The sequence below is a fragment of the Lygodium microphyllum genome, chromosome 1 (genome assembly GCF_053477565.2).
Source record: "Lygodium microphyllum isolate KBCC chromosome 1, Lygodium_microphyllum_v1.1.10, whole genome shotgun sequence".
NCBI classification, from domain to species: Eukaryota; Viridiplantae; Streptophyta; class Polypodiopsida; order Schizaeales; family Lygodiaceae; genus Lygodium; species Lygodium microphyllum.
This window is the reverse complement of record NC_141135.1, coordinates 138,034,951-138,107,039: the sequence shown is the minus strand read 5'-3', so window position 1 is coordinate 138,107,039 and position 72,089 is coordinate 138,034,951. Positions and strand designations below refer to the sequence as shown.

Here is a 72,089-nt window from a genome sequence, read left to right as displayed (position 1 = left end):
GGGCATACTATTGCATAGATTTGGGATTCACAAAAGCCATTTCTTTAGTCAAAGGTGTTGCAAGCCATTGGAAACTTCAACAGAGAGTTTAGAGCTATAGTTTCTCAACAAGTGGTTGCACTATCAAGACATTTGATAGTAGTTTCCATCATCGACAGTCTTAACCATTGAAAGGGGAGTAATTCCAACTTGCTAGATAGGAAGGTAGCACTCTAGAAGATCAATTAAGCTCCTATTACTTGACACAAGGAAACCATTTGCAGAACTTGCATTACTAAGCCAAGTGACAGTAAGAGCACCTGCAATACTTGGCAAGCTCTTTTCAATGGGAACTTCATAACAAAGCTCAATCAGATACCTCAAGCTTTTGGGATGCTCTTCAAGTTGAAGGATATGAATAGTGGCTTGCATTTGCTTTACAGCACTAGAAATGAAGTGAGATTAGAGCACCCATTACAACAGAGTTGTTTGGTCAAACATATGTCATAGACACTATGGCAAATTTATGATAGACCTTCTGTGAAACGACAAGCAGGGCATGCGGCACTATATTAAGAGAATGCATTAGATGATTGGTTCTCATTCTTGACTTCAAACACACATTAACATTAATAAACTTGGAGCTGTAATTAATCAGTATATTGCTCTCATGAAGGTGGATAAAGAGAATAGATCAAGACTCCAATCAAGTATGGATTGTCATCACCATGAGTATTATTAGTAGCATGGTGAGTATTATGGTCATGATGAGTATTCTCATGGACATTATGCATCTGATGAATTATGCTCATGACCAACATGTATATGCTAATGGTACACATTTTGATCCACGTGCATCTTATGAATATAGGCAGCATGGTTATGAGCAACAATATGTACATGGACAGCAACATGCAAATGAATATGAGAAATATGCAAATGCATCTACACAGTAAGTTAATACTTATGGATATCATGTACCATGTCATGATGAAGAGCATCATTCCAATGAACTTGGGTGGTAGCATGGCTGCTATGGGCAACATGATTATGCTTATGAGCATCCATCTATTCAACACCATATTCATGATTATTTCAATAGCCTAGTTCTTATGGGCATGATGATAACAGACATGCATATGAGTACTCTTTTAGGTTTTATCATCAGGAAGTTGATAACTACCATGGTATCCTACATCCCAATCAATTTAAACAGCATGATCACCCAAATGAAATGGTAAATTATTTTCAAGGTGTTGATGATGAAGAAGAGGACAATGAGCAATCTGAAGAACAAGAAGAGGATAAGGAGCAACATGAATATCAAGTTGATGACCAAGAAGATGAAGAAGATGACTAAGATGATCAACAAGAAGATGAACAAGAAAAGGACATTGACCAAGTAGGTGAACAAGAAGGGGACAATGAAGAGCAAGATGTACAAGTTGATGACATAATAGTTGAAGAACCACATGAGGCACTTATGGATGTAGATGGTTATGCTAAAGGTTTTGAAGTCTTGGAGCAATCTCATGATGATCTTATCGAGGACATGCATCAACTTACACTTATCCAAGATTTACAATAACCAGTGAATGCATATGATCATGAGCACCTTGATCATGATTATGATGGTTGGCATGTGTATGATGATGATGTAGCACATCATGTGGGTTTACATGAAGATGATGATGATATTGTGCTTCCATGTGACCAAAGGGATTATGGATATAGTTATGGACATGATTATGGGGATACTTTATTGAACCCATTTGATTCGGGTGGTCAAGAGTATGTGATTGATTGCAATTCTCTTCTCTTGGATAATCATTATGCTAGAATATCCTTTGATCCAGAAGGTTAATGGATTCCTTGCATACCTTATTTAGAACAATATCTATCTCTGGAAAATTTTCTTATCTTGAGGTGGCTCTTTTGATTGAGCATTAGTCAACTATGGCTCTATTTTAGTGTAGAGAGATTGCAAACATCTCATTGTTTCAAATCACATTTCACTTTGACATATGGATAGCAAAATAAAACCTACATGGGTTGCTCTCTTTTGATATATGGCATGCCTTGATCAGAGTTTACTATAGAAAATTCTATTAAATTTACTATAGTAGGGTCCATAGTAGATAGTAGTCTATTGTCTGCAATAGCAGCATGTGCCTTTTCATGAAGCTATAATGGACAAGTTTTGAGCTTTATCATCTTAAATGGATGTATGTATGGTCGACTTGATTTTCCACTATAGATCCATATGTTTCATGATCAATCTCACAATTCTCCCTTTTTTTAGCAATCATTGTAACAGAGTAGTACTCTCACACCCCTTTTGTATTTCAACCTTTTTATTCACTCCCAAATTGTTTTTGAGAATAAAAACTTCTTTTAAGTGGGGATAGAATGTTAAGGATGGAAAATAGGGTAGAAAATAGTGGAAAATGGAATAATAAATATAGCAAGTATAAAAGATATACATCTTTGTCATTTTTCACCAATTAAATATAGTACAAGCCTTTTTCCTACTTCATCTATCTCCTCCAACTTTCATGCCTAAATTCTTCCATCATTTCCTATGTTTCTCTCTCTTCTTCTAGCGTCTCTCTCACCTCTTCTCTCTTTCTCTCTCTTCCTATAGTATTTCTCTCTCCTTCAACAGTCTTCCCTCTCTTATCTTTCTCTCTCCTGATTCACTTCATGACATGAATGCCTTTTATATGTGAATTACTATTGCTACTAGTACTACTAGTAGTACCACCACCACCACTACTACTATTCCTACTACAACCACCACCACCACTACTCCTCCTCCTCTTCTTATCCAAACTATTACTATTGTTACTACTATTACTACTATGTGCCTAGATTACATTTATATGGCAATATTATTGAAAAATATATTTTATACATTCAATATCCCCATACAATCTATATAATATCTTAACCATTGTATAATCACTAACGTTTCATACAAAATATCAATAATAATTTTTTAGAATATTGAATATTAATAAGAATCTAAAACTAAAATATTGAATAATTTTTATTAATATTATTTTGTATAAATTATTGATAAGAATTTAAAACCAAAAATATTAAATTTAATTAATAATTATTATTTAAAGTATATATTTTTGAAAATATTTTTATTTTTTACTTATTTATAATATTTAAAATTATCATTTTATTTCTATTTATTATAATTATTAACTTTTAATTATTATTTTTTACTTATTACCTATAATCATTAAAACTCTTTATTTATTTTTTATTAATTATTAATTATTAGTCATTTATAGCTTATTATTTATTATTATTATTTTATAATTAATTTATTAAGCTTTTTCTTGGATTTTTTGATTGAGTGTGACTCAAATTTGTTTAATTTGAGGAGACAAGCCACATTTTAGTTTATGCTAGGACTTATCTGAGGGTTGTGATTTATACAGTATAATTCTTTTATATTGAAGAATTCTTTCATGCGAAAGAATTTTCTCTCACTAATCTTTTCCTCAATTTCACATATTTTCTTGTGTGTCCTTATATTATATCTCTTATTTTTTGGGGCCATCGTATAATAGTATCATATTCTTCGTATTATAAGAATCATGTATCCGTATCAACTTAGGATGTTGTTGCCACTACAACTACTATTACTATTGTTATTAATGATGCTTACTATTGCTACTATGTAATCAGGTCCAAGTTTTGATTGTGGTCACTAGATGCAAGTGGGCCTACACCAACTCTACAAGGAAACAATGCCTTTACCTACTCAAACCCGACACAAGGATATGTTGGCATTGCAGGTTCAATAGTATAGCATGCCAAAAGAAGAAACTACCACATGCACTAGCAGGGAGAATATTCAATCAAAGAAAAGGGGTGCTCATATATTCCAACAATGTATTGCATGGTTCAATAACAGACTCAAAGTATGGGCTATATCCCAAAGGGAAATCACTCAGAGAAGATACACAATAGACTAGACAATCATGGTTGCCATCACAACAATACAATGAATAGAATAACATGGGTTTATCTCAAAGCATGGGAAAGATCAAGACCCAAACAGAGAATCTATGAAAGATAGAAAATGGAAGGGAATGGAGACAAGGGAAGGGGAGAAGAGAAACATAATACTTATTCTCTGATCTTTTTTATAGCTTGTGGTACCCATGGTGCCATGAAGTCCATCTACCATAATTTGTGGCTAATCCATTGCCCTCCATTACAACACCGCTGTCGTCAACATTGATGGCTTCTTTTGGCTACCATTTTATGAATGTTACTTTTGGGCTACCAATCAGGGCCATCCTATACCTACACCTGACACATGGCACACATGAAGGACTCGAACCCACATGCGTCACTCTTCAATGGCACCATCGTCTTTCGAGGCAAGTGCATCCTATGCACCTTCTATTGGTACGAGTGCTTGGTTGGGACTCAGCAAAGCCAGTAGTGGCAGAGCGGGTGGAATGGGCAGAACCAAAGGAAGAAGGATCCAATTTCCAGTAGGCCGTGGTCTAGGAGGTGTCGATGGTAAGGACGAAAGCGGGCTATTATATAGATGGTTGTGCTAAAGCCAGGGTCCATACAATTCCACTATTGAGGTTGGAAAATCCGGTGAGCAAAGAGTTCCACTGCCAAGATTTCCAAATAATGGAACCCATCCGTCCTACTTGTAGATGATCGCACTCCACCCTTGCCACCACTACAAGCTTCTGCTCTAGATGCTCATTTCTCTCATCTTTCCGACTAGTAGTATCCTAGAGAGAGTAGATTTTACCAACAACCAAGGCTGACATTGAGGTGATTCTAGGCTATGTGAAGGATGTTCGCAAGGCATTCTCCCTTTCCTCATGTGTCTTAGCTCCATGAATGAGAAGGGGTATGAGACCTCCTCTACCTTGAGTAGCAACATTTGTGGCAACCGAATTGGGAGACAGAGCTGATGTTGCCTTGCCAAGATCTACATACACATCTTGAAGAACATGGGTTGGGGTGAAGGTTACAACCTCCTACTGATGTGTTGCTATTGAGCCTATGGCAAAAGGAGAGGTGACAAAGGCAGAAGAAGAGGGAAAATGAACTCAAGGCTAGCAGTTGGTGGGGTAAGAGATGTCAAAGTGAGCTAGGCCAAAGGCTAGGATTGGGCATGGGCATCCGGATCATCTTTCAAATGCATCAGGGGCAACAACTCGAAATAAGGATCCATGAGTACAACCTGGAATTTTTGTACTACTTACATCACATAGTTCCACCTGGAAGCTCACTTGCAACTCCTACCTTTAAGGATCACTTGCTATAGATTGATGGGCCCCTTTCCCAAGATATGCAAGAATTTTTTGGGCCCTACCTAATAGACTTCGTGTGGGTATTCCCAAATGACTTCAGTGTCTTCGGTATACTCCTATTTCACTTTCATCATCTTCAACTCTATTTCACCTTTCATACAAGAGATTGGTGTAGATTGGTGTCTCCATAGCATACAAGAGACCTTGATAAGTAAGGTTAAAACCCTACACCCTCATATAGTAGGGTTATTGAATTAATCATAGTGTGGGAGGGGGGGAGTTGGCACTCTCCCATGGTTTTGGTAGAGAGATTCAACTCCCCTTCTTCCAAAGAGAGCTCGATGTCCACTTGGTGTAGTCACTTTAAGTATAAAGGGGTTCGATTCCCCTACTCTCTCTCCTCATGTGGTAAGGGGGCATGGGCACTCAAAAACATTGCGACACATACTTCAATGGTATCCAAGTGCCACTACATAAATCACTTTGTGATATGACCATTTTGATACTTTTAATTGCTTAGGATAATTTCAACTTTTAAAAAGAAAGTTAGTATATGTTCTATGAAGACTTACATTTAAGAAAGGGGATACATAAAAAGTCATACATGTATATATCTTATAAGCTTAAATAGGGGGATATATTAGTCTTACAAGCTTCATAAATAGGGGTTTTTTTAGAAGTCCTTGCACGCAGGTGACATGTCTTCTTTACTATGAGTGAACCCCCCATGAGTTGCCATTATGTAGGCCCTCGTACCCAATTCCCCATCTACAATGCTATGATTTCTTAGGCAAGTCCATTGGCACGGATGACATCTATGCCTCCTAGCCCACATTACTATCTTTGGTTCCGGTAGCATATACCAATTTGATTGAATCATTTGTAGCAAGTGACCCTTGAAGGCTAGGACCAGATTGAGTAAGTCTCTTAAGGAAATAGGAATGGAGATTGGACCCCATATGGTCTATGTATCTAGTTTAGTTGGAACCGCCTATTATGGATAGGATGAGACCTCTACTATTGAAGCGGGCTAGTTCTCTTCTATCCTAGCAGGTAGTGATGGACCGGGAGTAAGTGGTAGAGGTCGTGGTCCTCTAATGGTTGCTTTCGATTTGAAAGGTGGTGATTTTGGATGAGAAATTAATTGTGGTCTCTACAATGTTGGCAATGGTCCTAAGGTCCCTTTTGCATCTGCAGACCTTGAATCTAGCACAAGAAGCAACTGCTATAGATCTCTTAGTGCTACCATCCTATTCAATCGAGGATATTCTTGTGGGCTTCTCCATTGTTCCTTTTAACTTTTTACCTAACCAACTAATCATATTAACTTCCAGCTCATGTAGCTCTTTGATTTCCACTATATTGATAAACAATGAGATGAAGCCTGATCTTGACTCTATTACTTTTGAGCATCATATTGCTAGGCTTCGAGACACTTAGATCTCCAATATCATTCTTACACAACAAAAGAAACATTGTTTATTTAGGGAATGGTAATATCCTCCTTTGCCTCCCTATAACTTCTTCCTTGTTCTCCTCAGCCCATGCCTAGAGACAAAGCATCTTATTGTGTATAGCCCATTGCCATGGCCGTGGCAGCAAATGGTCCAGGGTCTTGCACCTTGCCACATCCCAGTCTATCCCATCTGACTATGGGTATTATACTAGGAGACCTCTATGTTGTGGGTAGTTGTATGGCAAATGCCACACTACCATTGATTGAGACCACGTTTGGCAACTAGGTGACATGGATTATTACACCTAGTATACCATAGGATTTTGATTGAAAGTTTTCGAGCGCCCTCTGAGGGTTTGCAGCCCTTGTCCTTCCTCTTAGACTTTCTAGGCTTTTGGCAATCCTTATCCTTAGAGTTCTCCTCCTCACTGCTACTCTCTTTCTCTAAGTCCAAATCTAAATTAGAGTTACTTGATTCCGTATGGCAAGATTTGTCAGTGGATTTGGCAGATTTCATCCCTTTGTTTGACTTTTTCTTAGCCAAAAATATCTCAATGTAGCTAACACACTGATAAAAATACTCAAGTTAATACCGAATAGATCTTTCAAAGCCGAAGCTTTATGAATATCTTGGTTAAAGCCTTGGACATATAGAATATGCAACATTTCACCATTGGGCTAGGTCTTTGGGGACATTCGTCCTCTCAAGACCTTAAATTGAGTTCTATAGCTTTGGACCATGGCATTATCTTGTTTGGGCCTAAGAGTCTCTCTAGCTTTTGAACATCATTCCTATCTAGCTCGAACCGCAAATGGAATGCTATCTAGGCATTGCCAAATGTTTCCCAGTTTTGTTTTGCTACAAGTCAAGCCACCGCCTCTTTGCACATCAATGACTCCAATACGACCACCTTATGGGTGGGATTCACTTGGGTGGAAAATTTAGCTATACATGCCACCTCGGATTGCCTAAGAAAAGCATCCATGTCCTCGATGATGAGCTAGAAAACTTTGGAAATGGAACCCATGCCCGAGCAACCATCCAAGTATGAATTGGAATATCACAAGCAGAATGGGTAAAACCACAATCGATTTAGTTGATGCAAAAAGCCATCGAACTAGCTTTCGAGCTATCACTAGAGCAATAGTACTATTCATGGCATTGCAGAGATGGACTATTTTGCTCAAAAATTGTCATCACTAAAGAATGAAGTACTTTCTAGAGATGAAATTGGACATCACTACTCATGCTCAGACCATCGTGAAAACACAAGCTAGATATCCTCTGGTCGACCTTGAGAGTGCATGTGCATGCAAATCTACACATGTGGAAAAGATCAGAGTGGTCACCATATGTAATTGGGTCCAAGTTTCAGTTGTGGTCATCAAGTGCAAGCAAGTTACACCAACTCTACGAGACAATAGAGCCTTGATATACTCAAACTCAACATAGGGGTATGCTTGCATCGCAGGTTCAACAGTACAGCATACCGAAAGAAGAAACTACCATGTGCACAAACTGAGACAATGCTTAATTAAAGAAACAGAGTGCTCATATATTCTAGCAATGTATTACAAGGTTCAATAATAGACTCAAAGCGTGGAATACATCCCAAAGGGTAATCACTTAGAGAAGATTTATGACAATAGACTAGACAATCATGGTTGCCATCGTAGTAATACAATGAATGGAATAAGAGGGATTATCTCAAAGCATGGAAAAGCTCAAGACCCAAACAGAGAATCAATGGAAGATAGAAATGGAAGGGAATGGAGACAAGAAAAGGGAAGAGGAGAGGAACACACTTCTTTTCTGACTCTTTTATAACTTATGGCACCCGTAGTGTTATGAGGTCCATCTGCCATAATATGTAGCTAATCTACCACCTTTCATTGTTGCACTATTTCCGTCAGCATTGATGGCCTCTTTTAGCCAACATTCTATGAATGCTACTTTTGGGCCACCAATCAGGGTTGTCTTGCACACACGCTTGATATACTACTACTATTGTTGTTGGTACAATTATTATTACTACTACTATCGTTTCTACTCCTTCCATTGCTACTATTGTTGCTATTGCTACAATTTTTGTTGTTGTGTTGTTGTTGCTACTAGTACTTCTAGTCTTGTAGCTCCGACTAGTGCTACTACTACTAGTACTACTACTATTGCTATTATAATTATTACTACTACTATATGCTACTATTGCTACTACTACGACCATACTTAAAAAAATATTGCACAATTCTATTTCCTTTTTTTTGTCCATTCTTAAAAAATAAATATTTCTCTACATCAAAAAATGTGGCCAAGGAGGTCATACGTATCACATGTATAATTAATGAAACCACATCATCCCTTTTTTGGTCCAAATATTAAAGATATAAATCTTTTTCCCCTAAAAATGAGACTAGAATATGTTCCCTACCCCATGAATCGTTTTTGAAATTGCATCATCCCTAGTGAATGTGCATAAATTGAATTATACAACATCATTGATGATAAAAAGGTAATTATTCTATTTACAATCTTGTACTTTGATGCAAATCTCTAAGAAAAAAATGATATTTTCTATTAGCAATGAAGCTAGAATCAAAATTTTCTACAAAACAATGATATACTCTACTACTTACACGTAATCAATGAAGTAGGCAAAAAGAAGCTAGTGAACTAGAGTCTTACCGTATTGGCTTGGATCGGAGAGAATGTCCTCAAAGGCAGAGTAAAGGTCAAGGAAGACAAAGCTACTATTAGGAAGACTATTTTGCATGGATGTAGCAAGTAATCCCAAAGAATCACTATAGTTGCGACATATCTCATTAACCCATGCCACACATCCTCGTGAATCCAAGTCACTAGTCCTTAAGAAATACTTGGTTATTGGACTACAACCCACAGTACCCAATCCACTAATCATAAATCTGCGAGCTCCATTCTCATATAAGTACTACCAAAACAAAGAAAAAAAGAAAGTAAGAATATATAAATTGTGAAAACTACCTAGAATGCTCTAATTAGGGTCACATTATTAAATAATCAAATAACCATGTTATATTTGTTGCTTGTATATTGTACACAAAAGAAAGACTTAACAACTTTCTTTGTCTCCTCTTTGAAGGGGAGAGCATCCCTTTTCCTAATAGAAAGCACAATCATGTTCCAATGTCATAGCTTGAATAATAAAATTGTTGGCAAACTTCTCTATCACCTCTCAAGTTACAAAAGACTGTTTGAACCACATGAGCAAGTGGATACAAAAGCTATGCTTCACCCACACACACGTGTACACACATAAATAAACATGACAATCAAACTACACATTTTTACTTTGTATAACAAATGGGGAAACCCTGCATCCTCCCTACACACATACACACATACATTTATATTCATCATATTAAATCATAAATGAAATAAATGACCACTAACCTCAATAGAATTCTTGACTTTATCCAAGATGAGGGGCAATATGCTCATAATGTCCTCATATGTCATTAAGGCTTGAACATAATTTGAAATGTCAGTTCCACCAATCACAAGAAAATAAATTGCTTCGCTGATAGAGCTTGCACTTGGTAGCTTTGTCACTGATCTTTTTAAACCTGAAGCAACTTTTTATTCTTATCTCATGTTTGTAAACCTACCTAAAACCACACTGGATAAAAATCTATACTTGGCCCACATAGTGTACTCAATAGTTTTGGTTATTAGAAAAATGAAAAAGAACCTGAACGTATATGTGTCAACATGGAACCATGCCATTGCAACTGGATATCTAAAGTTTGTGAAACGGTAGGTGCAGCACCAAGAATAGTAGACATGGAGACATTGAGGGCCGTTGCACTACCCACTGCATAATTCACCCCATTAGAGAAATCCGTTCCTACGAATCTTAGAAATGGGTTCAGGAAAGGCTTTCTCAACACCGATGTCACTGGAAAAAACCCAATAAAGGCATGCACACAAATGAGATACTCTTTTGTTTTTAAGTATGTAAACATTAAACAAAAACAAACATTCAACAATCATGGTTAGGATGGGCTAAAGGAGTGGGGTGGCTCAACACCCACTAAATTTTTTACACCAATCAACCAAAACAAGGGCAAAGCTTTCAATCCTTTCTTTTGCTAACTTCCACGAATAGGCCACATGGACACTTTTTTTAAAAAAAAATATTTAAAAATGCAAGAAATTGAGGGGTTGGAGACTTATAAAAACAGAAAGACTTACTGAGGTGGTCGATGAGGAGGCGGCCGTTGGAGAAGCGGTGGACGGCCCGATGGAAGAAGGCGGAGCCGTAAGGGAGGGAGAGGGGCTGCGTGAGGATGGGATTGAAGGTGAGGACCACGTTGCCGGTGTCCGCGAGGGAGTCCCCGAATGCAAAGGCGGCAGGCGCATCGCAGAAGGCTGATGATGATGATATTGATGAATTATATATTGCAGGCGACGATGATGAGGCTGCAGCTGCACCCACTGCAACTGATGATGATGATGATGACGACGACGAAGGAACCGCCTCTGATAATACCGCTAGCTGCAACAAGCTGCCTAGGAGCAGGCTGGTCACCATGATGATCATATAACACGAGAGAAAGACACAGCCGGCGCTCTGCATGGTTCTCCTCTCTCCCTCCCTCTCTCTCTCTCTCTCTTTCGACTTCATTCATCCATAGATGATTAACAAATCCCCGCTTCTCTGCCTCCTCCTCCATTTATTGCCGACCCCCAACGTCTCCCTCGTGAGGCGTCCATTAACTAGTAACCCACATTGGATTGGACTCCTCTTTTCTGCCCCCCACCAAATCAGAATTAGACTTTTCTAGTTGCGTGTAATGCAATAACATTATCCTTTTCATCGTAGCCCTAAGGGCACTCACTAGTCACAAGGAACTCTTCACCTTTCCGCTATGTAGACATTAAATTCTCTTTAAGTTTTAACTAGTAAATTTCAAAAATAGAGATAAATTGCTTATTTTTCCACTTAGAAACCTCTTGTGAGTAGGAAACTACAACATTCTCTATGCATATGACATAATGAACAAAATGGATCACAAAGAGAAGCTTTAAAATATGACAAAATAGAATAATCAAGAAGCTATAGCCGCTCTTATCTCACGCAGTTGCAACAATTTGCAGCACATCAAACAAGTATGGTGGAATCCTTCAAATTACTGGACATTTCGTGAAACTATTATAACATTCAAGAAAGATACAACTAATTAATAGCTAGTTTACTAAAAAGCTAAATACTTAAGGAAGGTCCAAATCATTAATTACATCTTCCACACTTAGTGCTATAGAGCAAGATCGTTGAGCTATGACTCAGATGAGTTTGAAAGACTAGAGGGAGGATTGCACTGAATATGTAGTGTGGGCTCTCATAGTTGGCGGCAAGCATTCATAATATTATTGAGTTTAAGTGGAGGGCTTCATCTTTGTAGTCATTGTGTGCCAAGCCAAGTTGGGAGAATATAGAGGAGTTTAAAGCGATTCGATTCATATGAGCAAATTTCTCCTATTTTCAAAGTTGGCACTAGAATTTGTTACAACATATACATGTAGTTTAAAGCAAATGCTCTTTTGGTGGACATAGAAGGTATGCCATCTCTTATGCTAGTGCTATCATCTAGGATCATTTGTGTGTGTAAAGGTGGTTGTTGGAATGGCAATAAATAAGGGAGTCAAAACAAGACAAGGTGAGGTCATGGAAAACTTATTGCATATGATGTGTGCTTGCAAGGAGTAATAGGTGGGTTGCTAGCTATTGCAATGACTAATACGTGGGTTGATGGCTATTGACAACCCATAAAACTAGTGAATATTTGATGCTTGATAGTAGATTGCACAAAATTAGATCTAAGAATTGGTATAGGTGTTTCAAAGGTTCTAAGTAATTGGAGCACTCCTGATAATTTGACATGGCTTTGGTAAAATCTCAAGTATGCAATGGGCTTGTAATTATTGCAGATATTTTATTGGCATACATATTGCATATACAATTTTCTTTATGTCCAAATAATATATGATATTAGCCTACGTCACTACAAGATATAGACCTTATACCGACGTTTAAAGCGACAAAAATACAAACAAAAAAATTTGCCCACGTCGTCGCAAAAAGCGTCGTTATTAACGATGCCATAGAAGCGTCGCTATTGGCGTCGCTATCAGCGTCACAAATGCGACGCTGATAGCGACGCCAATAGTGACGCAACCAGTAAGTTTGCGACGCGCATAGCGACAGCAATAGCGACGCGAGCAATAAATTTACGACGCTAATAGCGACGGTAACAGGGATTAAAAAATTTGCTATATACAAAGCGCTTGCAAACAAAAAGAATGTATACTAAAATCATAAAACTGATACATGAAATAAATACATGATCGCATAAAAAGCGATTGGTACAATCATGACAGGATATCACTAATACATAGAAAATGTCTACATAGATCAGGCGACTAAAAAATAAAGGTGTGTGAGCTTCAAGGATCCAAGGGCGAGCTACAAATGCTCATCCCCCGAAAGCTCGTCCCGCCGCAAAGGAGCATCGAACGAACTCTGCAGAAAAAGAAACAACACATCAATCCACCATACAATAATGCATTCAAATATCTCATGGTAACTACGGACAATAAAGATGAGTGACTTGCAGGACCACCGCATCTAATTGGTCGATCAATGCATTGAGACCGTGCCTCTCTGCATATCGAGTCTCAAGGCCTTGCGGATCGCGATTTGTAATGGAGTGCTGCAAAGAAAACAAAATGCTAACTGTTAGAAACATGATTGTCAGTACAAAGAATATTTCAAAAAAACAAACAAGCAAAACAAAAAAAAAAACTTACAAAGTCCTCCAAATATGTCCTATGGCCGCCACTCCCAAGATGATGGATCACTCCGGCCTCGAGTCGTGCCCTCGCCGCCTCGCGCTGCTAACTCCAACGTCCTGGAGAATCTGTAGCATCCTCCCTCAGTCGACGCCAGTCATCTGTATCTAACCACTCGGGCTTTGCTGACCACTCTTGATTGCCTTGCGTGTGTCGAATCATCTATGTGACATATATGCACCCATGCAATCCATCATCCAGCCCGTAGAGAATCTATCTACTGCGGCTGGCACCGAAAACTCCTCGTGCAAGGATGCTACTATGTAGTCCTTGCTCCCCTCCGGTATGTTCTTCCAATGATCCAAGACATTGTGCCGAAAAACTTGTTGGCACAACTCTCTTGTGCGAGCCATCACCCTCCTCCCCTCATCATTCATGATGATGGCTCCTGACCTACTATCGACTAGATATCCATAACCCCTAGGAGTCTACCTAAGATGGGTCCTCTCCCATCTACGTCCACGCTCCTGGGCATATCCAGGAGACCCCTCTACATCCGGTGTACCGAGGGGGTAACCTCTCTCAGAGTGGCACCCAAAGAGGTGCCACCTGCTCTGCTGATGGCTACGCAAAAGCCCAAGTAACTGGAGTAGACATCCCCACAGGTGTGACAAATCCTGGAGGTGACGCAGCTCCAGCTGAATGGCGAGACGGAGACACCACATCCGTGTCTCCACAGCAGCATCCCCCTGATCCCGATGCACTCCCTCCCTCTGGCCCAAGTTGTGAGCGTCAAGATCGTCTGCTCGAAGCTGAAGCATCCGATCGCACTGAAGCAGATCTAGCAGAGCGCCCTGACAAAGAACAAGTCAGCTCCTGGTCTGCCATCTCTCTAAATCTCGCGAGCTGGTCTGGAGACATGCATGCGAAGATGTACTGCAACTCCTCATCGCTCATCCCTTGACTCATCCTGAAAATGTCACCTGCATAGATAAAAAATGGTGTTAGAATAATCAATTTAAATTATACAAAGCACAGTAATATAAATCATTTAAAAAAATCTCTCTTAAAATGCATATCTTATATACCTTTATAAGAGATTGGTCAACGAATCGAGTAAGTGGATGCTCCAAGTATGAAGTATCCTATGGTCCCATGTTAATCTCCTGACACAACTCCACATACACTGGAAGGTCGATAGACATGTCACCACAAAAGAATGAGTCTGTCTCATTCTCAAAAAATTCTTGGACTCCTATATTTCCATCATTGTTAGCCGATGCTGGCTCCAAGCTTTTGACGGCCTCCACCCCTTGTAATATCGACCCCTCTATTTGCATATTATCTTCATCTATGCTCGGAACATTGCTTTGATCATATACTCTCGCACTTCGAAGAGTTGAAGGTATAACATACCACCATCGAGGTTGTCGAGGGTTTGGATAGAAGATTACTTGTTCACAAACACATACAAAGAGAATTCAAACCATTGTGACATAAACCATGTCGTAATACAATTAGCAAGCAAATGACTCCATGTACCTATTCACAATGGACCGGCAACACAAAGGTGTCACGCAAATCCGTCCATTTTTTTTCGAAATCCATTTCGAGAAATCCCGATGGACCTCGTCGAACTGTTGCTCCAGCTCCTCCAAGTACCACTTTGAACCACTGCACATCGAATAGTATCATGGAGAAGCTACGATAATCCACCGTAATAATACTTTGCAAGTTCCCAAAATACTCCATCTCATCCACAACTGTGTTTGGATCCGTTGCTTGTCGTCGGCTCTCTTGCTCGAACCTTGCCATGACACCACAATCCATTGTGGAGCGCATTTTGTCAATACGCTCCACGCGAAAATGCCGTCCATGCGACCACGCTGCACTATATATTTTGTATTGTATATTGAAATACTCAAATTAGATATCGCATATAAAATTTAGATACGACAAATTCTAAACCCCTCATCACCTTTGGACTACATCCCCTCGAGAATTCCCACTCCTCCATTGAGACCTCTGTCCCTTCGCTGGATGCTGCGGTCAAGGCTCCATGCAACCATCATGTTGACATAAACCGCGGCATCTCCTCCATGCCTTCGGGATATCGAATCGGTCGATGACGCGTACTATGTCGGAATTCAGCTTGCTCTTTCTCTCGATCTTGCCTTGCAATCTGGTACTTGGCGAGCCACGTCTCCATGGAGGCATGGTGCAACATACAAAAGCGATTCACCTTCTCTTCCATTGAGGCATCCATTCTTTTTTCTACCCCATTTCCAACCACCACATCTCTAGTCAGTCTATCATCGTCCTTCAGCATCCGTAGCATTTCATTGTCTGGTTTTACCGTTGGTAGCCATTGTGAAATATACACTAACGCCTCTGACGCCAACCAACCTTTGTCCATGCTACCTTCTGGCTGAGCTCGTTGTCGCACAAAGCCTTTCAGGGTTTTCATGAAGCACTCCAAGAAGAACATCCATCGCGTATGGGCAGGTCCAGCAATCTCCACTTCGTCCACAAGATGCACAAGAAGGTGGATTTGTATCGTGAGCATGCTAGTGGGCAGTATTTCTCAAAGAGACATATCGTCTCCACTGCTCCCCGCCTCACGAATTCAATAGAGTATGTCTTAATCTCTTTCTGTGAGATCCATTGCACCAAAGTCGACAACTTGTAAATGGCCCCGCGAATTTCTGGAGTAAGGCATCCTGCGATCGCGATCAGTAGGACAAACTGCCACAAATGAGAAAGCATTATGAATAATGGCCACTTTCCAAATTGCAAAATGCCCACGCTAATTACAATCCATTCGTAGCACAAACCTAACATATCTTATGCCAATCATGGGATTTTAGCCCCGACAATTGGTCATCTTTAGAAAATGTGGACCTGAGAGAACGCATCATACCCGTCGGAGTGCGGATAGACTTGATTACTTGATTCACAATTCTTTAGTGGACAAAACCCAAGGAGCGCGAGGAAGCTACACGCGACCATCAACACTCGATTGCGGCCAAAGCGCCTCCATCTTGCCTACCTCCTTCAAATCCATTCGTGCCCCTATAGTGTCTCTCTTTCCTATGATGTGGTCCCATAGCAAGCTGCCCACATTCTTGAAAATATGCATGGGATCCAACAAGTGGTTGACCTGTAAGTGGATCCAATATGGCAACTTGTAGAAAACTGAGAACTGTGCATTCCATTTGGATATAATTCCGCGCGGACCATTTTCAACTCGTACCAACTTGGGGCGTTCATACGTGTTGAAGGTCATCCAAGGAAACCTTTCCTAAGTTCATGATCCTCCGGCAAGAAAGCGGTGTGTCCTTGATATACCATCTTCTTCATGGTTCGTGACCTTCGGGAGTCTAACTGTGGCCCACACAATGGACATGCATGATAACCTGAGGTAACCAGACCTGTTCCGACACCACGACCTAGTGAATACTTGATTGAATGAGATAAAATATAGATATTACCAGCGAGAACGGAGGCCTGCTCACCTGAGCACTCTCCCAATCCCGGAAAGTCATGCATCGTCCACATGAGAATGGCTCGAATGTTAGCTGACCGCCGACCATCGCGCCTGCTCATATCTTGCACAGTGACCCCCTCCTCCCACAAAATCTTAAGCTCATCGACTAATGGACGAAGATACACGTCCATATTTTTTACTTTGTAGTGGCCTGGGATAAGCAAGCTAAGGATGAGATGTCCTTTCTTCGTAGAAAGCCATGGAGGGATGTTGTAGTTGACAAGGACTATAGGCCACAAGTTGAGCGCAGACCGAATGGATTCACGCCATCCATTGCAAGACCGAGCCGAAGATTCCTTGGCTCTCGCGCAAAGCCTAGGAAGGTAGAGTCAATGTGGCTCCATGCGTGTGAATCTGCTGATATTCATTGAACTCCATCCGTGGACCTATTCTACACATGCCACATTGTCAAGCTCGCCATGCCGGACATACGAAACATGTGGTTTATGCGGGGGATGAGCGGAAAGTGTTTGAGAACTTTTTGAGGAATGGTTTGCCCTTGCAAGTTCTGTCGATACCTGTGAACACCACACTTTGGACATGTCTCCATAGTCTCGCATTCTTCTCGAAACAGTATGCAATCATTGATACATGCATGGATATTATTGTAGTCCATGCCAAGCTTCCGTAAAACATGTCGTGCATCATCACGAGACTCAGGCATAGTATTTGTAGGTGGTAATATATGATATTTCAATAACCTTTAAAAAATCATAAAACACCTTGAAAAAGCACAAATGTTTGTAATAATAGTGTCAAAAAAAAAAATCAATGAAGCCTATGTGCAAGGTACCTAAATAACTCGATCACACTCGTATCGCTCCACCCGATTTTTGCTTGCACACTTCAGAGTGCAAGCAATGTCTTCAACCGAGATACTCAGCACCCATCATATAATGGTATGGATGCTTCCTCTCTAAGCAGATCAGATGTCTCGACATCCATGGGAATCAATGCATCAATAATTGCCTCCATCTCAGGCTCCAAGATTGTAGGTAGGTCTGGAAGGTTGTCTGTCTCCTCTGGCATTGACGGTATAGATTGGCCTTGCGAGTGGTGGAATGGCTCCTGCACTCCATCCATCGCATGCCCACGAACTCTTCTAATTGGCCGCAAAGGGTGCACTCCCTCTTGGGACGAGACATTACCTCCCTGGATAGAAAATTTGCCAACAAGACCCAATCTTATTGTGTATGGTTTTCAATTAGCTTGCGAGTACAATGCATGATTAATATTAACTTCAAATTACCGTTTGCTGAAAATCTGCAATCGCCTGATCAATGATCTCAGATTGAAACTCACCAAATCGTCGTACGTGTTCTATAGACAATCGACGTTTTTGTCTAATTGCCAACTTGCATTGAGAGCAAGGACATGGGACACGTTGATTAAGATACGCCTCATGATCTTGAACAATAAGACCTTCTTCTTTTTCCATCTTATCTACATTACAACAAACGAGGCTCAAATGGATAGCTTTATGGAGATGTATGTCAAGTTGCAAGTTGACCATAAGCTCTTGCTTGAGAGGTTTTAGCCTCTGCAAGAGCTTGAGAAGCAAATTTTGTAAAACATTGAGGTTGATATTGATGCATCCATGGTGTTGAAATATAAACTTCAAGATATAAGAAATGCTTTACTGATTGATGTAAAGAATGCATTGGACATAGTAGTTGAGAGATTTATTGATGTTATATCTCGGCCATATACCATGCTCAAGGATTTGTTGTCCTGGTAGATAATTATTCATTATTGTTTTTAAAAAAAGCATTGGTTCATAAGGTTCATGAGTCGAAGACTAAATGTTTGGACTTGACTAAAAGATTGGATAATGCCTTAGATGCTAAAAGGAAAAGTGATGAATATGTTACTTCATCATTGCAACAAAAAGATTGGTGACAAGGATGCTATGATTAATGAAGTTCTTCACGAGGTGAATATAGAGTTGAAGGGGATGGAACACGATTCTTATTTGGGATTTAGTGGTGATCAGTCAATTATTGAGGTGTCTTCTTGTACAACCATTATACCTTATATACCTAGCTATGGTCTCTAGGTTATGTACTTTGAGTATCTTAGAGGGGCTCTACTAGGATTACTTATACAACTGCACTAGAGGACTTTGAGTATAAGTAATCCATTTATGAGCATCATTGAGGATCTCTTAGTCTAATAATAAATCAGTCTCAACAAAAAGCATCTTAGAAATGTGGTTTTTTTGTCCTAGGTCCATGTATAAAAATTAATGCCATCTATGAAATTTATCAACTATAGTAATAAAATTTGTTTCAATCAATTCTACTCATAGTCATAACATTTGAAGAAAATATCCTATGCTCAATTTAAGGGATTCTTCTTCTATAGCAATACTTTTGGGTTCATTTTGATGAAGTACCATAATGACCATTAGCTAGGGTATCATTTTCTTTTAGTCCTTCCGTTGACTAGTTGGCATGATTACTAATTTGTTATGCCTATAAAGTTAATACAGAAACAATGAATTATGCATATCACAATTAGATCCCCTACTTGGACATTATGAAAGATATGACCAATTTTAAGCCATCTTAAAGAGTCACCAATGTACATGGCCCATGGCAAAGCACATTGCATACCATTATTGAGAAGTCTATTATCGTGCATCTTAAATCTCCTAATTAGACTTTATAAAGTGTATGACTAATTTTTAGCCCTCTTAAGGAGTCGATGTAATGGTACCCATAAAAAAAGAAAAGTGCATACCATTACCATAATCATGGATATGTTATCGTTCCAATATATACACACATAGGTGGACTGCATCTTGAGTAGACAAAAGCTATCCATTTGAGTAGACATACATCTCCATAAAGCTATCCATTTGAGTATACATCTCTTTCTCTTTCTCTCCCTCTCTCTCCCTCTCCCTCTCTTTCTCTCGCATTTCCTCTCCCTCTCACAATATATCCTAACACTCTCCAAAAGCAAAAGGGAGAGGGAGAGAGAGAATGCACTCTCCCTCCCTCTCCCTCTCCCTCTCTTTCTCTTTCTCTCCCTCTCTCATTTCCTCCCCCTCCCTCTCCCTCTCCCTCTCTTTCTCTCTCATTTCCTCTCCTAAACAAGCAAAAGAAAAAGTGATTTAAACCTTAAACAAGCAAAAGGGAGAGGGAGAGAGAGAATGCACTCTCCCTCCCTCTCCCTCTCTCTCCCTCTCCCTCTCTCTCCCTCTCCCTCTCTCTCTCTCTTATTTCCTCTCCTAAACAAGCAAAAGAGAAAGTGATTTAAACCTTAAACAAGCAAAAGGGAGAGGGAGAGAGAGAATGCACTCTCCCTCCCTCTCCCTCTCTTTCTCTTTCTCTCCCTCTCCCTCTCTTTCTCTCTCATTTCCTCTCCTAAACAAACAAAAGAGAAAGTGATTTAAACCTTAAACAAGCAAAAGAAGGAGAGAGGGAGACTCACCGATGAGATATGGCGAGTGTGGGGCGGCTCCTCTTTGCGATGAAGGCTCCTCCTCTCCTTCACGAACAACGGCGACAGCGGCGGCGGCAAGTCTTCTTCCTCTCCTTCTCTCACGACGGTCGCTCTCTCCCTCGCTCTCGCTCTCAAAACACAAAACGCGAAAACGTGAAATAAAGCCACACTCGGTTTCGGCCCGCTTTTTTCCCTGTAAACCGTCGCTATTTGCGTCGCTAGCCGATACCCGCAGTCGCTAATCACCATTGCTACCAGCTCAAATCCTTGTAGTGCGTGAAGTTTGGAATTTGCTATTAGTTATCCATTGGATAGACTTAGAGTTTCAAAGGCTAAGATATATCTCATTCAAACAAAAGATGTCAAACTTATTGGATCTTCTTCTCACATGACACATATAAGTCTCTAAACTTATGGATTCACTTGTCAATGAGTTGGTATAGCATCCTTGCACCATGTTAAAAATTAGAGGCCACACAATCAAGCGCATCGAAGAGGTATGGGAAGGAGACAGAGAAAGCATTGAGGAGATAAAATATGCCAAAGGAGAGAGAAGATAATTGCAAACAAATAAATATATGCTACATCATTAGTACATCGACAAGTTAATAAAGTACCCACCATTTTAAAGGGTATTGCAATACGTTTCATTTTAATAGAGGCTAGGTTACAAGGTTACATCGAGTCAAGTTCCTTTGCCTCATGAGCTTCTTTTACCAAGTAAGTTGATTGGCACATGTTAATTGATATACACATGTCCTAGCTCTAAGTTCTTGAGAGCATTGGCAATGTCTATGCTACCTTCAACACTAAACATCAAGTAGGCCATCTTCCTCCATACACAACTTGGAGTTTTGATGCCACATGCAAGACCCTGAGTCATAAATAACATGAATTGTCTCACCATAAAACATCAACATGTGTGTGCCAAAGCTAAAAAAACATAAGCATCACAAAAAAAAAGTCAAATAGCTAGTTTATGGGACTATCATCTAATATCGAAGTCCAAAAAACATGCATATGGACAAACACAACCAAGAATGGTCCTCCAAACAAAGCTTCACGAGTGAAAACTATAAAGCATGTGTCATGAAGGAAAATACAACATTAATATTTGCACCTTGGATTAATTCCAGCCTTTGTAAATTTAACCCTAGCCTATGTGTACATGTGTGAACAGCCCTTAAGTTTGGAAAGAGGGTTAGAATAAAAAGGGACTAGAGGCCAAAGGCAAGACATCTTTTGATCATTCAATAATCTTGGCTTTACCATTTTCTTGGAGTTAGCTTCTTCTTAGCTTTGAAGCACTCAGCCATGGGCGTCATGTATTCTTGAATCCCCAACCATTAATACATGATGAGGATGTCTTGGTGCAATAGATTTGTTAATTCTTTATTGTAGCTTAGTTAATTCTCAATTTCAGTTAGATTTCATTCCATGGTTGATTGCTTTCATTACATTGGTATCAGAGCTGTAGCTTAGATCCTTGCAGAAGTCATTTTCAAGTACTAGATTCAGTTTCCTAGGCTAGAGAGAGCAAACCATAGTTAGAAATTTGAGTGACAGGACTTGACATGACATGAAGGCTTCAAACTGGAGTTACATGTGAAAGTCAGCTACAAACAGGGATGAAGATGGTGATTCTTGGCATTATCAATGGAAGAAATGGAAGGCTCCAGCCAAAATAGCAGGACGTGACCAAGTTTTGAGCAAAAAATTTGGGGTAAGTGGACAAACTAATGGTTACAGGACTTAGAGGAAGGAAAAGTTAGAGTTACTTTTCATGAAACAAGGGTTTCTTCTCTTTTCCTTCAAGCTGTCCACAAGAATCCATGGCCAAGACAACATCAGATCTTCTCCTTCTCACTTCTATCATGAGAATGTATTGGGTGACCTTTGTCCTTGCTTCAAGAGCTTCAAGTGGAGTAGCTAATATAGCTACTTAGCTTCATTGTGGATTTCTGGTACATGAGTATGTACTCACGCTGTTTGTGCCGCCTGCACATACTCCCTTACTGCGTGGAAAATTTCAGAGATATGATGTCTCTTAAGTATTGCTAATGATCTTCAAACCCTGGGCAAGAGATCTCTCACAAGTTTCTTCAAGATTCTTACTAGTTGGGAGTTTTCCCTCTTCTTCAAAACCCTAGCTATGGCAGTCTGGAACAGCATCAAAGATTCCTGAAATTTTTAAAGCAAATCATGGGGCTTTTGTGGGCAAAGCATCTCTGAAGATTCCTCAACCATTTTCCCTCAAGAATCCATCAACATTGGACCGACATTGAAGGAGATTGAAGCCAATGGAGGTCTAGGTGTTCAATGGACAACATGAAGCTTTTATGCCATTAAATTTTGGCATTCCCTCTCAAATTTCGGGATCTCTTGGACACATTGAAGCCCTCTCTATTACCTATTGCAACCTACTTCAAGTAGAGAAGGTAATCGGTCTTCATCAACCCTCATTTGGAGCATTCATGGAGTTATGGAGCTTTCATGGGATTAATGAAATTGAAGCTTATCAAGGAAGGGATTATTCTTGAAGATTGAAGATCTCTTGGACTGATTTTAGAAGGATTATCAAGCTCAACTCACCTATATCAAGCATTATGGATTGAAGGTCATTCCATCAACAATGCTCTTCTCTAATCAATTAAATGAGGTACTCTTATCACTCTTAATTTCTCTTTACATCCAATTGCTGATCTCATTTCCAATTGTTGAAGAGAAATAAGAGGATTAATGAAGCTTTCATTCATAGCCTAATGCATTACATGAAGCCTATAGGTTATGTCTGTCATTGTCTTTACTAAACCTCTTCAATTTACTGAAATGGCCATCTCTAAATGTCTCAAACTCTTCCATAATGAATGAGCATTACCCATCTACTTTCATTCACTGAAATCAGAAATTTCTTGAGCTTCATTACTCAATCTTTATTGCCTAACCCTGACATGAAATTGATTGCCTATTTTGTCTCTTGATCATAAGAAAATCATTACCCAATTGGTAAGTGAGAAAAGCTTTGTAAGCAGTGAGTCACTGCTGAGGTAAATACCTCTCCATTTCTCATTTACATTTCAGCCTTTTCAATTCCAATCTTGCATATCATGAAAAGGGCAAATGAAAGGAAATTGTATTTCCTTCCTATTCCATGCATATCATACTGATTTTTAGAGCTAGAATTCACTTGCCATGTACTTGCCCACGAGGAAAAGTGGATGCCAGGCGAGTCGGTAGGACAAAAGAGAGGTGACCCTCCCCTACCGATGAGGACCCTGAAGGGGAGCGCAACCTGGCTCGAGAGGGAACTTTGCAAACCCCTCGGGTCTCGGATCCCACGTATTTTCAAGTTTAGGTGCAGGTACAAATCTCAAAGGCACTTGAAATCAGCCTACAGCATGAGTTATGGGCAGTGAGTTCTTGAGATATTGGCAAATGTATGGTACTCATGAATGTATGGCAAATGTATGAAGACATATGGCTACAGTAAAATGTATGCATCCTATGGTAAAGACACTATGGTTCAGCATTAAAGTTTGGAACAGAGTATGTATACATACCCTCATCAAAGATTGCAGTCTACATTGAGTTAGACAGCCATTTTACTGGTTACAGAGGTCATTTTCAGTATGGGCAGACGTATGAGACTCTCCTACAGGGTTATGAAGTTGGTACATGCTTGGTATTGATGGTACAAGCCATTAATTGACTAGAACAAGGTATTCACTGCCTGCAGGAATTTTCAGACAGCAACAGAAAATCCCTTACAGAAATTTTTGTACTCATCCATTTTTTACACTTGATAGATCATTGGATAGAGGGTTCTTCAAGCTTTGAACAGAGCCAAAGACCTCGTAATTTGGAACTCTAGAAGTGAAGATAATCAAGTTTTTCTATTGCAAGAAATTCAGGACAGAAATCAACCCATGGCTAGGAATAAGAAGAGAGACCCTGTTTTGGATACTATCAATGAAGAATTGAAGGAATATCAACAGGGAAGGGATGAACATCAACAGGAAAGGGGTGAACATGACACTTCTCAAGATGCCATTTACCAAATTCATTATGAGAACGATGAGGTCGATGCAAGTTCCACCCACTCCCCTACCAATCAACCCATAGAGACGTCTCATATCTCAATGAATTCAAACAGTTTTCAACAATTGTCAAATGACATAAAGGATATGAAATCAGGTTTCGAGGGTATGAGGTTGGGTATTGACAAGCTTGTAGCACTTCTTGGTGAGAAAATGTTGCCTACAGCTGGTCTTAATATCCCACATCCTCATAGGGCTGAAGAACCACCTAAACCACCTACTCCTAAGGTGGTAGGTCAATTTGAAGTTGGAGAGTCATCTAAAGCTAAGGATTTTGTTCATCCTACTTCACTTTAGCCACAATTCCATCAACAAAAGGGTCACTTTCAGCCACATGGGCAGGATCTTCAAGAAAGAGTGCAAACAAACTCAAAGCATGATGAAGACATCCATGGGTGCAACTCTTTCTACAAGCAATTTTACCCTCAAGAAAATGTTGGTGGCTATGAGCAAGGGCATGTTAATTCAGCCCCAAACTCTTATGGGCAGCCACATGGACATGTGAATTCAGCCCCAAATGCTTTTGGACAGCCACAACATAATTTCTCTACTCAAGTGCAGCCCAATAGGCCAAGTCCCATGTTAAATCATGGTTGGAATTAGCAAAATAATGGGCAGCAACCACCTTTCAACTCACCGATGCATGGACAACCTCCCAATGTGAGCAACACATACTTTGAGCCTCAAGGACATTGTTTCCAACCACAAAGTCATGGTATGCATTATGGACAGCAAACTCCTTATGCACAAGGGCATGGAAATAATGAATATCCTAAGCAAGGACCTTTTGGCAATTCTTTTGGGCCACAACACCATAGTGGGCAGCAGCACCCTAATGGACAACCTCCTCAATACGAGAGAGAGTACAAGGAGAAAATAATTATCTCAAACTTTAAGGGAGAGAACCCTTCACCCACGGAGTTGGAGGAGTGGTTTGACAAGTTAGAGATGTATTTTTCCCTTTACCCAAGGCCTGAGAATGCCAAAGTAAAATTTGCAGCCCTTCATCTAGAAGGCTATGCTCACACTTGGTGGAGATATATGGCAAGGATGGGACATGACTTCTTGTCTTGGGATGCATTGAAAAATGCTATGATTGAAGTCTTTGTTTCCCCTATTGAAAAAGAGCGGTTAGAGAAAAAGTGGTATGCACTTGAGCAACGTGGTCTCTTGGCTAGAGAGTACTCAAATCAGTTTTTGAACCTCTCGATGTATGTTCATAGGGTCTTCGATAGTGCTAAGTTGAATAAATACATATTTGGTTTGGAACCTATTCTTTCTTCTGAAGTTGGAGCCATGAATCCTACATCCCTACAAGCTGCCATTCAATTGGCTGAACGTTATGGGCAGAAATACAAGGGTTTTCAGCCAAAAACAGGGCATTCTTTTCAGCCTACGCAGTTCCCAAGGACATCAGGCAATTATGGGCATGCTAAAACTGATTTTCAGCATATTGGGAAGCCATCAAACTTTCAGCAATACCTACAGCAAGATACCCACTTTTCCTACTGTTTTTGGGTCAAAACAAAGCAGTAATTTTAGACCTAATGCTGAAAATAGATTTGATGGAAAGAGGACTGATATAAGTGCCAAAACGTCAGCCCCTACTTAAGGCAAACATGTATCGAATGACAAGCTCAAAGATATGTATGCTAAAGGACTATGCTACAAATGTGGAGAGAAATGGTCACCCGATCATAAGTCCAAATGCAAGGCCAAAAATATGAAGATTAGCATGATCATCGAGGATGATTCCGATGTTGAATCTATTGAAGGAAGCTTGGCTCAGCTTGATGTCACAACAACACAAGAAGAGGCGCATGAAAATGAAGAGAATGTCCATGATGAGTTCTATGATCCGATGGATGGGTTTCCTTTCGACCCGGGCGGTCATTATTTGGATGATTCATGGACTGATTTACATCCATCGCTATGTGCCATATCAAGTGATGCATGGAGTGGTTCAAGAGGGGATAATACCCTACGCCTTAAAGGTCAAATCAAGGGAAAGACCGCTCATATACTCATTGATACGGGAAGTACACATAGTTTCATTAATGCTAAGTCACTCAATGGGCTGAAATTGAATACGCATGAAATGCCTACATCACTCAAAATCCAAGTGGCAAATGGAAATTTTGAGAAGAGCAATCAATGCTGTCCAAATGTACCTATCACCCTTTCCCCATTGTGCACTACATCAGTGAGCCTAATTGCATTAGAAATGGGTCCCATTGATATAATACTTGGCTGCAACTGGCTGAAATCTTTGGGCAGATTTACCATGGATCTCAACAACATGGAAATGGAGTTTAAATGGTGTGGACAACAAGTAACACTACATGGAGTTGAAAAGAAAAGAATGGAGATGATCAGCCCCAAGAAGGTTAAGAAAGAGATAAATGCAAAGGCATGTATGTTCACCATTCTTCTTTCTAAGATTGAAGAGGATCAGCCCTCTTCTCCTACCAACAACATGGACCCATGTCTTTGTAAATTGCTGAAAGAATATGATGACATTTTTCAGTCACCTACCTCTCTTCCTCCCAAAAGAGAAGTGAATCATTCCATTGACTTGCTGCCCAATACAAAGCCCATCAACAAACCACCATATCGCCTCTCCAAAGTGGAAAGAGAAGAGGTAGAACGCCAAGTCAAAGAGCTTTTGGAAATGGGTCTCATTAAGGCAAGCCAATCACCTTTGCTTCTCCAGTCCTTCTTGTGAAGAAGAAAGATGGCTCCTTTCGAATGTGCATTGATTACCGCGATCTCAACAAGGTCACTATCAAGAATAGGTATCCAATACCTAGAATAGATGATCTCTTAGATGAATTGAAGGATGCCAAGGTGTTCTCCAAAATTGACTTGAGATCGGGATATCATCAAATACGCATGAAGGAAGGGGATGAATTCAAAACAGCCTTCAGGACGGAGAGGGGTCTTTATCAGTTTATGGTTATGCCTTTTGGGTTATCAAATGCTCCAGCCACATTCCAGTCTCTCATGAATAAGATACTTCAGCCATTGCTCTTTAAAACAGTTTTGGTATTCTTTGATGACATTTTAATCTATAGCAAGAATAAAGAAGACCATTTGCAGCATGTAAAAGAGGTCTTTGACATATTGAGGATACACAAACTGTTTGCCAAGGCCACTAAATGCTCTTTTATGACAAAGGAAGTTGAGTACTTGGGTCATTTAGTGGGAGAAGATGGAATCAAAGTGGATCATAAGAAGGTTCAGTGCGTCAAAGAATGGCCTACACCAACCAATGCCACTTCATTAAGAGGTTTCCTTGGTTTGTCATCCTTTTACCGACGGTTTATGAAGAACTATGCTCATGTTGCAGCTCCTCTTACCAACTGGCTGAAAAAAGAGGTCTTCTTTTGGGATGAGATCGCTGACAAGAGCTTTAATGAGCTGAAGCAATTGCTTGTTTCAGCACCCATATTAGTTTGCCCTGACTTCTCCAAGACTTTTACCATTTATGCAGATGCCAGTGGTAGAGGTTTGGGAGCAGTTTTGGTACAGGAGCATGGTGTCATTGCATTTGAGAGCAGAAAATTTGATGACAAAGAGAGAGAGATGCATGTTTATGAGCAGGAGATGCTTGCTATTTTACATGCAATCAAGAAATGGCACCACTACCTCTATGGGACACACTTCAAAGTCAAAAGCGATCATAGGGTCTTGAGATATTTTCTCTCGCAGCCCAATCTTTCTCCCAAGCAAAAGAGATGGTTGGCCACTTTGCAATCATATGATTTTGAAATATCATACATGGCTGGCAAGGATAATGTGGTGGCTGATGCGTTATCAAGAATGTGGGCATGCAGTCTATCTACTGTGTCTACCATCTATAAGGATTGGATTGAAGACATTCAAGAGGAATATGTGCTTGATGAGCATGCTGCCCATATTTTACAGAAATTACAGCAAGGGTGTGATGCTGAATTTCCTAATTTTAAAGTGCATAATGGCCTCTTATGGTTTAAGGGTAAAGTGTACTTGATTCCCAGCAGTAAATTCAAGATGAAGGTGCTTCAAGAGATGCATTCATCGCCAATGGCTGGTCACTTGGGCCTTTTCAAGACATTTGATAGAGTTCATCAAAGCTTCTATTGGAAAGGTCTATGGAAAGATGTTAAAGAGTATGTATCTCAGTGCTTGGAGTGTCAACAAAATAAAGATTCCACTCTATTACTAGCTGGCTTACTTCAGTCTTTACCCATACCTATGGGCAAATGGACAGATATTTCCATGGATTTCATAATAGGATTGCCTACTACCAATCATGGATGGAACAGTATCTATGTGGTAGTTGATAGATTGACCAAATCAGCCCACTTTATCCCAACTAAAGTCCAATATTCAGCAAGGCAAGTCGCCGAGCAATTTATGGAAGGTGTGTTCAAACTACATGGTATGCCTATGAGAATAGTATCAGACCATGATTCGAAGTTTACGGGCAACTTTTGGAAAAGTCTATTCTCATCTATGGGTACTTTCCTCACTCCTAGCACGGCCTATCACCCTCAGACTGATGGGCAAACGGAGAGAGTCAATCATTGGGTGGAAGTATACCTTAGGCATTATTGTCATGACACACAAGCTTCATGGGATCGTTGGATCCACCTTGCTGAATTTTGCTATAATAACACGCATCACATGAGCATTGGGATGTCTCCGTTTGAAGCTCTTTATGGGTATAAAGTCCAACTTCCATCAGTTTTATTCCATGAAGACATCAACCCACAAGCAAAGGAAGAGTTGGAAAGAATGGAGTTGCTCATGAGGCAATGCAAGGACAGCATAAGGAAAGCACAAGACGTAATGAAGGTCTATGCTGATGAGAAAAGAAGACATTTAGACTTCAAAGTTGGAGATTGGGTATTTCTCAAAGTGCCCAAGATGCATTATGCTTCATTAAAGGGTGGGAACAATAAGCTTGCTCATAGGTTTTATGGGCCATACTTGATCTTAGACAAAATTGGAGAGCTTGCTTATAAACTTCAGCTACCATCTTCTACTAGAATACATGATGTATTCCGTGTTTCACAGCTGAAGAAGTATGTTGGGCCCGATGTACAAGTATTGGAAGAGTTACCACCATTGGATGAGGCAAGACTGATCATATATGAACCTGAAAGCATTATTGGAAAGAGAGAGAAAGTTCTCAGAAATCGTACTCTCATTGAGTATCTCATTAAGTGGAAGAATTTGCCCATTGAAGAGTCTTCTTGGCAACCATCCACTTATGTTAGTAACTTTCCTTGGTTATTACAGGATGATATATGATGCAGTATGCAGTGACTGTGCAGAGACAACTTGCTGTATGAAATTTCTGCAGACAATAAAACTGTCCTGACTTCATTAAAATTTGATTTTAATGTTATGGGGTGATGCTTGGGAGTGTATACTTCATTTCTACACCTCATACGCCTCATTTGGACCAATATATCAAAAATTATGGCAGTTTTAGTGAATCAGCCCTGTTTGGACAACAGCTAGTTTTCTCACAGTTTGGCAAGCAAAAAGGTCTTCTTCTCATGGACAGTGCTTTCTTATCACTTGGAAGATGAATGGGCATGATTACTATCGTCCTTGACTTGGATTTAGTCCATTACTTCTTGGTTTTGAGGACAAAACCATCTTCAAGACGGGATGGTTTGTCATGAAGGAAAATACAACATTAATATTTGCACCTTGGATTAATTCCAGCCTTTGTAAATTTAACCCTAGCCTATGTGTACATGTGTGAACAGCCCTTAAGTTTGGAAAGAGGGTTAGAATAAAAAGGGACTAGAGGCCAAAGGCAAGACATCTTTTGATCATTCAATAATCTTGGCTTTACCATTTTCTTGGAGTTAGCTTCTTCTTAGCTTTGAAGCACTCAGCCATGGCCGTCATGTATTCTTGAATCCCCAACCATTAATACATGATGAGGATGTCTTGGTGCAATAGATTTGTTAATTCTTTGTTGTAGCTTAGTTAATTCTCAATTTCAGTTAGATTTCATTCCATGGTTGATTGCTTTCATTACAGCATGTGTATTAGATGACACACCTATACGTGTAAGATTTGCACAAAGTATTGACTAAAGTAGACTTAGAGTCTGCTATCATAGATTACTACTGTTGAAGTTTTGCTATAGTGAACTCTATGGTGTTGTCATTAGAGATTGCCATCTAAATTCTATTGGAGAGGAAGAGAGGTTGACTAGGGCTATAGAGAGTTATGAGTTGACATGTACTTTATACAACAAAAAATTATAGGTTTAGGCCTGTTGACCTAAGAAAATTTGGGGTCTTTCATAAGAGAATTGGATAAAGAAAGTGCAGATTTTGTTTGCGCCAGGAGTGGATGAAGCAAATCTAGATTGTGTGAGAGACATTGTCATTTATTATTGTTGCAACTAGATATTTGGATTTTGCAAGGAGCTCGGATTCGTCAAAGAAAATATGGATTTTGTCAAATATATTATCATTTCTTATTCTTGTAATTAGATATCTAGAGTTTGTCAAAGTTGGGATTGGACTATAGAGTTGAACCTTCAAAGAAAGTTCCTCCCTCTTAGATTCATAATGTTGTTGTTTTTATGATTTGGTATGTCTTGGAGGATCTACAAACACTATAACAAGCTAGGGAGCTAGAGATAAGGTACACTAATTACAACTCTTCAAATGACAGAATGGATATTTATCCACTTGCATGTTTTTGACAACACCAGTAGTTAATGATTTGTGAAATCCAAGAGTTTTATGAAAGCTCCAATTATCATTTGCTAAATTGACAACATTGGTGGGCTAGCCTCTTCCAAACTAGATGTATGTAAATCGCATTGACAAGTCCAATGCAACCAACATAATCTCTATAGTGTGAGTAGGATATACCATAAATGTCCTCCAAAATTATAGATTTCTCAATATTGATGTACACACAAAGACTTCAAATCGGTTTGGTACATGCCAACATGAATGTGATGTCAATGGGTGAGTTTAAAGCCTTAGCTAAGGCTTAAGGCCAAGAGATAAATCCTTAACTTAATGATAAACAACCCCACAATATTGCAAGTGGAAAAAATGAATTGAGGCCTTGGGGATGGATTCAATTGATCATTTTATTCCAAAGAAGCTTCACAAACTCAACAATCCCATATCCTTTTACCTCTATTACATTCTTCACTTTGTTCATTCCATAATTCAACTTCCATTCAACTAGATTATGTAAATCCATTAACATCTCCCCAACCTGAGCTCATAGTCAATCAAAATATTAGTAATAGGAAAGAGTCGCACATTGAGCTAGGGGGACTCCTTTTTTCAAGAGAACATAATGTGCTCATACTAATCCTCAAGTTTTATAAAGATACACGGAGATGGTATTGAAGCATATAAACTCTCTATCTATGTGTGTGTGTGTGTGTGTGTGTGTGTGTGTGTGTGTGTGTGTGTGTGTGTGTGTGTGTGTGTGTGTGTGTGTGTGTGTGTGCGTGCGTGCGTGCGTGCGTGCGTGCGTGCGTGTGCATGTGTGTGCGTGCGTGCGTGCGCGTGCGCTCTCTAAGCACCAGCCATGACATACACTAGGCAATCCCTCATGGCCTCGCGGCTAGGAGCATCTAAGGCACATAAGGACAAGGGCTGAATTGAGGCTATACCTCATGCTTCAGTCTTATCACATACACACCCTCATCAACCTTTTTTATTGCATTTTTCTATCTCAAAAACCTAATTATCTCCATTTTTTCTCTTTTTTACTACTTTTTTGCTCAAAATTTATGAAAATTCAAAATTCTCAATTTCTACTAATCAAAACTACTTAGCTCCACTTCCATACCAGTTTTTATTTAATACAAACTCAAAACACCCAACAAAACCCCAAATTTCATCATTTTTCCATGAAAACTGCAATTTGCGGGTTTTGCGTGTTTTGCGAAAAAATTATGTGTCATTATAATTTCTGATTTTCATTATGATTTCTGAGAAAATGCAGCATGAGAAAGCAAGAACAAACATTATCAAGCATTTCAGTTAAGTATTTTTCATAGAAATGAAGAAAACGCATACCTATGCATAAAAACCCTCAAATTGGGACCATAAGCCGGCATAATAATAAATAGGAAGGGAAGGATATTGTGGATTGTAGAAAGTTTACACACACAAGTAGATATATCATTGAAGAAATTCACAAAAATTGGAGATCCAAATAAAGTACACCACAATAGGGATAAGAGCAAAGACTTACTACATGCATCCATACAAAAGAAGAGGTAAGAACCAAGTGTATTGTAGGTGTTAATGAGCTCACCTAGTTATTATCGTCAATCCATACAACATATCTACCTTATTGGCATCCATATCAAGTGGACTACTTAGCAATGGTTGCATGCAGATTGTAGAAGATGAATATGGTGGAAAAATGTTGAGAGTATAAGGAGCTAGCCCCAATGACACAAAAGGAACCAAGGGAAAGCTTTATATAAGTGCAAATCTAATATTACAACATTAAAGGAGAGAGGCATGTGCAACTTAGCATGATTATAGGAGTTATAGGATAAGATTCATAATGTCTACGATAGTAGAGTCCTACCTCTCAAATGTATTAGCTGAAGCAACTCATAGACCTTTGTATGAAGGATAAGACTTCCATGTCCACCCACCCACTTAAATGAGTTTCATTCTATTTTCAACCACTTGTCTTCATAGAGGTTTGACTTTAAGGATAATATTCCCCCCTTGTTCTTGTTGGTTACATTGCCTAAGTCATGGGATACATTCCATATTACCATGTGTGCAAATGTGCCTATTGATGGGCTAAAATCACAGGATGTAGAGAGTGCATTATTGAATGAAGAGATTAACAAAAAGAATATGAATGCTTCCCACAGTTCCAATGCTTTGACAATCATAGGCAATAATGGTATGAGTGGGAATGACTACTGTGGGAGAGACTCTCAAAAGTCTTATTCTCACTCACATGGACAATCTTGCAATAAGTCTTAATGTTTCCTAGTTAATTGATACCTCGTCCACCTATGCTCAATAGTGGTTGCTTGATTTAGGGCTTTATTTCATATTATCTCTCATCAAGAGTGGTTTCTCTCCTATCACAATATGACAAGATCTATCAAATTGGGTAATGATTTGACATTGGATTGGATATTATTGGTATTAGAGATGTCCACAATTTGCTTTAGGTGATATCTTTACTTTGCATGATGTACACCATGTTTCAACTGTAACCTAAGAGCCTACTTTTCGTTGGATAGTTGGATGATACAGGTTATGTTGTATCATTTGGGGATTCCTCATGGAAGATTACATGTGGGAATCTTATTCTAACACAAGGTACTAATTCTGGCACTGTTTATCCCTTACTTGTATTCGGGTTGATTGACCATGTTTTGGCAGTGGATGTAGTACCACATGTTTTGGGTTGCCTTGGGTACAAGTCATTAAAGTGAATGAAAATCCTTACCTGTTTTTAGCATCTTCCAGCCCTTGACTATAAATGTTTTGATTCTTGTGATCATTGTCTTTATGGTAGCCAGACATATAGTTTGCATAAGAAATATACATATGGGTGAGCCTCTAGCTCCTAACCATTCTAATATTTGTGGACCTATGCCTTGCAAGTCACTAGATGCCATGAAGTATTTCATTAATTTCATTAATGACTCCTCAATAAGATCTAGGCATACCCCGTAAAGTAGAAATTGGAAGTCTTGGCTACATTTCAACATTGTCTTACTTTTGTTGAGAACCAATTTGAGTATAGGCTGAATGCCTACGATCTGACAATGGGAAAAGTATGTATCTAAAGCCTTGATGTGGGTAGCCTTGTGATAAGACGTGTATTTAGCATCAATTGGCCACCCCATACACCCCACTTTAGAATGGTATGGCGATTGAGCATATGAATAAGATGATTCAAGAAGAACGAGTCTATAGTATGCTTACATAGGCATGCTTATCGTAGTCCTTTTTGTGTCGAGGCAATTACTACTACCATCCATTTGATTAATGGATCCCCATGCACCCCTCTTGACTATCAGGTTGCTTAGGAGATATGGTCTAAAAAACCTCTTTCATATGCTCATTTACAAGTCTTTGGTTATGAGTCTTTCTACCATGTTCCAAAGGACAAGTGCAATAAGCTAGATCCTACATCCATGAAATACATCTTTCTTGGTTATGGGGATGCAGTTGAGATGGGCTATTACCTATGGGATCTGCAAGCTCAGAAGGTCATCTACAACTATAATATTGTTTTTCATGAGAAGAAAATGCATGTTGCTTGTTATTATATAACCAACTAGACAACCTATAGAGCAGTGGATGCTCTAGTGGCCCCAGATCATGATGTTAAACAAGATGTATAGGTCCCATAGACTATTTTGAGGTGATTTACTAGAGATAGATGTCAGCTTGATCGGTGTGTACCCTCTATGGATTATGTTTTGGCGATAGATGTTGGTGAGCCTCTTACTTATGACGAGGCCATGTGCGAAGGTAATTGTCACTCTTGAGAGAGGGCCATGAAGTTAGAGTATGACTCACTATAGAAAAATCATATGTGGGATTTGGTTTCTTTGCCTAATGGAAAGTGTGCTTTGCCATGCAAGTGGGTGTACAAGTTGAAGAGCACCCCGAGATGCCCTAAGCTAGCCTATAAGGCTAAATTGGTTGCTAAGGGCTTTAAGCAAGAGCATGGTATTGACTTTAATGAAATCTTCTCTCTTGTAGTCAAGATGACTAACCTACACTTTGTTTTGGCTTTTGTTATGCAACTAGGTATGGACCTCTATTAGATGGATGTCAAGATGACTTTTTTACATGGGGACTTGCATGATGAGTTTTATATGTAGTAGCTTAAGAGCTTTGAATAAAATATAGGGAACACCTAGTCTGGAAGTTAAGAAAGAGACTTTATGGCATTAAGCAAGCGCCTAGGGAATGGTACCACGAGTTTGATGCTTTCATGCCTTCGTAGGGATATACCCGCAATGATATGGATCTGTGTTTATACGGAAGAAAGATCGTGATGGTAACCTTATCATTTTGGTACTCTATGTGGATGATATATTTATTGTTGAGAGTACTCATGATGATGAGTTGGATGCCTTGAAAAGTCAGCTCAAGAATAGCTTTGAGATGAAGGACACGGGACAGTCCTCACATATTCTTGGGATGTGCATCACATGCGATCACTCTAAGGGGCTCCTTTTCTTGTCACAGAAAGAGTATATCTAAAAGGTTCTTGATTGGTTTCATACGAGGGGTGTTAAACCTATTGGCTATCCTTTACCTTCCCATGTAAAGGCTAGTTAGAATGATTTTCCATAGTCTAATGAGTAAAAGGTCGAGATAGCCAAGATCGCTAATGCATCTGTAGTGAACAGTTTGATATATGCCATGATTGCCACTCATCCTAAATAGCATTTTAAGTGGGAGTGAGGGTTGTGGCACACTATATGGCTCCACCTAGCAAGTGACATTGGGATGCCGTGACGGGTATCATAAGTTACCTTAAGGGCAATGCAAATATGTGCATATGTTATAGTGGCCAAGATACATGAGTCATTGGATACATTGACTCTGACTATGTAGGACATACGAATAGTAGGATGTCCACCTCTGGCTATGTCTTCACCTTTGCTAGAGGCACTATTTCTTAGATGTCCACAATGCAGAAATACATGACCCTATCTATTACAGAGGCAAAGTATATAGCAGCCACCCACTGAGATTTACAAAGAGGCTCTCTAGTTAGGCCATCTGGTGGACCTTGGTATTAGTGATGTGGTCCCTACACTATATTTGGATTTTATGAGTACTATTCAATTGACTAAGAATTCGGTCTTTCAAGCGAAGAGAAAGCACATTGAGATGTGTTACCACTTTATTAGAGAGGTCGTTGAAGACAAGTCTATCGAGCTTACAAGATCTCAACTAACCAAACTCTTGTAGATCTACTCATTGAAGTCTCTAAATGGAGTGCTTTACCTTCCTTAGGAAGCTAATGGACATTGGATGAGTAACGTCTTTCCTCATCATGTTGTTCTTTATGTACATTTGTACTTTGTCAATTTTTTATTGTTCTCTCCTCACTAGGGGTACATTCGCCTTTTAGTGAGAGGTTGCTGGGGATAAAGACGCTTGTGTCTACATTGCCCATGTTTTACTACACTCATAGTACTTACACACCTGTATGCTGCATGTGGTGGGCATCCATCATTGTCACTTCATTCTTTATTATTTCAATGACTAATAGAATAAGAAAGGCTAATCACACATTGTGATTGTTGGAGTTCCTACATCTTGACTCTCTCTCTCTCTCTCTCTCTCTCTCTCTCTCTCTCTCTCTTCATCCGCCATAGCTCACACCTCTAGTGTTTCTGCTTACTTGTGCTCTCACTTGGGCTTCCTCCACTTTTTTGCTTCAATCTTTCTTTTCTGAAGGATGAAAGCTTTATAAAGAGGATGAGAGAAGTATGGAAAAAGAGTAGAAGCTAGGGGGTGACTTGATTAATAATCAATCAGATGTGTCAAAGTTGTGAGCAAAGTCACTAAAAACCATGATAAGTCTGGAGAGCATAAATGAGAGAGGCTAGAGGTGCCAAATGTAGGGTATCTCTATATTCTAACTTTATGCTAACCCTAATTTTGTGGTTCTTCACCACTTACTCAAAGAGGTGGATACTCACATGGGAGAAAAGAATAATTTAAAGTTGAAGCTACAAAGATACAATTGGAAGGGAAGTGATACTTTTGAGAGATCCACCTTCTAGCTATTGGAGATAAAGATGCATGTGCCTATGTTGCCCTGTATTTTACTACACGCCTCGTGATTGCACACTTATACATGGCAAGGGGTGAGCACCCATCCTTTTCACTTCATTCTTTATTCTTTTAGTGACTATTGAATAAGGGAAGGCCGATCACACATCATGGCTCTTGGAATTCCCACATACAATGTCTCTCTCTCTTGCTCTCTTACTCCATTTGCCATAGCTCATGCTTTTGCTTCTGTACTTCCACTTGGGCTCTACCTTTCAACTAGTATTAAAGTAGGCATTCAAGGAGCTTCTTCATCCTTTATTTTAGTCTAGATTCAAAGCTTTAACTCAGGGTTTCATGGTAGCCATTGTTTCTTCCTCTCATGAGGTATGAATTGAGTCTTCTCTTCTCCCGGTTTATTCCAGCTTGCTCTTAACTTGTTAAGGACTTTTCCAAGGCTTAATTGAGCCTTATTGAGTGCTTATTTAGCTAAGAAGTATCCATTCTATCCATTTTGGATACGGAGTATGTCGTAAAAGTCATGGATAGCTATGGTGGCTTGATAGCACTTTTGTACTTTGGCCATAATATTTGCATATATATATCAAATTTAAGTGTTCTATAGCTAGAAATGAAGAGTGCAATGAGAGCTATGGATCTGAGCATTGATAAAATTGATTTTGTATACTTTTTAGCTCTTTGTTTCACAAAGAATAGCCCAAACAATTCTATTTTGGACAGTAAACAATGAGCTTCATTATGCATATTTAATGCCTCATGATGTTATTTTGGTACCTGGATGGTATGATTATGCTTTGGGATACTAGTTGGATTGTTTAGAGCTTGATTAAATTAGATTTGCAAAGGTTCATTGCTGTAATAACAATTTGGGTAGCAAGCTATTAATAGTAACTTTATGCACCTAAAGTCTACATGCTATACTAGTATGTTACTTGAATGTATTAATGCTTAGCATTGCTACTTGGACCCGAATATGATTATGGATTACTTTACCACTCGGATTTGAGCTACATTGAATGCTTTGTAGCTTTGGCTTTATGCCCCAATTGCTTTAGTCTCACTAACATTATGGGTTTGAAGCTGTACTTGGGTTTCATGCTCTTGAATGTATCTTAGACTCTGGATGGGGTCATGCACTTGATGTCTTGGGCTTGTATTGCTCATTTAGCATTCAAATTTGCTTCAATTGGAGCTATTTGCTATTGGAATTCAAGTTTTTGATTCTTTATATAAAAGAACTTAGCTTTTTGAGATAGTGGGACCCTTGGTTCATATATATGCTCTCTTGAATGCTATTGGAATCAATTACTCCCACTTGTGGGCTGATTTGATTTCGTATGCTTTGGACATCGCCACTTACCTCTAAAGATATTTTCATATTTCTCCTCCTTAATTTTGCATGGTGTGTAGATCAGATGCTATATGCATACATAGTGAATGCTAGAAGGTCCCCAAGAATAAAGAACTCTACAAACCTTCATAATTTCAAGTACAAAGCAAAAGCAAATTTGCATGACATGAGACAAAAAGACAAATTGGGTGCAATCTCCCTCCATGCCTTGTGTGAGCATTTCACAAGGCATGTATTTATAGATTTATTTATCTTCAAGCTCAAAAATAGCCCACTTTACAAATAGCATGCTTTTGCTTTTGCGTTTGCGTTTGCCCAAATATAAAGTAAGGCGTTTGGGCATCCAAAAGTCAGCTACGCCCAAATACAAATATCAAATAATGAAATATTTAACCAAGCGCTTATGTGCATACAAGATAATAAATGTTTTGTTAAGCGCTTTAATAAATAAGTGCACTTAAATAAACATTGATGCCATGCCTTTAGTGATAAGGCACACACCCATCAAAAATAGTAATTCTTCTAGGCATTTGGATTCACTCCATCGCCCGGTGCTACCCAACGCCATCGTCTCCTACTCTACACATCAACTGAAGCATTTACAATTGTTAGAAAATAATTAGATAAAACACAACAAACGTGAATACCTAGCAGTCTTCAGTTACGAAATAATTAAATAGGTTGGAGCTCTGTCCTAACCTTAATTTAATTCGAGGGTGCACTCTAAACTCATAAACTTCTATTAATTTAATATGTATTTTACGAAATCACCCGCTATGGAATCAACCATGTGCACATTAAATTAATCTAATGTCCAAAAAGAACAGGCATCCGCGTTAGGTTCTCGCGCAAGGAATCCACCCTGTGTAAGAGCCCCGACAATAAATAGTTTCATGGAATCCATCGTGAAATATGCCTCCTAGCATCATACCCGTGAGGTGGGATAGCAATTGTCCTCAATTGCTATTAGCTCAATGTGGAGTCTACAGTGAGGGATAAGCACTTAGGTCATGGGCATGCATCCATTGGGCCTCTTCAACAATATGATTTTTAATCTTAGCCAAATACCTAGAATATCTACGGCCAATTCTAGTGGTCATAAAGTCAGTGTCTAGAATAGTTTCAGGTTCAAGGATTTCAGTTTTTTCTTCTAACAAATGAGGGTTTTCATAGACAGGGTGGATAGGTAATTGGCCTCTAAAAGGTCATAGCAAACTGATATGAAAAACATTATGGATCTTCCAATGTTTGGGTAGTTCTAATTTAAATGCATTGTCATTGATCTTGTGAATTATTTTGAAAGGTCCATAAAACCTAGGTGCTAATTTAACAACAGGGTGTTTCTCAACACTTTTCAATCTTCTCTTTTCAATGTGTAACCAAACATAATTATCAACAATGAAACTCATGGCTTGTCTTTTCTTATTAGCTTGTTTAGTATATGATTGTTGGGATTTCGCAATCATATCTTTAACTTGAGCAAAAATAGTAGCATGTGTATTGGCAATATCATCAACAGCTTTAACTTTATTCGACAATGATGTAACAAGTGTAGGCAATCTATGTCTATAAATGATTTCAAAAATGTGCTTTTTAAGTAGCTATGTGTGGTGTATTATTGTATGCAAATTGAAGTAGATGTTGTGTGTCCCATGTTTGTGGTTTTGAAATTGTGTATGCATGCAAAAGATCTAGAATTGAACTATTTGTAGCTTCTATTTGCCCATTGGTTTCAAGATGGAATGCTGATGAGAAATCAAGCTTAGTATCCAAATTAGCAAACAAAGTAGTCCAAAAATCACAATCAGAAATAATAACTTTTGCCAAACCATGATTAGTGAAAACAGTATTCAAAAATAATTATGCAGCTTGAGATGCAATTAATGTTTTATTGCATGTTAGAAAATATACTTGTTTACTAAATCGATCTACTACAGTCCAAATCATATCATGATTAGCTTGTGTATTAGGCAAACCAATTATAAAATCCATTGAAATATGTTCCTATGGACAGTTAAGAATTAGTAAAGACATTAACAAATCATATTGCTTACCATGGTGTCGCTTGACTCTTTGGCAAATTAAACACTCAGAAATATCAGGTCCCATTTGCAGCCAATAAAATCTTCAACCAATGTTCTTAACATGGAAATAATACCTCTATGACCTTGATATGAAGAATAATGAATTTTGTGCAATACAAATTATCTAAATTGAACAGTGACACATAATCTTTTCTCATAAAACATAAATCCAGTTATTAGCAACTAATTTGTTCCAATCAACTTGAAAACTAGGGTCATGGTCATAGGTATCCTTCATAGAGTAAGGGAATCAAAGGATAGAACATAAATATTATGGATACTTGGTCTTCTACTCAATGCATCGGCAACAACATTTTCTCTTCATGGTTGATATTGGATACGTGGGTGAAAACTTTGAATGAAAACAGCCCATTGAATATGGGGGTTAGAAATTTGTGGCTAACTCAGGAGATGCTTGATACTTTGTTGGTCAGTTTTAATCATAAATTTAGATCCCATCAGATAGTGTTTCCATTTACGTAAGGCTTGAACTATGGCTAACAATTCTTTATCATAGGTAGAATACTTTAAGTCAAAATGTTTTAAGTTTACAACTAGAATAGGCTATGGGATGTGAATCTTGCATGAGGACAGCTCTTATTCTTGATCCACTAACATCAGTGACTACTAGGAAGAATGGCAAACTAAAATCAAGTAATTGCAAGAAAGGTACATATGTTAAAGCATGTTTTAACAAATCAAAAGACTTTTGTTGATTATTAGACCATCGATACACAACACCTTCTTTAACAATTTCATCAGAGGCAATTCAAACAATGAAAAATTTCTTACAAATTTTCTATAAAAGCTGGCAAGGCCTAATAAAGAATGTAACTCATGCACATTTTTAGGGATTGGCCAATTCAAAATTGTCTTTATCTTTTTAGAATCAATGCTAATACCATCAGAAGAAACAATGTGACCTAAGTATTCAATCTAGGTTTGGAAAAATTCACTCTTGACAAGGTTAGCATATAATTTATTCTCTTTCAACAATTTGAAAACTAAATATAGATGTTCACAATGCTCATTCTCATCCTTACTGAAAACCAATATATCATCAAAGAAAACAATCACACAATTCTGATACTTCAAAATTATATGATTCATCATACGACTGAATATAGCTAGTGCATTGGTCAAACCAAAAGGCATAATAAGAAATTCATAATGACCAAACTGAGTTCTAAATGCAATCTTAAAAATGTCAGGTGTATTCAAGCGTACTTGATGATATCTAGACTTGAGATCTATCTTACTAAAAACAGTGGCCCCTTTTAATTTATCCATAAGGTTGCCTACAATAGAGATCGAATATCTATTCTTAACAATGATTTTATTTAGGGCATGATAGTCAATGCACATCCTATAGGTATTATTTTTATTCTTAACTAATAGGACAGGTGTACCAAAAGGAGAACTATTGGACCTAATGAGTCCTTAGTTCAACAGTTCCTCAACTTATGTTTGGATTTCTTTTTGTTCAATCTGATTATGTCTATAAGGTGCTTTGCATGGTGGTTGAGAACCTGGAAGTAAATCAATGTTATAGTCTTTAGGATGTGTAGGTGGTAAACCAGGTGGTAAATCAGCACAGCAAAACAATCTTTAAATTGTGAAAGAAATTGTGCATGCCTATGATGGATCTTATTTTCCTTACCTTCAATTTCATTCACCCATACTAAATATGATTTACTACCTTTTCTCAACGCACGTTTAGCCTTTATGTGACTAAGCAGTGGAAACTTATCAAAGGTGTGCAATCCATGTAATGTGATTTGGTTTCCGTTAAAAGGAATTTTCATAGAATGTGTGGAATAGTCTATGTCAGGGTTATATTTGTGACGCCAAGGCATCCCTAAAATAATATCACTAGCTTGCAAAGGCACAATCAAGAAATTTTTTCGCTCAACATAATCACTGATTTTAATCTCTAAATCATGTACTTCTTGTATACCATTGTATCTAGTGCCTAAGAATGCAACCTTTATGTGATAATGAGTTGGAATAGTAGATAAATTCAATTCTTTTACCAACTTTGTGAAAATAAAGTCATATGTGCTTCCATCATCATGCAAAACGATCTTTTCTTGACCATGCACAAAACATTTGATTGTTAATATCAAATGAGGATTTGACATACCTGGTAAAGTATCTGAAGCGTCGTCGATATCATCATCATCTTCAGTGAAGTCTGGCATATCTTCATGGTCCTCATTATCAGTTGCTCCCAAATGATTAATTTGAATAGCTTGCTTCTTTGACTGACAGTTCGCTGCTAAGACTCCAAGCTGATGACACTTGTAGCAAATCATAAGATTTGCTTTGGAGACATTGTTGGTAAGGGTTGGAAGTTTGGGTGTATTGGGATTTGGCTGGAGGGAGGGCTTAGGGTGTGAATTTGTATTTGATGGTAAAGTAAGAGGTCGGAGTCCAAGGTTTACGGAAAAAAGAAGGAGCAAAGCGATTTTGATTGAATTTTCAGAAGTTAGAATTGAATTGCGTTGTACCAAAGTTACCATTGACAAAAAATTGTTGCAGACGCTTTTCTCGTCCACAAATTTTATTCTCCGCATCATGCGCTAAAGAAATTGCATCCTCCAAAGTCTTTGGCTTGAACATATTCATTTCTACATAGAAGTGACCAAGCAAATCGGACATGTACTTGCACTTATGGTGGGTCGCCTTAGGAACATCTTCAAGCATTCAAAGTTGAAGTAAGGCACTCCAGAAACGCTCAGTGTATTGCGGAATGAATTCACAATCTCTTTGTTGCAGGAGATCCCACTATTTGATGGCTTTCTCATGGAATTGAGATGAAAGGAATTTTTGCAAAATTTTCTTTTGAAAGGCTTCCCAAGTAGAGGGACAATCAACACTCTTGTGGACAATAGTCCACCATAATGATGCTCTGTCTGCTAGATGGTTAGTGACACATTTAAATTTATCTTTTTCAGCATATTGTTCTTTATGAAAATAGTTGTCAAATTGACTAATGAAAGCAAGAACAAATTTGCCATCATGCTGCCCATTAAAACTGCAGAATTTAAAATTTCTTTTACTTATCTTGGCCTCTTTCCTAAGAGCTTGTGCATCGAGCATTGCATCAATAGTACGTTGAATGACATCTTCAGGTCGCGCTCTGTCTTGCTCGACAATGGATTGTTAAAGTGCAGTCAATTGTATTTGCAAGTTTTGAACTGCCCTTTGTGCTTCTTGAAGCTGCATCATTATGAGATCCAATTCATGTTTCATAGTCACCTCTGGCAAATCGCCTTCGCCTATAAAATTATCCATGTTATGATTCGACATCCTGGTTTTGATTGAAGATCTATCGCTTGTCCTCTAGTCATGTATGAATAAGATCACCACGAACTTGCTTTGTTTATTAATATGCTTTTGCTTTTACGATCTTGATTTTCTTGGGTATGACAATTAAAAATGGTCTTCTTCCAAGCAAAATAGTCTTCTGCATAGACTGCCTGTAATAGCCTACTTGCTGTAAATCAATTAAGCCAAGTTGCAGATGGGAACAGGGGCTTATTGAAGCTTCAAAACTAGTTCGGGAGTATCACAATGTGAGCACCTACTTTATAAAGTGTTAATGGTTAAGCTTTTAAAAAGCTTAATTCATTGGAATGATCCACACAGGATGACGGCATGTGTTTGTGGGAATCGACGTCAACGAGTACATACTTTCGCCATGATTCATCAATTTTGTAGAGCTTATGCTCCCTTTAAGCTTCTCAAGCTTATATAAAATGTAATGGAGGGAAATATCTAGTGTCACACTGACCTAGGTATAAAAGGTGTGAAGGACACTGGCATGATACTATTTTTTATAAATATACATCTGTCCTTTCACCTTCTTCCCTATCCTTCCATGGCTACCAGCCATTTCTCTCTCCTCTTCTTATCTCTCTCTCTCTACTCCTAGTCTTTCTCTCTCCTCATCACCCTCTTTCTCTCTCTTTCTCTTCTCTCTACAATTCTTCTCTCTCTTCCTGTAGTCTTTATCTCTCTTCTGCACTCTCTCTCTCCTGTCTCCTTCATTACAATGGTATTAGAACTTAGGCTTCTTGATCCCAGTTTGGTTACATTTCAACTAATTTTTCCTATTTCTTTAATCAGGTCATCTATGGCAGACAAGTACTAAGGGTACAGACTTACATGTAGTGGTGCATTAACCAGTGGACATTCCCAAGGAGAAGACTGACTGCATTGAAGGCCTTCTCAGAAGTTGGAAGTAAAATGGAGGCCGATCACTAAAATTGACATGTTGTTTTCATTCACATGCTATTTTGAAGGGACAAGCCCTATTTCCCACAATTTGATAGCGTATCATCTTTGATGAGACGACGAGCCCTCTCAACTTTGGGAAATACGGTTCACCTTTCTTCACATCGAGCTCATCTGAACCTGACTCAGAACACTTTTCCCTATCTCATTGTCATTGCCATGGAACATCCCCTTCCTGTTGCACCTCAGCCTCTTCAACAACTCCCTTCAAGGTCCTCTACTCCCCAAGCTATGGTGTCTGTCTCGTCTACAGTACCTCTCCCTATCACATAACCTCTTCTCAGGATGTGTTGCTTCTGGTGTCAGAGACAAATTTGGGCCTTCAGCATTTGAAGGTTTATGTGGACCATTTCCATCAGAGGTGCTTAAGAATGGGACTGCTCATGGAATAAGATCCAAATCCCATGTGGCTGTGATTCTTGGGCCCTTAGCTAGGGTATGTTGCCTGGTTTTCGCAGGCTTTCTGTGCCGGCGAACATCTTCACCACAGTTCCTCGCCAAGAGGTCGCATGTAGAGGACAAGTATGTTTTTGGGCCATTTTCTTTTGAGACGGATTCTGGAGTATGGCTGGCAAATGGAGTATGTCCCCATTTTGGGTATCATGGCCACAGTCACATTTGAGGCATTAATTCCATATGCTGTTGTAGTGGGTGGTACACCAATGTTTGCTCAATGATCATTTCCTCTGCTCTGCTGCGCTTCTTTTAGTCTCCCCCGGAGTGTCTCCAGCTTTCTTGAGGTGGGAAGGCCCAAGGCTGTTAGTGCCCTCCGCAACTCAAACTTGTCCATCTCATCAATCTGTTCATTAGTAAGAGGACCACTCAAAGATCTGGGTAGAGGAGAAGGGGCAGGAAATTGAGATAGCCAAAATGCTACTCGGTTCTGATACATTTGAAGTCTATGTTCGGAACTGAGCGACTGACAACATTAACAATCTGTGACACTGAAGAGTTCGACAAACGAGCAACACCTGACTTGAGCATATTTGCTATGGTGCCCTGTCCTCTTCCTAATGCGTGCTCGAAAGTCATCAATTCATGTATGATGCAAGCGCCAAATATGTTGCTCAACATCATGTGACTCAGCAAATTCGTGATCATCAAGTATGATAGACTCATACAGTTCTTGTATATTATCATGAAGAACCCTTACATTTGGATCAAAAGGACCTTTGGATTGAAGAGATGTCAACAAATGTTTCTCCAAATCAACAGCCTTTTGATAGTTGAGAGCAGCCTTCGATGCAGTCCTCGAATCACCTGGATGAGTCATGGTCCATCGGCCGCACAGGTACTCCTTCTCCCCTTCTTGCTCTCCGCTGCTGCTACAACACAGACAATTGCCTCAGTTGGAGAGATAGGTGGAGATGATAATGGAGACGCTACACTTCAAGCTGGGAAGGGATCTGCTCGGATTTGATGAGGGCAAGGGGAGAGAGAATCAGAAAAGAAAGAAACAAAGATCGTGAAGGCTGAAAGGGGAAAAAGAGTAGGAGGAGGAGGAGGAGGAGGAGGAGAGGAGAAGGGGAAGAATGAGAATGAGAATGAGAGAGAAGAGAGAGGAGAAATTGTAGCCTGCAGCCATGCACCGTGCAGAGCTGCAGGGCTACCTGTTCCCAAACCTATAGGCCATGATCCTTGGAGGGCTGAAGCCTGAGAGGAATAACTAGAATCTCCATTTGAATGGACAACAGAAGGCAGTAAGGGTCCATTCAAGGAGTCACTGAAGGATGATTTTGGCTGAACAGACTGAGAATACGAGACTGCTCCAAAGGCAGGGATTGAACTCTTTGAAGGAGGAATTACTGAACTAGCCCCACTCGCCACCTTAGGACCACTTTTTTTTACCCCTTTCTGTTGAGGTGGTCCAAGGGACATCCGTGGGACCTGCCTAGCACGGATTAGTCAAGCCGTAGCTGTTTGTTGGCCGTAGACAGACCTTTTCAAAGCATCAGTCCAGGACAGAAATGGAAGCATGAGTCTGCCAACTGACATAAATGCAGACCTGAGTATGGAGGCCTCTTGTAGGTGTATGTGGGTTGGGTAAAGAACTGTCACAAAAGAATATCAGGATGTGGACTGTTCACAGCTGCAGTAAATGCATGTGCTTGGGGTTGTATGGTCACTACTAAAGCAGAAGAAGTAAATGCATTGATTTGCTGTTGACTTGCTGTGGTTGCAGCTCATTTGTGATTGTGGTTGTAGCTGTGAATGCATTGTGATGATGGTGCAGCAACAGGAGCTGCAATAGATGATGCATTAACATTATGCCGAGCTGAGCAACAATAACAATTGGACTGGAAGCAGTCCCACAGCTGATAATCATTTTCAGGAAGCATTGTTTAGAAAACAGTCCATAGTTGACAATAGCAATGCATTTTCAGGATCTTAGCAATGGCCAAGGACCATTTGAGGACGATCAGATGCTTGGAGAGCTCAGCCAACTCTACAATACCTTGCACGAGCATGAGACATGGTTCTCTAGCAGACCCAAGCAATTGAATGTGAAAGCCAAGCAAATGCTCATTAAATTGATACCCATGGTCAATGCAGAGGCTCAAGGAGATCTCATGGAATCTTTGAGAACCTTGTGTAGCAATGGTATTAATCTTTGGCAAACTCTTCGAGGGAGAAAGGGAGTTTGGCTGCTCACATCATTATTAGGATGGCTATCTAAGCGATGACAACAGCAAGATGAATCCACTGCAACACTACTCTCCATTCTTAATGCAGAGGTTAATGCCAACAAATGGGCATGGATAATTGCGAGTGCAGGTGGCCTCCCTCCATTGGTCAATATACTTGAAACGGGTTCTACTAAGACCAAGGAAGATGCTGCTATTATACTTGTTAATCTTTGTACTCATAGTAAAGAGGTTTGAGATTGTGTGGAGTTCATTGAAACTCATATGCTAAAGAACGCTAGATTCAAAAGGCAAATGCTAGCATTAAATGCAATTTGGTGCAATCATAAGGGGCAACTTCAGCCATCTTTACAAGATGCGAGCGTTTCATTGGAGCATCATGATGTGGAGACCCTTCAGTCCAAATGCAACAAGGCAGCCGATGCAGAGAATGAAAAATATATTGTTGAAGGTAATCTTTATGAGAGTCAAATGAAAAAAGGACTCCAACTCAAGGAAGAAGATTGTGGGCAAATTGTTGATCAAATAGAGCAAACTACTAATCATACTGCCCCAACCATAGTAAATACAAAGGATGATGCAATGAATGTTTTAGCATATGTAGCCTTGTATGCTTTTGAGCGCATCACGGGAGAATCAAAGACTCACTTTATGCTGATGGTTGAGGATTACATCCATAAGACACCGATTGACTTAGCCCTGTTTGCTTATGGTGTTGGGGATGATGACCCAATGGATAGCAGTGATGTCACTTTTCCCTTTGATCCGGGTGGACAAAAGGGGTGTTAAAAACTCTATGTAGGTCAGTAAGCATCTTGGCTAATCCTCATATCTTCATGATGATCTTTGGATGCAAAGGATGCAAGTTAAGTGCCATGTTTCACTGCAGTCTGCTTCTTGTCAGCTCTTTGTTTTGAGCTCTTTAAAATTCTAAATTGCTTACAGATATGTACCACTTACATCAGCTGATAGTACACTAAAAGAGCTTTCTACAAAACTATTAAACGCTTGGTTTAGTTCAGCCTACCCCAAACTTATGGCAGTTTTTCTACAACAGGGTTTGCAAGACAGCATGGTTATTCTATCAAGTTGCAATTCATGATTGCAGAAGAATGCATCAAGTCATCATCCTATGGTTCCACAATTGATGTATGCATCTGATAGTATGCAACCATATACATAACCCACCATATGAAGATTTGGAGATTGTAATATCTTTGTACACTTGCATAGAGTCCCATATCCTCTCCACTACAATTTCCTTACCCATGTAATAAGTCCCTCCTTCTTTGTTTTTGGGACAAAAACATCCAAGCAAGGATGGATTGTAATGGAGGGAAATACCTAGTGTCACACTGACCTAGGTATAAAAGGTGTGAAGGACACTGGCATGGTACCATTTTTTTATAAATATACATCTGTCCTTTCACCTTCTTCCCTATCCTTCCATGGCTGCCAGCCATTTCTCTCTCCTCTTCTTGTCTCTCTCTCTCTCTACTCCTAGTCTTTCTCTCTCCTTGTCACCCTCTTTCTCTCTTTCTCTTCTCTCTACAGTTCTTCTCTCTCTTCCTGCAGTCTTTATCTCTCTTCTACACACTCTCTCTCCTCTCCTTCTCTCTTTCCTGTCTCCTTCATTACATAAACTCAAACTTGATAAACTCTTGTCTGCTTCTTTGTGAGAAAAAAAAACTTGTGAAAGAAACTTCCTAAGTGGTCCTCCGCCTCTTGTGCGTGGCCCTTCGCAATCAGAGGATACATTAAGGGGTTCTTCACCTCTAAGAACACGTCTGTGTTGTTAGTTCATTGAGAGACAGCTTGTAGAGCCCATTCTTTGCAAGAGCTTTGCCCTCGCGCGAGATGGTAAGCAATTGGAAGCTCTTGATCTCAGCTTTGCTTTGATACCATTGGTGTGCAGATTAGATACTGTATGCGTACGTAGTGAATGTCGAAAGGCCCCCAAGAACAAAGAACTCTACAAACCTTCATAATTTCAAGTACAAAGCAAAAGCAAATTTGCACGACATGAGACAAAAAGACAAATTGGGTGCAATCTCCCCCCATGCCTTGTGTAAGTGCTTCATAAGGCATGTATTTATAGATTTATTTATCTTCAAGCTAAAAAATAGCCCACTTTACAAATGGCATGCTTTTGCTTTTGCATTTGCGTTTGCCCAAATATAAAGTAAGGCGTCCAAAATTCGCGCTCTGCTCAAATACAAATATCAAATAATAAAATATTTAATCGAGCGCCTATGCGCATATACGATGATAAATGTTTTGTCAAGTGCTTTAATAAATAAGCGCGCTTAAATAAATATTGGTGCCACGCCTTTAGTGATAAGGCGTGTGTCCATAAAAAATAGTAATTCTTCTAGGCATTTGGATTCATGCCATTGCTCGGTGCTACCCAACGCCATCGTCTCTTGCTCTACATATCAACTAAAGCATTCACAATTATTAAATTAAATAAAATCTAATAAAAGTGAATACCTAGCAGTCTTCAGCTATAAAATAATTAAATAGGTTCAAACTCTATCCTAACCTTAATTTAATTCGAGTGCGCACTCTAAACTTGTAAACTTCTATTAATTTAATATGTATTTTATGAAATCACCCACGTGCACATTAAATTAATCTGATGCCCGACAAGGACAAACGTCCCCGTCAGCTCTCGCACAAGGAATCCACCTTGTGTACTAGCCCCGACAATAAATAGTTTTACGGAATCCATCATGGTCACAAAATCCATCGTGAAATATGCCTCTTGGCATAATTGCGTGACATATAATAAGCATATATATCATCAACTTAGGCATAAATACATTATCAATTAAACATGTAAATGTCATTGAAAACATCAAATATATAAATGTTCTTAGAAAAATTAATAGCTAAGTACCCTCGTGACATTGAAGTCATAGAAAACCAGGGTTCTCCACCCCCCCCCCTCTCTCTCTCTCTCTCTCTCTCTCTCTCTAAAAAATAATGAGGTTGGTGAATCTCGTTAAGCATATGGTCTTTCTTTTATGGTGCTTTTGGCATCAAGCAACATTATTATCTTTTGACCTGCGTAACGGTCTTCTTCCAAGCTAGCATACTACCTTCTCCTTAGCAATTATATGCATCAAAAGATTACCAACCCCATGTATAGCTTTAGCCTCCTTCTATGTTGGCACATTCAACTGGTCTAATTATGCTATCATGGTTTTTGAAAAATGTTTATGTCAATTTGTTTAACCTATAAGAAGTAAATGATGGCCACAATTCTTGCAAATCAATGGCTTCCTTCCATCTACATCATGCTAGAAGCTACCCTCTTGGTTATGAATCATTTGTTGATGCCTACCTAATGATGCCATGCACAAGTACCAATCATAATGGTTGATTGCATTTGGCTTGCCTTGAACTTGCATAGCATCCATAATAAAAAAGCCAAAATATACACTTGTTAGTTTTGACTTGCAAGTGGGAAGCATCTAAAAGTAGCAAGATGCATATATGTAAGGAAACATTCAATGATTGGGTTGGTCTACTTCTTCTTTGGCATGTGCATCAAGTCTACTTGTGATGATGGGGCCTGTTGTGACTAAGGAAAACACAAGTTGTAAGTGAGTAGTGGGCAGACCGGTTGTTGTCTTTACATATGTCTGCTTGATGGTTTGTACTAAATAGTAGGTAGACTGGTTGTTGTCTTTTCAAGACCTTGCATCCACATTTGTAATCAAGTTAGTGGGCAAGGCATCTACTTTCAATCCATAATTGTAGTTTCAATAAAAGTCATTGCCTCACACTTGTGTTGAGTCAATGGCTAAGGCCAAGTCATAGTAGAAGAAGTATTTTTAGTGGGTAGACATTGATCAGTTGTCTAGTGAGCTCGTTAAGACCCCCAAGTCATTGAGTCTACTAGTCCCACTCTCGCTCAATGAGGACATTGAGCTTTCTCGTAGGGAGGGAGTTTATGAGGGAGGTCAAGTGCGCAAACAAGCATTGTAACAAACTTTCATTTTGCAAACGCTCAGGTGTTCCTCCCTCTACCTGAGCCTTGCACCTTCATAATACAACTATTTTCTTTTGCTCTCAAAACTCTCTTGCAAGCTATACTCTTTTCTAGCAAAGTGCCTACATGTGAACTAAGGTGGTCGGATTAATTGTGAGGGATCATGGTATCAACCGTGGGTGATGAACATAAACTTGGAAAAAGCACTCCACTTGCTAAATTCAGACTCCTAGTGCGTCACACTTAAAAGCCAACGCCAAAACCCCCCATGAGAACAGCTCCAAAGGCTTTTGACCACCCACATCCATTTTTCTTATTGGTAAAGTAGTTTGGGTTTGACAGTTCTAACATAAGTTCTCTCAGGAATCGGTGTTTGTGTGGAATCCCAGTGGACGATGCCTTCCGCAACTATGGCCATTTATTGCTGCTCTGCGCGCAACGTAAGGAGAGTATCAAACGCACGTGCTACTCTCAGGGGAGGGCCATCGTTGCATCTGCAAGGGGTCAGCTCCCTCCCTCTGCTCTTCTTCTTCTTCTTCTTCTTGTATCAATGGCTTCCAAGGTCTTTAGGCCCAGCTTCTGGTACTGGGACTGCGATGGAGAAAGCCCCAGCAGCAGCAGCAGTAGCAGCGGCAGCAGTGACCGCGCTGGCGTCGTGGTAGTGCTGGGTTGGATGCTCAGCAGGCGCAAGCATATCAGCCCTTATGTCCGCCTCTACAAATCCTGCGGTTGGGATTCCCTTGTCTGCCACCCTCAATTGTTCAATCTGTGAGTCTCTCTCTCTCTCTCTGTCTCTCTCTCGTTTTCTTCCATAGTGATAAATGGTATTAATTACCGTGAACAGTCAAATACAAGAGTCACACGAGAATCATATGCACAATAACGAGACCAAAGAGACGCCAGCATGCCAAGAAGCCTGGAAATGAGGCCCGCATACTGTATGATGCTAAACTGCCAGTGTAGGAGACCTCTCAAGGCCAATATGACTGTGTGTGTGCGTGCGTGTGTTAGAGCATACATGAAGTTAAGGATCAATACAGTGAATTAAAGACGAGGAGAGGTCGTCAGAGTATACTTGATCAGTCTGATTCAATAAGTTGAAGGGGAGGAGGAGTTGTCATCATCACCATCATCTCTGCCTCTACCACTCGATTGCACTTAATTAAATGCATTTTATACAATTCTGCCCTTAAAAAATTTGAGCCACGTGGCACACAGGATTATTATAATGTTCATCAACATTATCATAATCTCTCTCTCTTTCTCTGCGTGTGTGTGTTTTCGCGTGTGGGCATGCCCAATTGGGACCTCTCGCTATTATTATCATCATCATGAGCATCATCTTTGTATTCTTCTAATTGGGCCTCTGATTTTAGTTGTGAATCATTGTTGTTAATACGGCTGTTAAAAAGAATGGGTGCCACCTTTTTTTGTTTCTTGGGCGCCACAATCTTCTTCTTTCCTTAGATAAAGATATATACACCCAAGCACCCACAAGGGAGGCACGAGGACATTGGCATTGTTTTTCTGTGTAGACAGGATACCTGACAACCTACATGAACAGCAGAGCTTGATCACATTGAGACCCTCCTCCTTCATGACCATCAAAGAGGGGGACCAAGTCCGTGGGACTTGCACAAACACATCATGTAAAACAGGCGTTCAACTAAGTGATTTTATCAGCAAGACTTGGACCCATAATCTCATGATTTTGAGTCCATGTTCCCATCATAGTTTGTTGATGACATTCTTGCTTTTGTTCTTTCTCCCTCTAGAGGGGAACATTAATGAAGCCTTTCACGATCAATTGTTTCTAAGCCCAATTGGTGCTAGAATACTGGCTCAGTTTCTTTGTTTATAATGCACATTGTGTACACACATGAATTTAGTACTTGCAATTCGACCATTATGGAAAGAGTGACCTGTTGTGCAATTTGTCATCTTCTATGTCTAGATGTTACAATTTTCATCCTGCATTTGCCCATCAATTGCCAATTGAAGAGCTGAAATGTGCTTTCAAATTTTTTTTCTTCGAAATGTTGGCATGTACATGAAGTTTAATGTTTGACAAAGAGCATTAGTGATTGAATCATAAATAATAGCTACAAAATGTTCATTTTTGTCTTAGATGTGAAAACTTAGTTTTGTAGTGAAGCCCATACATTAAGATAGGGTTAAGTGTCTAGTAGAAATTGAATTGGATACACATTAAGATAGGGTTAAGTGTCTAGTAGAAATTGACTTGGATACACATTAAAATAGTATGTCCAACTGTGTAATTGAAATTCAAAAAAATCAAGGAATGGAGACTTTCTGCAGCACTGATTACTATTATGCATAAATGATTACATTGGAGAGGTTTAATGTGCTTAGTTTTGAATGGGCCCTAGAAGCCAACATTTTGTTGCATATTGTTCTTTAGGATACAGCCACCTTTGATGATGTCTTGAGTGTATCCAAAAGAGTTTATCTTTCAATTAAGAGTCTTGATTTTTTGGCCAAGTTGATGTAATAATCATTGATATATATACGCTCTCAAAGTTCGAAAAGATTGATTGTTTTCGATATGTTTGCTAATTTGTAATTTCTAACATTGGCTAAAATTGTGCAGTTTTTTTCCTAGCAAGGCGACTGAGTTAGCGTTGAGTGTTTTAGATGAGTTATCCAAGGTGTAAACCATGATCACTCAATTTACATATCAAGTATCATTGATTAGTTTATTTTAGGAAGACTAAGATGACAACTTAATATATCATTTTCTCAAGCAGAGCCTTAAAGAAAATCCAGTTCCCGTAGTGTTTGCAGTTTTCTCTGGAGGGCACAAAGCTTGTTTATATAAGATCATACAGGTTTGCTTTTGTCTTGCGATCACGTTTCATCCTTAAACTTGTACGATTCTTTATGTTTAGCGAAGTAGCTAGTAACAATGAATTTTCATGTCGTAAGCTATTGTCTCTATTTTTTGTCTATGTACTCAACTTTGTAGTCGGGGCTAAATATTTGGTGGTTGTTGTAGATATTGCTGGGGAAGTCTGAAGAAGTCAACAATGACTCGGTAATATGCTTTTACATTACAGTTTTAAGCTAGGCTTTCCATATGGTGACAGTTATTGGAATAGTAGAGATATGGTATGTGTAAACCTTATTTCGTTATTCTAAGCTGGAAATGGATGTTAGATCCATCCCTTTTTAATACATGATTAGTTTTTTTTCCAAACATGTCGAAACTATGTTCTCTTTTGGGTTGATAATATCATTATGTGCTACATGTATTGGTGTAAGGTAATGTTTTGGGTGCATCATAAAAGCGTGGAGATATGCTAGGTTTTGCAAAAGAAAACATAGTGTATGAACACGATTGAAACGTAGTGAACAAATATAGTAGCACAAAAAGTAAAATTGAAGAACGAAGATAAAATTGAATGGATGGATATATATACTCAATGTTCAAAGTAGAGTAGTCCAATAGCCAAATATTATCATAGGAGCAGGAATGAAACAGAGTAGTCATGGGTTAGTCAATGTAGTAGACTGATGTAGAAAGCTGTGCAGTGTGAATAGCATGGTTGCATGATGGTATCCGAAATGTAGCAAGACTCTAAAACTAGAGAAGATATACATAGCAATGTGCTGCCTAGTTGTAGTCTCCAGATGATGAAAGATGATTCTAGAGATGAAACACATAAGTGAAATGGACCACTGTGTTGGATATCAGTAGGGAAGCTTACAAAAATAAAACATAGCATGTAGGTATTGTCCAGGTGACAAATAGCAATAGGGCAGCTTGAGCAATTGCCAATGCAGTAGTCCTCTAGGGCATCATCATTAGGGAGATAGGTAGAAAAGAGTTATACAAGGGTTGGAGCAGTCGCAAAGGGGGTTAGAGTGATTGCGATAGCAATTGGAACCAAACCCAAATGGTGGTGGCCTCCAGATGATCATGGTAGCAGTAGTAGCAGATGGTCATGATAGCAGGAGAAGTGGTAGATTGTGAGAGGCTGGGATGCAAATGACTAAAGTTGAAGTGGTAGATTGTGAGAGGTTGGGATGCAAATGACTAAAGTTGCAAATGACCTAGCTCACTCTATTTATAAAGATGGAACCAATCAAAGTTTAGGGTTTTGCTTATGGTACATGAAAGTACACTTGTGCATTTGGATTTTGGAGCTGTTTAATGAGCTAATGAAGATTTAAGGTGTAATGCAAATTTTTAGCTCAATACCTCTCAAGCCCAAAACAAGAACCAAAATGGACTACCAAGCACATCTCACCCCTCTTTCCCTAAGAGGTCCCACCCCAAAGTAGCCAAGGCATTGGTCAATGGGTGTATATTGGTTGCCCAAGAACTTGCCTAGACTGTAGAGGTAGTTATTATTTTCCCTTAGGAGCCTAGAGGGCTACTTTAGAGAGGCCAAGGCATTGAACACAAGGTGCACATCAGTTGCCCAACGGCCTACAAGGGCCTACATAGGTGATGGATAAAACAATTTGAACCTTTTTTTTAAAGTTTGTGCCCATTGGGGGAAAGGGATGGTTGGCTTGTAAATCAGAAAATGGAGAGCATGTATACAACCACATGCAAGGATGTCAATGATGAAGTTAGAGTGAAGAGGTAGAAGAGAGGTATGTAGGTGATAGTTGTATGGGAGGTTGCTTGGGATCCAAAAGTGAATAGGGTGCTGATGGTGGGTGCTCTGGACAATGAAATGCATAGAGTACTGCTACATAATGAGAATGGTCATGCAATAAGGTGCCAATTGGATAGTGTTCCTTGTGGAAAAATTATTCACTCACCCAAGCATCCTTTTACAAAGATGAAGATCATGCAATGCTATGGGTAGGTACAACAAGGCAGCAATGACAATGTCGAGGACAAGACAACAATATCGAAATATAAAGATACTAAATGAATTGTAGAAACCCTCTCAACCATGGATGTTAATAACAAAAGAGAAGCTTGATGTCGGTCTTTGTGTGATGGCGAGTTTTGAGAACCAATATGAAATGATGAAGCTTAAAGTAGCGTGATGATGAAGGTAGACTTGGCACTCATTAGCTGGAAGAGCTGGAAGGATAAACAACAAGTATGACACTCAAAAAATGCTTGTATACGATCTTGGGAGAGGGTGTTAGCATGCATGTGTGCCATGTATGGTCATTTCCTCTCTCCAATAGGACGTGCAAGTAATGGAGTATGCTGAAGCTTCCTCTCTCTAACAAGACTCGCAAGTAATGGAGTATGTTGACAATGTGTTTGAGGAGGATGGAGCCTTGGCCATAAATAGGCTATCATCATGAAAAAGTCAGCCAGATTTGGAGCACACAATAAATTGGGTCGGCCACGCAAAATAATAATAGTTTGCCACAATTTGGCTCAAATAAATTGGCGCCCACAAATCACAATTGGAATAGGATGCCCAATCCACTAGTACAACACAAACTCGCAGATGAACCGATTAATTTGTTTAACATCCTCAATAAATACACAAATATGATAATGCAAACTTTATCACTTAATCTTGGATAGTCGACTTGATTGGCCCATCAATTGGTGCGCCTTGTGGTATTTCTTTAACTATATTGCTCTAATTTGAAGTACAAAGAGATATAGGCTGATCCCTCTTCAGATTCAATGCAATGGGCTGTCATAAATGACCAGCATCTGTTATAATCAATGTTATAATCAATTTACCCCTTGATTCAATCATTGATTGGGCACAAACTGGTCTTCAAGTTCTTGCATGCAGGCCACAATAAATTGAGAATGGGCTGCCTCTTGGATCATCTGCAAATTTCTTGCCTTTAGCTACTATATTTTAGTGTGAGGTCTTCAGTAATTGGGCAGGGATCCTGAGGTGGCTGAGAAACCCCAATTGCTACCACAAAGTAGGGTTTCAGCAGCAATTTCTTCAATTGCATGCCTCGTGGAGCTAGAAATTGCTGAGAACTGCTGGCAGCTGATTGGTACACGAGAGAAACTCAGCTGAAAGGAGTATCTTTTGAGTGGTAGCTCTGATGGTAATTCTGATGGCGCCAATAGCTCTGAAAGGGAGGTAAAAGCCAAGTGTGGTTGGTAAGCCCTTCTCTTCTGTTGCCATCTCTCATTGATGCAGAGAAGGTAACTTGCTGCCCTTGCCCTATTGCATTGCCGATTAGATATTGCCCATCTTAGAGCTCATCCTGCAGCTCCTTCCTCCTCCTTGAGCTCATGAATGTTGGAGTCACCCTCAGTGGGCCCCAAACAGCCTTTTCTCAGCTTGTGTAGGTAATTTTTAACAAGTGGCATCTTGTTTTGCCACTTGGAAGTCCTCTAGTTTAATTTCAACCATTAATTAATTAATCATTTCACATTGCCCAAGAATTTACTAGTGCCCATTCACAATTAATGTGCTAACCCTTGTCCTATCACATTGCGTGATTAGCTATTACCCATCTTAGAGCTCATCTTGCAGCTCCTACTTCCTTGAGCTTGTGGATGCTGGAATCATCCTTAGTGAGCCCCAAACAGCCTTTTCTCAGCTTGTGTGGGTAATTTTTAACAAGTGGCATCTTGTTTTGCCACTTGGGAGCCCTCTAGTTTAATTTCAAGCATTCCCTTAATGTCACCACTAGACATTGAATGGCCCAATTAATGGCCTAGACCCAAATCGACACTAGCCACCCACAAGTACTTGTCCAACATAACTTTGTATAACTTTTGCTAAGGTTACCCATTATCACTTAGAGTACTTGGGTCGTCACCATGACTTAACTGACTTGCACTTCCCATGATCACCTCACATGTGCACAACCTAATAATGCCAAAGCTAAGCACTAAAAATACATGTCCCAGAGACACAGAACCTTTGGTATTTGAATTTTGGGGCTGTTTTAATGAGCTCATGAAGATTTAGCGTGTAATGCATCTTTTTTAGCTTAACATTTCTTACCATCAAGAGCATATATACATGAACTAGAAAGCTTTGCAGCAATTAAGAGTCTGAAGTTGGAAACCATCCACAAGTCATTGCATGTATTGTGATTGCAAAGAAGTGTCACCATGTGGGCTCATTGTACCTGCTGTTCTTTCTTTCTATCTGTTCCCACTAGATGGCCCATCCTTATCTTACCCCTTTAAAATTCTGTCCTAGCTTGATGCTTCCTCCTTCGCTTGATGTGCTAATGTGGCAAAAGCTTCTTTGGTTAAACATGATGTGAGGTATTAACTCTGGAAGTTTCTCTTGAGCTTTATATAGGGTTTAGATGCATTTTTCTTGTATGATTTCAAATCAATTCTCTTTTTTGATTCAAAATTTTTGTCCTTCAAGTGTGTTTAAATGCAGCATTTCAGGTGTAATGTCTCTCAATGATGTTAGTTTTTCTATAGAGAGTAATTTACAGGATTGTTCTGATCTTTTAGGGGAGGTTTGAATTGGTGAAGAGGTGCCTTACTGGGCTGATGTTTGACTCAAGCCCGGTGGATTTTGTCAGTTATTTGGGAGCAAGATTTGTGAGCCACCAAGTGCTCACGCCTCAACCTGGCAGGCCAATACCTATTGTTTCATTGGGAGCTTATGCTGTTGGAAAAGGATTAGATGCAATTTTTCACTGTAGTTTTAAGCCACAACGATTTGATCTTTGGGAGAGTCTATACTCGATTGTGGTAAGAACTTGTATTGTTGGTTGCTAATTCATAGTGTGTATTCTTATTTTAAAGATTGAACAAGCTCTCTTCTTCCAGTCTTTTGAAGTAGTATTTTCTTTTGTTTAGGCAATGCAATGAACAAGAAGTGGTATTATGGGGGTTTGTGTATAACTTGGGTTTGCAGTCTCTTGCTAAGAATGTTTAGATTTGTTTGACTACAGAGTTTTCGATTTAAGTCGATGGTGCTGCACTCTCTGCCATTTTCGCTAGTTTGCTATGTACTGGGGGTTGGTGTCTAAATTATATTCTGTTTTTCAAGTTTGAACAAAATCTCTCTCTAGTCTTTGGATGTACATATATTGGTAGTATTTTGTCATGTTCAGGCAATGTAATTAACTGCAGGGGCTTTACAGTGGTTTATCTAAATTGGATTTGCAAGTCTCTTGCTAAAAATGTTTGGATCTGTTTGACTAGAGGGATTTCTCTATATACCGACTCTATTATGTGCTGAGGGTAGATGTCCAAAAATATGACAGATCTCTTATGAAACAGACTTGCCTGGTCCTCAGTATGTTTCTCACTTTGATTCATGTGGTAGTTATGTGTGTTTAATATCATTTTTCAATATGGATATCTTGTAAGTGGTGTACAATGGCCTATTTATGTGTAACACAAAAGTGAAGATGCTCAAACTGCATTTGATTTAACACTCATGACAGTTGATTCAGGTTGTAGGTCTCACTTACACATTAGGAAACAAGATCGTCATGCGCCTCTCTCAGTCATTGGTGGACCACTGGTCAATCTCTGTCTATGTAAGGTGAAATGGTTGTCTTTCTGATCAGCAGCATCTGATTCTTGGTTTCTTCATGTTTGAATCTACCTCCCTTCTTCTCTTTGGATCATACAAAACGTGGCTTCACTAGAAGTTTTGATGTGGTCAAGGCCAGTGACTTCATGAGAAGTTTTGCTCTGGTCAAGTTCCACTTGCAACCCCCCTTTCTTGTGATCAAAACCATGGACCTCACTAGACGTTTTGATGTAGTAATTTTCATCTCCAGCATCATTCCATGAGTGGCATGGGATGGGATGTGCTGAATCGACAGCAGAATTGAAGCTGAAACATAGCTTTCCTGAAGAAGCCCTCATAAAGGCTTTTGTGAGACTTAGGTGCTGCCAGGCCCTATGCAGAGGAAGGCTGGGCCTAAACCTTGCACTCCAAAACAATTTGGCCATAGTATCATAGATGTTCCAAACTTGTCATGGAACAATCTGAAGTTATGGGGTTCATGTGTCAAAAAATAACAGGTATACTTTGACATCATGTCAAAATAAGCGATGGTGCAGAGAGACAGTAGGGTTTGCGGTAACACTGTGTGTACGGCAAACTCAGAGTGAAGAGAAACTCAAAAACACAAGAACACGGAGATGATGTACTGAATAATGCCATGAGAAGAAAAGATGATACAGTAGAGATGATGCACTGGAACATGCTATGAGAAGAAAAGTTGATACAGTGGAGCCGAAGCTCAAAAGATAATTGCATTGTCCTGTGTGAATCAGGCAGTAGCACCTGTGGGAAATTTGCACAGCGAAGGGAGCGAAAGGTAGTCCTCCAGGCAATGGGCTATTGAAGTAATCACTGGAAGGTGAAGGACAACTATTGAGGAACCGGATCACAATCCTCTGATGTTGTCGGAGATGTAGAAGATGATCACTAGTTGTCGAGGGAGGAACTGCAGTCTCTGATAGCGGGGAGTGACGTGGGTAGCAAAACACAAATCCCAAAGTATCGGAGCTTTCAAACACAGGGAGAGCAGGCCAGATGTTCACAAGTGTGTGAACTGAAGAAGTGGTTTCTCAACACCTCCTCATAGGCCCAAAAGGGGATGAAGAAAAGGGAGCGAAGAGAGATACGGTGAAGAAGAAAAGAATCCCAGAGATCCAAGATTGCCACCTGAAAGGTAACTTGTAGTAAGTAGTATGAATTGTAGAACAATAGGTTGTATGAACAATAGATGGTACGCTGGAAGGAATTCGAAGGTCTCGTCACCAAGTCGTGGTTGAACCTCCAAGGCCACGATCTAGGCAAGCTCTGAAGATCTTGGGTATCAAGAGGAGAAATGACTGCTCGAAGACTGTCATCCCCAAGAGAAAATGGAGGGTGACGAACTTTAGGATGAGTAGGTGTCCCTCTAGAGGGTGGAGACGTAGGGGTCCCCTTCTGAAGTTGAAGAAGTAGAAGCCCCCTTTAAGGGCAAAGAGAGTACATCCCCCTCTAAAATCCCCTCTACGAAAGGGAATCTAAAAACTCATGGATCACGGACTTTGAACCATTTGATGATGAAGGAAGTGCCGCCAGTTGTGCCGAGGAAGGTATCTGGGTTATCGAAGAAATCGAATAACTACCAGAGGTGGCCTCTCAAACGCGAGTAGTTGAGAGTGGGAAAACGAAGGCTTAGACTAAGCCAAGGGTGGGCAACAACACTGACTCTCAATGGAGCAGACCGTGGAGCCGAAGTAAGAGAAGGGGTTGAACAATCACTCTCTCAAAGGAGCGGACTGTTGAGGGGACGGTATTCAACAACAATCACTCTCTCTTGGGGGAGCGGACTGCAAAATTGTAGGTTGTCGAGGTAGCATTCCTAAAACCCTAGAAGTAGAAGCAACCTTCGGTAGCGCATTGCGGTGGTCGCAAGGAGGCCGTGGTACCAGTTGATCCTCGTGTGGCTTGAAAGGGCTTAGTGCTCATTAGATGCGTCTTATTGCCTTGAGCATAAATATCTAAAAGCCAGTGGAGAATAAACTTTGTGGTCGAGAGCTGAGAGGTGGCACAACGAGTGCTTGAAGATAGATGCATTTACTCCGGCGGGGTAGGGAACAAAGGTCCATGTTGGCAAGCATTGGTGGGGGTTCTAGTGATGCCAGAAGAGGAGCACCCAGTGGTCTGCTGTCCGTCTACCTGTGGAGAAGTCATAGCACTAGAGTGTCAACCTGTAAAAGGGTGGGTGGGTGGAAGAGAAAGAGAAAGGTATCTTTGTCTCCTAGTGATGCAGCAAAAATAAAGGGGAAAACCAATAGATGATGCCGAACGTGCAACTTGTCTTTGCCTTCTCTAATGAATAGGGTCTTTAGCTATCTGAGCTTTTGCGCTCTGATACCATGCTAAAAAATAACATGTCTGCTCTGATACCATGTCAAAATAAGCGACGATGCAGAGACGTAATAGGGTTTGTGGGGAGTAACATAGTGTGTACGGCAAACACAAAGAGAAGAGAAACTAAGAAACACAAGAATACGGAGATGATGCACTGAATCATGCTATGAGAAGAAAAGTTGATACAGTGGAGCCGAAGCTTAAAAGATAATTGCATTGTGCTATTTGAATCAAATGGTAGCACATGTGGGAAATTTGCATAGCAAAAGGAGCGAAAGGTAGTCTTTCGGGTAGTGGGCTATTGAACTAATCACTGAAAGGTGAAAGACAGCTGTTGAAGGGAGCAGACCGTAGTCCTCTGATGTTATTGGGGATGTAGAAGATGATCACCAGCTGTCGAGGGAGTGAATTGTTGTCCTTTGATACCAAGGATTGACTTGGGTAGCAAAACAGAAATCCCAAAGTGTTAGAGCTATCAAATGCAGGGAGAGCAGCCCAGTTGCTGGCGCCAGGTGGATAATGATGACACTAGATGATGAAAGATGAGCGGGGCTGCAAAAACGCAAGTCCTAGCAGTCTTTGTGACAGAGGAGTGATGCTAGGTGATGGAGAAGAAGCCAGGCTGCAAAAACGAAGGTCCTAGCAGCCCCCAAGATAGACGAGTGATGCCAAGTGAAGGAGGCAGAGCTAGGCTGCAAAAACGCAAGATCTAGCAGCCCCTATGATAGACGAGTGATGCAGGTGATGGAGGAGAAGCTAGGCTGCAAAAACGTAGGTCCTAGCAGCCTTGGTGATAGACAAGTGATGAAATCACTGACGCTCGGTGATGCAGACTGTCACTAGAGGCTTAAAAAAACGCAAGTGAAGGTGGAATATCATGGAAAAGGGTGTTGACGCCAAGTAGATGGTGGTGACGCCAGGTGGAAAATGCTCCAAACGTAAGGCCTGATGACGGAACCGGGCATGTGAAGCAAAAGAGGAAGGGTGAAGGCAACCATGAGCCATGAACAGCAATGTCCTCCTAAAGGGATGTGAGGGCAGTGGAAGGGGCTGGTAAGAGAAGTGAAGTAGTGTACCTCGAAACGACATTTTGGCAGGTCCAAAATGGACCGGCCGTTTCGGACCAGGATGGAAATGGGAGATCGCCGTTTTGGCGGTCTTGCGGCCCACTTTGGGTGGTTATCTAGCGCTGAAACTCGTTCTTCTTCCGGACTTCGAACTTGTGCGCGCGGCACACCAGCAGCTCTCACCTCCTCCTCCTCGGACCTGCAGCTCCCGTCTCGGTCCTGCAGCTTCTGCCTCCTTTTCCTCTTTCTCTTTTCTTTTTCCTTCCTCTTCCTCTTCCTCTAAGCTCTTTTTCTTCTACTTCTCCTTTAGACTTCTTCTTCTTCTTCTTATTTATTATTTATTATTATTATTATTATTATTATTATTATTATTATTATTCCTTCTCCTTCTTCTTCTTTTTTCTTTCTTCTTCTTCTCGAATCTCGTTCTCCTTTAATCCATTATCTAGGTCATGACTCCTAAAGGCTAATTATATCATGGCGCCGGATCCATATTGGAGGCACGCCACTCCAATCAAGGGATATGAGGGCTGCGACGGATCAAAGAAGTGGCGATGTAACTATTATGGATTGGAGAAATTGGAGAGTGTAACGAGCGTAAAAGGCCACTTGGCTTGCGTTCCAACAAAGATATCGGGCCTTGTGCAAATGTATCGTTAGAAGTAACAGTAAGTCTCCATCTTTGGCATTGAAAGCATATAGGCATTGAGCTAGAAGAGGATAAATTGACACGACATTGGGCTAATGAAGTACAAGTGGGGCAAAGAGAGGCTAGTGGGCCTAGTGGTGCTAGCCAAATTGGAGGTGCGAGTGGCCTATAAAAAAGAAGTGCATCCATATCCGTATTGGGTCCAAGTGCAAAAAGGATCACGTTACCATCTTTTAGTGGTGGTGGGCAAAATGGCTCCTTGCATGGTGCAAATGTCCATGTAGAACTTCAGGGGCAGGCAATTGCGGAGGCAACTAGGGAACTCACACGCTTATTTATTCGGTGTGCTATTCCTTTCAATGTGGCCACTATACATCAATGGAAGAAGACAATCAATGCAGTAAGCTGCATAGGGTGTAGGTGGGAAGGTCCATCCATAGATGCATTATACACACGGGAGTTTTGAAAGGAGAAAGCATCCATTGAGGCTCAATTGGAGCCCTTGAAGGAGACATGGGTGAAATATGGATGCACAATACTATGCGATGGATGGTCAGATATGTGTCGAAGGAATGTTTACAATGTTTTGGTGTCTTTATGTAAAGTGACCATGTTCATTAAGGCCATCGATGTCTTTGCCTCAGGTCTTACCATCACATGAGCTTTCATTTGGAAGCACATGCGACAGGTCATCATGGACATAGGAGTCCAAAATGTGGTGTAGGTAGTGACAGATAATGGAAGCAATTGTGTGTCTATGGGACGTATGCTTGAGGAGGAGTTTCTTAGCATAGTATGGACTCCATGTGCATCCCATTGCCTTGATTTGCTTATTGAAGATATTGGGTAAATATCTTGGATGGATGACATTTTAAGACGGCAACAAGCATGGTAAGATTTATGAATAAGAGGCTATTCGTCACAAGCTTGTTTCGAGCCAATAGCACATGAGCTATTGAAGCCCTGCACCACTAGATTTGCTTATATGTTTATTGTATTGGAGAGGTTGATACGAGTCCGTCCGAATTTGATACAGACCATTGCATGCTAGGATTGACTCACATGGAGTAAGAGAGAGTCTCCAAAGGCTCTTGCTTTTAGGCGTAATATTTTAAATGAGAGTTAGTGGGTTGAGGCAGAGATATTGGTGAAAAGTCTCACTCCTATTTACATTGTATTACGCATCACTGATATGGAGGGGAGTACTTTGGGGCTTCTATTTGAGTATATGGATAAAATTGGGGAGGCCTTACTTTGAAACAGCTTTTGGTTCCAAGACAAGTAAGTTTTTGTTTATTTTTTACACATGTAATTATTTGGTATTAACGACTCCTTTGGCTGTCGCATATATCTTGCATCCCCTTTGGCGTAGCAAGGAGCAATATACTAGCGAGGACTCAGGAGTTAAGAGGAGGGCTTCATGGAGTACATGAGGCGTCTCAGAGAGAATGATATAGATATGATGAGAAGAATAGAGGATGATTTGCTGGCATTCTGTAATCATTCTCTTCATTTTGGTTGACCCACAACTAGGCTTTGAGAGACATAGCTTTAGCTTCTCTTGGTGGAAAAAATACGGCAATTGTGCTTCTATTTTGATGTGTGACTGGTGACTTTTATATTTTGAATCTTGATTATCTAATGCATTATGTAACCTAGATGAGAAGTTCTGTAATCTATTACCCACTCAAATGTTGATTTTGTGGTATGTATATTAGCAATTGCCAATTACTTAATCTTAATCTCTTAAATTTGAATAGAAATGCATTGCTATTCGGGTCCTCCCGTAAGATTGTAGTGCAGGGCTTGCTAAGAGGAATTGGAGCACATGGATCCTCTTCCACACCAAAAAGAGAAACAAGCTTACAACTGCCTAGTTGGAGCGTTTAGTGTTTTGCCATTGCAATCTCTAGCTTATTGAGAGAACCGCTCAGTCCCCTGAGCCTTCACAGGTAAATTGGTAATGATTAGTATTATATATAATTAATTTTTAAACCTTGAGTCCTTAACACTTGACATTGCTAATTTGCTTGGAAGTTGGATTGTAAATTGTGATATGTATGAACATTGAACATATTGAATCTCCTCTTATATGATATATCTTTATCTTGTTCACCTTTACATGTGAATGTTGATAAGATTGATATAAACAAGGTGCGTGACATTCCGCAAACACCATAGGAGGAGCGGGATATCTACTCCATGCTCTATGAGAAGCTATTAGCACCGTTGCATGAGACTTGTGCATAGAGGAGGGTTAGAGTGAGGGCCATACATGGTCGTGCATCACAGACAGAGTTAGAGCGAGAGTTTGAGGATAAGGCTGAGGTTGCTTCATCAACTTCTCGACCAGGGTCCTCAGAGTTGGACGAGGAGATGGTGCATAGATCCTCAGAGTCCGAATGAGTCATGAGTCATGACTCGTGATATATAAGAGTCAGTTTAGCAGTGCAGAGTGCAGACTAGAGTTGCCAGTTGTTAATTGATATTGATACTTGTAGCCTCACTCGACTTTGGAGCTTTGACAAATTATTCACATGACATAGTTACTATCATTGTATCTTGATTCCACTTATTATGACTCTTGATTCTTGTTCCATTGTTCTTGATGTTAGTCTTCACTGCTCTTTAGATCATAGATTATTCACGAGTCATAAATTCTAATTTATTTTGTTGCCTTAAGTTTTGAAAATGAGTTTTAATTGTGTTAAGTTGTCTTAAGTTTCAAGTTTCAACCATTGAGTCCTCATTCTTGACTCCTCAATCTTCACTCGTGAGTCGTGACTCGTGAAATGTGTAATGAATCATGATTTATATCATATGACATAAAGACTCAAAGTTTTGTATGAAATTTGGATACATGTTGTTGTAGGCATTGATATATTTACATATCCACATATTACTGTATTTTTTTTAGTGTACAATCCGAAACGCCGTTTCCCCGTTTCCAAAATTTGGCCGAAACTCCGAAACTCTGGTTTTTCCCGTTTCCCTTGTTTCCGAAACTCCCCCGTACTATGAAGTGAAGGATGTTTGATGATGGAGGAAGGGGGTGAAGATTGATTGAAGAGAGTGGTGGGGTGGTAGAAGTGAAGAATGAATGAAGTGATTGCCTATTTATAGGCATAAGCTGTCTAGGGTGGTGCCCCACTGTGTGGATGCCATTGAAAAAGTGGCCAAAATGCGGACACAAGCCCTTTATGGGACCGTGAGTGCGAAACCCTAAATGAAGTGTGTGAACTGAAGAAGTAGTTTCTCAACACCATGTGGAAGTACACTGTAGTCATCGTCACCGTCTAAGAGGCAGAGGTTCTCTTATCCCATTTGACTAGTTTTCTGCCAAAGATACTTGAGCACATTCAAGCAGTCACATTTAGCCACAAAATAAGCAATGTGAAGAACAATTTCTAGCTAGACAGAGAACATGAAGTGACTATAAGGCCTTCTGATTGCTGTAACCTACTGAGCCAGCTGAACTTCATTTGGGAGAGCATGCTTTCACTTGAGAGAACATGTGCTGATTCTGTCTTTCAGCCAGACAATCCTGCAAGAGATGGCTAGAGTAAGTTGATTACAGACAGAAATAGGAGTGCATGAATGCTATGCACTCCCTAGCTTTGATTGAAAAGGTAACAGCCAAGTTAAGCCTAAGTCAAACATCAGTAATTAAGGGCTATAACAAACTTTTCCGAAAAAGAAGGAAGTGCATTTAGGTTGTATACAAGGCAGACTTACTCTCAAATATGGCATGCAGAAAGTGGGACCTATACTGTTTTTATGCTCTGAGAATGATGAACTTGCTCCAGTGGAAACAATTAAGATGTACGCATCGAATTTGTGCAAGCTGGGCGGGAGTGTCAACATGGTTGTATGGAAAGAATCAGAGCATGTTGGTAAGCTGCTTTATTTTTGCCTTTCTATTGAGAGATTCTAGTTTCCCCATGATGGGATGAGAACATATTGTGGATTGTTTTTATATTTTATGTTGTATTTCTACAAACAAATGTCTGATTGTTTTTACCTTCAATAAGATTCTGTACTCAATACTAACCAATGGCCAGCTTAAATCCAGGTCATTTTCGACTTCATCCGGACCAATATGCAGCTGCAGTGAGGAAATTCTTTGCAGAAGTGTCTATGGCCGATTTAAAGCTTGAGAACTGTGCCGAAGATTCTTCTATGTCTGAACCGTCAGTTCTCTTAAAGAAATCATCAGCAGTGTGCTGGACAAATTTGCCTGAATCTATTGTAATGGAAATAAGGCATTTGTCCCAGTTGCCACATGTGGATTTCAAGGATGGAGATAAAAATGAACAAGAGGACTTTTCATGTGCTGATGCTGATGCCTGCCATTGTGTAGAAATGCAGGATTGTTCCAATTCTATTCCGGTTGGCTATGCCAGTAGCATGCTACAGAGCAGGCTCTAATTCAAGGCCTCAGAAACTAGGCTTCTACTATTACATGCTTTGCGTTTGCACATATGCAGAGGTGTCATGACATTTGTATCAAAATCTTTCTTTACTGTAGGATCTGTAAAGTAAGATGCGTGAAGCCTCATCTGCTGCTTAAAGCTGGCCATTGTCTGCAGCTGCAGCAGTAATTATTTGCCCTGCCAAACTGTGAAATTCAGCACCATGTTAACCACCCAATGATTTGTTGAAGGGTCTCTTTATTGTATCCTATCTTCAGTCAACAATTCATGGTAATCCAGGGGATCGTCTACAGTTCTCTGTGAGTTTACATGAGATCTTGTATGAAGAATTTCTGGCTTGTGACATTGTCTGACATAAGAAAAGTCACATCAGATTCTACTTCTTCAGATGCTTTTGGCCATAACTCTGCATACTAAAATACCCATATCACCAAATTTCAAAATCCATAGTACACTTACGCGATAACCTTTTCTAAATCATAATATTATATATACATAAGATAAAAAACACACACATAAATATACTCACAAATATACACACATGTATAAATTATTAACGATCATTGTGAGTTCGTTTTCACAAAATTGATATTAAACAAGAAGTAAGTTTTTTGCAACCTTTTACAACAAGTACACAGCAGTCTCTTTCATTGATAGCTTAATAGTACATGTAATTTGCAATACATTTGTAGATAAAACTTGTGTTTGCTTTTTGGCAAACACCGCAAAGCTTACAAATTGAAGTGTGTAACCAGTGTATCCACTTTTGGTCAATGCAATGGAAATCGTAGCATACCTCGAAATTGTTGTCCACAACTCTTCAAGTTTAAATGAGGCCTAGTTGGGATTGTTTTACCCTTGTAACACCTATATTCCCTTGCATGCTTTTATAGATTGTGACTAGACAAGATGTCTTGACATGAGAATGCCCACTGGTGAAAATTGTTTTTTACTTGGCGATGCTTGCATCTCTTGGCTTAGTAAGAAGCAATCTACAATGGCCACTTCAAGCTATGAAGTTGAATATAGAGCAGCTTGTATAGCTATAATTGAGTGTGTTTGGCTCATATGCCTTTTGTCTGTAGAAAAGCCAGTTGGCATGTCTTTTGGTCTTATAAGTTGGTTTGGGGCATCTTGGGATACTTTTCAACTTGTATATCTACTTGTATGGCAATGCTTTCTTATTACTAGAAAAAGGAACTAAATCCCATGTATGGTTTATTTGTAAGGAGTCAATCTTCAATTGCGTAGCATTGTTCCATGAGTGACTATCATATTTGTGCATGGCCTCATCATAAGAGAGAGGCTCACTTGCATATATCACCATAACATTATCCATGGAGGGTGTAAAGTGCTAAGGTTAATGTTTAGCTTTAGTAGAGTGTCTCAAAATAGATTGATCCTATACAATAGGCAGATCCTAGGCAATGGAGCATCAACTACTACAGGCTATCTAGCTCGTTGTATTGGAGCAAGAGGCTCTTGAAAGATCACCTTGTATACCTCAACTATCTGCTCATGCTACTTATGTATCTTTTCCTAATGGAAAACTACATCATGGTTGCGGATAACTTAGAGAGCTTGTAAATCCCATAGGCGATAGTCCATCTCACCTATGTCTTCATAACCAAGAAAGATGCATTTTATAGACTTAGGATCTAGCTTATTGTACTTGCCCTTGGAAACATGGCAGAAGGTCTCATAACCAAAGATGCACAAATGAGCATATGATTGAGGTATCCTAGTCCATACCTCCTCTATAACCTGGCAATCACTAGTACTTCAAGGAGACCTATTAATCAAGTGTACAACAGTCGTAATTGTCTTAGCCCAAAAATGTTGTGGTAAGCTTGTTTGGTTAAGTATAATGTGGACTCTCTCCTAAATCGTCTTGTTCATGTGCTCAACAATACCATTCTGGGGAAGGGTATAAGGGGCGATCAACTAATGCTTAATATCTTGCTTATTGCAAAATTGCTCAAAAGCTCTTAATACATAATTACCCCCATTATTGGGCCTTAGGCATTTCAACCTATACCCAGATTAGTTCTCAATATGAGCAAGCTAATGTTGAAAGGTAGACAAGACATCCAATTTTTGCTTAATAGGGTAACTCCAAACCTTATGTGAGTAATCATCAATAAATGTGGTAAAATACACACCGCCTAGAGATTAAAAGGACATGGGACTATATACATCCGAATAAACAAGAGCCAAAGGCTCACCCATGCATGTCATGCCAGACTTCTTATGTGTACTACTTGTCTATCTACTATATAAACAATGATCACAAGACTCAAAAACATCTATAATTAAGGGGTGGAAGATACTGTAAATTGACAAGTATTTTCATTCCTTTCAAAGACACGTGCCCAAGGTGATGATGCCAAAGAGATACATATGGAACTATAATGACAACCAAAACATGGTCAATTGACCTAGATATAAGTAAGGGATAGAGGGGATTGAACTTAGCAACACGTGCAATAACAAGATTCCCACGGGTAATCTTCCATGAGGAATTATCAAAGGAGACAACATAACCTGCATCATCCAAGGTGCTAATAGGGATGAGACTCTTCGTGAGAGCTAGCACATAATGTACATCATGAAGAGTGAACATACTACCTGAACCACAATTGTAGCTGGACATCACCAATACCAAATATCTCCAATGCCAAGTCATTACCTAAACAAATAGATCCAATCATACTGTGGCATGAGTGAAGCCACTCTCTATGAGAGGTCATATGAAAGGAAGCCCTTGAATCTATCAACCAAAATTGAGTATGTCCTAACAAAGCATCAATTAGTTGTGAAGCATCCAAGGAAGAGGCTGCTAATATAAGATCATAAGAGATATTAGGTTGTACCACATTAATCTCCTCAATCTTAATGCTAGACTTGCTAGGCACAATACTACAATCATAATTCTTATCTTGCACTTTATCCTTTCCATTTTCCTTGCACTTGTCTTTATGCATTTTATGGCATTGTGGCCGAATAGGACCTAATTTCCTAAAATGATGACAAGTGAGGCTAGACTTACGGCCATAGGACTTATGTGAGACTCTCTACTTGTCCTAGACGGAGACATTTGAGATTCTCTACCACAGCCATTTCCATTCGGCTGGCCTCTCATAGTCAATGCATATGATGTACGTAAAGCATCTACATTCTTTTTATTTAGTTCTTCTATCAAGAGGGCATTCTCAACATCTTGCAATTTCAGCCCACCCTTTGAGATATTAGCACATAGAGCCATACGAAAAGTGTCTCACAACATAGGTAGAGTATAAAACAGAAATAAAGGATGCAA

General features: G+C 39.7%; 2 protein-coding genes across 5 annotated transcripts in view; one reads left to right on the top strand and one right to left on the bottom strand.

Annotated features, from left to right (window-relative positions):
* Positions 1-11,444, bottom strand: part of LOC148041730 (GDSL esterase/lipase LIP-4-like) — a 13,414-nt gene extending 1,970 nt beyond the window's left edge. Inside the window, exons 1-4 of one of the 3 annotated variants that reach the window (XM_087681788.1) lie at positions 10,973-11,443; positions 10,470-10,676; positions 10,172-10,344; positions 9,425-9,689 (exon numbers count right to left, since the gene is read on the bottom strand). In XM_087681788.1, coding sequence (XP_087537914.1) covers positions 9,425-9,689; positions 10,172-10,344; positions 10,470-10,676; positions 10,973-11,405 — 1,078 coding nt within the window. In that variant the 5' untranslated portion in view covers positions 11,406-11,443. Of the gene's footprint in view, positions 1-9,424; positions 9,690-10,171; positions 10,345-10,469; positions 10,677-10,972 lie in introns of all 3 variants that reach the window. The other 2 variants (XM_087681781.1, XM_087681797.1) reach the window with 2 other exon arrangements.
* Positions 11,445-52,181: 40,737 nt separating this feature from the next.
* LOC148041729 (uncharacterized) lies at positions 52,182-69,157 on the top strand. Of its 2 annotated transcripts, XM_087681763.1 has the most exons (8): positions 52,182-52,608; positions 54,452-54,509; positions 54,609-54,689; positions 54,857-54,895; positions 59,240-59,482; positions 60,193-60,279; positions 68,092-68,230; positions 68,410-69,157. In XM_087681763.1, the coding sequence occupies exons 1-8, from the start codon at positions 52,391-52,393 to the stop codon at positions 68,763-68,765; spliced, it is 1,221 nt and encodes a 406-aa protein (XP_087537889.1). In that variant the 5' UTR covers positions 52,182-52,390; the 3' UTR covers positions 68,766-69,157. The 2 variants fall into 2 exon arrangements, with proteins under 2 accessions (XP_087537889.1, XP_087537895.1); XM_087681769.1 differs by lacking the exon at positions 60,193-60,279 and having other exon boundaries at positions 52,185-52,608.
* The last annotated feature ends 2,932 nt before the right edge of the window (positions 69,158-72,089 follow it).

What these genes read in the sequence shown, in the direction of transcription:
- LOC148041729 (XM_087681763.1), top strand. Translation starts at nt 52,391, where the DNA reads ATGGCTTCCAAGGTCTTTAGGCCCAGCTTCTGGTACTGGGACTGCGAT. An exon ending in TTTTAGATGAGTTATCCAAG is followed by an intron (nt 54,510 to 54,608) that starts GTGTAAACCATG and finishes TTTCTCAAGCAG; the next exon opens with AGCCTTAAAGAAAATCCAGT. An exon ending in GAAAGAATCAGAGCATGTTG is followed by an intron (nt 68,231 to 68,409) that starts GTAAGCTGCTTT and finishes GCTTAAATCCAG; the next exon opens with GTCATTTTCGACTTCATCCG.